The sequence below is a fragment of the Sciurus vulgaris genome (genome assembly GCF_902686455.1).
Source record: "Sciurus vulgaris genome assembly, chromosome: 7".
Taxonomy (NCBI): domain Eukaryota; kingdom Metazoa; phylum Chordata; class Mammalia; order Rodentia; family Sciuridae; genus Sciurus; species Sciurus vulgaris.
This window is the reverse complement of record NC_136467.1, coordinates 50,069,163-50,141,251: the sequence shown is the minus strand read 5'-3', so window position 1 is coordinate 50,141,251 and position 72,089 is coordinate 50,069,163. Positions and strand designations below refer to the sequence as shown.

Genomic DNA, 72,089 nt, shown 5'->3' with positions numbered 1-72,089 from the left:
AAGGCAAGACCAAGGGAGATCTAATCAGGTCTAATGAAAAGGCAAGCTAAATTCTTTGAAATTAGAAAATTATTAGGAAACCACTTGAAATATGTAAATTTATATACATTATCTTTAATAAGAAATCTCATCCAAAGCATATATTGCACCTTGAAAAATAAACATCTCCAGAACATATTAGATCTGGAAATAATAATAGTAGTATATGAATTATATGTATAATAATAAAAGAAATGTAACATATATCATCTTGGTCATGCAAAACTATTTATTTGATTACTTATATCTATTTTTGAAGTAAGTATTCCTAATATAGGTATTTGAACAAATATATTTAGAGGCAATTTAGAAATAGTGAATTTAAGTTTTTCCTGTATAAACTTGACTAGGGCTGGATTTGGCAAAATAGTAGTTGGTAATGTCACATGGATATTTAGTATATGCATATCCAAAAAGTAAACCTGACCATCAGATAAAAGAGGGGAAGCCTGATAGTGGTCTTTAATTATCAATGAATCAACACTCTGATATTGATAAAATGTTTCATAATACCACAGAAGCCAGTTTGGAAAGTTCAGGTGTGGTATTAGACAAGATCTCCAGGACAAGAATCCCAGCCCATCTGACAGCTGAATCTGGTGCCCCATTTCTACAATGAAGTTTTTCCTGCTGAAGTGGCATCTACAGTGGTAGAAAACCATCAGGAATACATGCACAGACTGCCCTTCTGAGAAGACTGGCAGCACCTTCGTCCCTTTTGTCCTGGCTAGTGCTAAGCTAGATGCCACAAGGCCTTTCAAAATGGCAGCTCTACGAGAACATATTGCAGGCTTCCTTCAGACAAAAGAGATGCATTTTTCTTGTCCCACAGGTTGTTTTCTCAGAGGCTTCACTGAGCAAGGGGTCAAGTCCTATGGGGCTTCAAATGATTGTCATTTTGATCATAAAAAAGTTTGGCAAAGCTAATATCAGGACCATCTCTGGAGTCCACCCACAACCACAGATTGTGATGACCACTGCCTAAGAAAGTGACTGAAAATTTCAGAGAGTGATGATGTTAGGAAGGAAAACCTGTCCTGGTGGGAGCTGGTATGACTTCTCCAAAGGCAGGAGGTCATTGACCTAGGAATAACATCACTGTGTAATAGGGTGCTCTCTGACATACAGAGACATGCTGAAAACAAGTTGTGGCAACACTGAAGACCCTGGGAGGAAACAGACATAGAACTAACTTCATCTTGGTTCTCCTAACACAAGATAGGAGAGAATGTTCAGACACAATGTGAAACCTACACCTGATCTTTCATCAAACAAACAAACACAAGCAAAAAAAAGTGACTGAAAAGTCACTTATACATTGATGCCTGAAAAGTCACTAGGGTTCATGTCAGTGAATTTCTCCTCAAAGAACAAATGTTCATATCTGGGCAATAAATAGCTGGTTAATAGATAATTTAATTCACTATGGCTAAGCATGTCTCATGGATCAGAAAATGTCTACCATAGTAAGAATATTTAACTTCATTAGGAACCAATTTTTCTTTTAATGGTTTTTCTGTAAATATTCATTCAATCTAAGGGGCAGGTTTTTTAAAAAACTTTTACAATAAAGTGTACATATTTGAAGATTATAATTTGACAAACCTTCCATATATACATATACATATATATGTGTGTGTGTGTGTGTGTGTATACACATATATATAAGATATGTATATATGTATATATTTTCAATGAAAATATCATCACAATTAACAGGGTGAGATGGCTCACACCTGTAATCTCAGTGACTCTGGAAGCTGAGGAAGGAAGATTCAAGGCCCAACCTCAACAACTCAGTAAGACCCTGTCTCAAAATGAAAAATAATAAGAAAGGACTTGAGAGGGTGAAAGAATGGACATTTTTTTAAGCTGTCTGTTTCCTCCCAGTAATGGGAACAAAGCCTTTAAAGCTGTTCCAGGAAACAGTCCCAAACAGAGGGTAAAAGAGTAATTGGAGCAAGATAGCATTCAGGCAGTTAAGACACCAGAATCTACACCCTGTGGTAAAACATTGTGAAACATGTTGTATGTTATCAGCAAACCCAGACCCCCTTTGAAATTTCCCGGCAGCTTTGTTCCCCTTTTTCCTTTCATGTGTGACCCCTCCCAATGTGTGGTCTCTGCCTTTATAAACCTACAAGATTTTCTGCTAGGGACTCAACTCCTGGACTCCTGCGTGAGTCATGAGTTGGGTCCCAGCGCGCTGGAATAAACACCTCTTGCGGTTTGCATCAAGTGACGCCTCCTGCGGTTGATTGGGGTTGCTGTCGATCCATGGGACAGAGTTGGGGTTTCCTTTTTGGGGGCCTTAAATTTGGGGGCTCGTCCAGGATAAGATGGCCCCCCTCATCCGCGGAGTCCACCTTGGAGGTAAGAAGGGGTACCCCGAAGTTGTCTGTCTTTGTCTTGTGTTTTGTTAGTTGGTCTGGTTCTGTGAGTGCGCTTTCAGTTTCGGTGGCAACCGTTCGGTGACTCGTGAGAGTGGCCGAACAGTGGTCGGTAGACGTGTCTGGAGGGCCACAGGTTGCAGCCCTGGGGGACGCCCTAAGGGTGGAGGGGAGCCAGGGACGCCTGGTAGTCTCCGTCTGTAAGGGTGCTGATTGGGTTCAATTGGTGGATCAGAGATTGGCGCCTGTCTGTATCTGGTTCTGTTGTGTGTTTGTGGCGGAGGTGGAGGAAGGGTTGGAACAACTGCGGGGTTCTCAGTCCGGGCTACTCTCGGGTGGACCCCAAAGGTTCCTTCTCTGGACTCCCCCTCCCGACAGCCCTGAAGGGTAACTTAGCAAAGTAGCTTCAGTCTCAAAAGTAATGAAAAATAAGGTCTTATACTTTTCTTTAACATCCAACCTGTCCTGATGAGATGGCTAAAATGCCTCAGACACAAAGTTTCTGTTAAAACCTGTTAGATCCTTCCAGATCTCAGTCAAGGCTTACATTGAAATATAAATAAAAGAAGCCTAAAGGCTCAGTAGGAGACTGGTCTCAAACCCAGGGAAAGAAAAGGTAAAAAGAGTCTTTAAAACTCCAGCAAAGTAAATGCTATGGTACTTTACTAAAGTAATTAATGGCCGTATCATTTTTCCAGGACTCTTGTTTCTTTTAATTATATGTTTTTTTGAGCTCATGATTTTTTGATCAGTTCTATTTTTTATTCAACTAGAGTTTTTGAACATCTGTTACATTGCAATGGAGATTCACCTATAAAGTTACAAGGCCTTGATTATGTGTTATTTGTATGTCCTGCTGTCTAATGTCATGTTTTGTCTGTATCAAAACTGAGCGCTCCTAAAATTAAAATTTAAAAATGGATCCAGATACTTCTAATTCACATGATTTAAAAAGGTTCAAATTGGGTAAACTAATAAAAGCAAAATGTTTTTGAAAATAACTCACAAGTCTCTAGGTGGTCAAGCTAATAAAATATTGATGTTAATAAAGTGTCTAATATCAATTGTTTCTAGGGCTTTTCTTCAACAGGAAAGAGACAGCAAATACTGTACAGGACACTTGTCTGATATCTTGGTTTTTTACAGAATAAGTGAATTAGAGTTAACATGTATGGGATTACTCTAATGTGTTTGTAGAGACATCTGATTAATTTACAAAGTTAAAATGCTAATTGTTAAATAACATTGAGTACTTTTAACTCCTTAAATTCCATGGGGTATCATACTTAAACATTATTGGTGTTTTCATAGGTTGGTAAATAAAAGGGTTTAAACTTGCTTTGTGTCATCACTAAACTAAAAACAAGGTTACTAAGAGTTATGTCCTAACAAGTGCAATTCTATATACAAAGGGTCCCAAAAGTTTCAACTGTGTTTCAATTAGAGTACTATAAACAACAGAATATTTAATCTTATTAAAATAGAGTAATTTATCTAAATTCAGAAATTTCATAAGAGTTGTTTCAGAATGTGAACAAAAAGGGGTCAACAAATAGGAAAGAGAAAATAAAAGATTCTGGGTATGGAAATATATTTAGTAAAAGGAAAAAGGAAATGTTTCTGGGTAAGAAAGTGCTTGTGTGATGAAATACATGAGGGTCTAAGGAAGTGCTAAGAAAGTCGGTGTAAGTAAAGGGCAAGTTTCAACAAGTTTGTGTGTAACTAAGTTGGTTATATGTATGTGAGACAGCTAAAAATATTTAAGGTTTTTCCTAAGGTGAAATACTAACGTTCTGATATAAACCAAAGTTTAATCTATGTGGTAGAATGACATGGTAAAATGACAAGGATTTGAAAAACTAATTTACTTTTAACTTTGTGTCTATTAAGTTTTATACTTTAGAACAATTAGTCTTAAAAATTGGGGTGTATGCAATTATGGTTAAACAACTGTTTTAGAGTATTGTACTATGTTACAGAGTCTACATTTTTCTTTAAAAACTAAATTTGGTAAGATAAAAGTGTCAAGGTAATTGTGAAATGGTCACTAGTTGTATATTAAATGTGTTCATATTTTTCAGGACCACAAGTTTTTAAAGCAAGGAATTTATTAAGCTCTGCTATTCTCCAGATTAAACTTGTCTGTAATGGTAATCTTAAACTTATAAAGAGTAAATTTTAATTGAGGATTTATTTCTATCATTTAATGTTCTATTATAGGACCTGCTATCAATAGGGTATGTGTAAAATTTGTTACTTTTTACACTGAGATAAAGAATTTCAAATGTAAATGTATTTCTAAACATTAGAGTCTGATTTGTTTAAAGGTTAATATTGTGAAACATGAGAGAAACATGAAAACATTTTGCCACTTTATCACACAAAAGGAAAGTTAAAAGCTCTCTCAGCCTTTCTTTGATTCATGTTTTAGATACTATGTTAAATTGTATTCATTATAAAGTTTATATAGACTCAGGAAACAGTATATGTAAACTACTTAATGATATTTGAGGAAGAAGCAAAGATCAACATCAGAATTAGAATACTTAAGATCTATAAAGAGCCACGCCTTACCTGAGATAAGGCTCTGCCTCCCACCTCACTGTGTAGAATAGCTCCAAAATAAGTCAGACTTCAGCTTATTTAAAGTTATAGTAAAAAAATTGGTTCTTGTTGTAAAAGTAGTGTGATATCAAATAGGGGATAGAATGTGGTTCTCAATCAAAATTCAAGATAGCTATTATACAAGCTGAATATATTTTTACTCTTACTAATTTCATTTTGTAAAACTGTTACCTGTTAATGTTTTGCAGAAGTAGCTGCTTCAAGAACACACAACCTAGGTAACTTGTGATAATAAGCCATCACCTATAGAATGGATAGTGGTAACTTCCAGTACTAATACAGACTCCAGTTAGATAAAAGGGTAAATAACTGTAAAGTTATGGACATTAAAGTTAAAGCCCAGTACTCTTATTTTATGACTGGTGAGACTGGCTTGCTGGATGATTAAGATCAAACTTAGAGATTGGAGTTAAATACAGAGGTCAAGAAAAGTCCATATTTGGGTCTTGCCCTCAAAGTTAGCCTGAATCCAGGGAATAAGAGGACTTCTCTAAGGAGTGTTGCAACTCTGGGTCACACAACCTCCTGATCAAGGAGACTGTTGAGACTAGAGGATGAAAAATCACTCAGTGCATCTGCTGCAGAGGAGTGTCATGGAAAAAGGGAAACATCCCTTGATGCTTCCAAAGGAAGTCACCCCATCAAGAAACCCTGCCTAACCAAAGTCACTGGTGGAACTAGGAAGCCGCTCTTAAGTTCTCTATGAGTGACCCCTGTGGGAACTCAGCTGACTCTTAACAAGACAGGAACCAGGTCAATTTGACCAGCTTGATCTTAGATAACCAGCAAAACAGTTAAAACCAAAATATAGCCATTCTTGGGCATTTAAAGGAAATAATAGTTAAATATAACTTAAGATGTACACTTGTATTAGCCCACTAGAATAAAGACTGGAAGCTACAAATGAGAGAAAGATTCTTTGGCAAATGTGCCTGATAACTATCAAGAGAAACTGCCAGAGTCAGAAGTTTTTAGTCAGTTTAAGGCCTGCAGACCTTCCTAAGCTACACAGGTAGACTTAATCTATGTTTGCTAGTATGATTATCTATTCCTACGTAACAGAATTATAGAGATCTCTACTAAACACAGGTTATACCAATAAAGGGATATTTTACAAAATCAGGTGACATTAAGTAGCTTAACTATATTTCCTGGGGACATCAATGACATTAAGAGTTAAATGTTGTGTTTACTTCCTGATAACCTGGACAATGTTAAAGTCTCCAAATAAAGGCCTTGTCCTCTCCAGCCTTTGCTAGGCCTAGTTATGGGAACAATTTCTCAGTTCTTTCATCTCCTGGTGAGAGATTAACTTCTGTCATTTTCGTGATACTCAGTGGCATGTTTCAGATGCTGCAACATTTACTTTGTACTAATCTCATTTCAGTACTCATGTCTTTTTGTTCTTCTATCATAGAAGCACCCACCCCCAGATGACTTTACAACCTGCTCTTCCCCAACCAGGCTTCTTCCTGGGACCCCTCGATTGACCCGATTTTTTAAAAAGAAGGAACTCCAAACTGCTTGCCCCTCGCTGCCCCCATTCAGCTTCGAAGCAGCCAGAACGACCGAAACCCCTTTCCTTAACAAGCAGTTAGGGGGTTCCTAAAGCTAAAGGGGGGAATGAAGCCAGAATTGGGAATAGGTAGTTAGTGTAGAAATAGGGGATCGGGTCAAATCGAGGAAATGAAGCCATAAAGTCATCTGCCTCTGCAAGTTGGAGACTGCCCCTGGAAGAATGGAATGTCAAGGATCTCCGGAGCCCATTGATTACCAAATTTACCTGCCTTTATCAAGGACTGTTTATCAAGGACTGCAAACAAGGGGCTGCTAATTGGTGCCCCCTGGGCTCTTGCCTGCCTGAAATCGCCTAGTCACCTTCATCAGGGAAAGAGTAAGTGCTCTACAGTACTAATGCTTAGGCAACAATACCAGTCCCTCTGCCAAGGAAATAGCTTTGGAGAAGAGTATATATAGAGAGAAGTTCCATGATTAGAACTTACCAGAAAAGAAAATGGGGAAATGAAAGAATGGACTTTTTTTTAAGCTGTCTGTTTTATCTCAACTCCCTAAGGTTTCCCTCCCAGTAATGGGAACAAAGCCCTTAAAGCTGTTCCAGGAAACAGCCCCAAACAGAGGGTAAAAGAGTAATTGGAGCAAGATAGTATTCAGGCAGTTAAGACACCAGAATCTACACCCTGTTGTAAAACGTTGTGTAACATGTTGTATGTTATCAGCAAACCCAGACCCCCTTTGAAATTTCCCGGCAGCTTTGTTCCCCTTTTCCCTTTCATGTGCGACCCCTCCCGATGTGTGGTCTCTGCTTTATAAACCTACAAGATTTTTTGCTAGGGACTCGACTCCTGGACTCCTGCGTGGGTCATGAGTCGGGTCCCATCTCGCTGGAATAAACACCTCTTGCGGTTTGCATCAAGTGACGCCTCCTGCGGTTGATTGGGGCTGCCGTCGATCCATGGGACAGAGTTGGGGTTTCCTTTTTGGGGGCCTTACAAGGACAGTGTTAGAGTACCCCTGGGTTCAATCTCCAGTATGGCAAAAAACCAAAAGTAAATAAATACATATATAAATAGACAAACAAAACACAAAATCATCACAATCAAGATATGTATTATCCTGCTGGGTGCAGTGGCACATATCTATGATCCCAGCAGTAAGAGAGGCTGAGGAAGGAGGATTGCAAGTTCAAAGACAGCCTCAGCAAAAGCAAAGTGCTAAGCAACTCAGTGAGACCTGTCTCTAAATAAAATATAAAATAGGACTGGGGATGTGGCTTAGTAGTCGAGTGCCCCTGAGATCAATCCCTGGTACCCCACCTCCAAAAAAGAAAAAAAAAAAAAAAAAAAGTGTCATCCTTTAAGTGAGTAACCCTAAGGACCAGATAGAAGCTTGTGAAGGGAAACTGCTATGGATTAGAAATGTCCCCCAAATATCCATGTTTTAAAGTTTGTACCACAGGGTGGCACTACTGGGAGTTGGTGGGAACTTTAGGTGGTAGGTCCTAGTGAGAGGACATTACGTCATTGGGTGCATGACTTTGGAGGTATTGTGGGACCATACCTCTCTTTATTTCTCCCTGGCTCATGTTATAAATGGTTTTGCTCCACTAACCACTTCTATAATGATATGATGCCTTGCCACAGGCCGAAAGCAATTGGGCCAATTGTTCATGAATTGAAATCTCCAACATTGCAATACAAAATAAACCTTTTTTCTTTGTGTATTAATTATCTCAGATATTTTGTTATAGTGACATAAAATTAACAGAAAATCTTTTTTAAATGATAGGAAAATTGCATAGATAAATGAGTTTTGAGGAACTTTAACTTTAAGGAAATGATGACAAAAGCCAACTGGAGAACAGGAAGGATTTACCAATGGAGGTAATCAGGTGGAGAGATTTTTATCAAAGTGAGAACAGTGGAAATCACAATGCCAAGCAATTTTGTGGGACTAGGAGGCAAAGAGACAATGAATTTGAATGTAGATTACCCTTTGTAGGAACTTGTCTCTGAAGTTCCCAGGAATTATGGTAATGCGAAAAGGATGTAGGCATAGGGTCCCTGGAGGGTTGAGGGGTTGATTATTCTTTCAGAAAATAAATAACAATGGATAATGTTTGTTCCTATCTGTAGACTTCAAGGAAAAGCAAAGAAGGTGATGGTTATGAAAAAACAGAATCAGGGATACATAAAAGTGTGAGATGAATAAAAAGGACCAGATCCAGAAATCTAGTTCAAGGATTCTTCATGGTTTAAGCTGGTCCTCCTACCTAACAATGAAAAAATGAGAGAAATTTCCACTTTGTCAACTTTGTTTTTGAGTTTTCTTCTCTTTCCTGTTCTCTATCCAAACTTGTGTAAGTTCTCTATCCTAACTTGTTTTTCCTTTGAATAGTCAGCTATAGTAAATTTACCACTATTAAGTCAGCTCAAAATCTAGAAATCATCCTCAATCTGTCCTTTATCCCTTCTGTATGCAATCTGTCAATAATCTTTCAGTGCCACCTTCAAAGAAGCTCTTGAATTTAATTACTCCTTACTCTCCCTAAGACCACAGACCCAATTCAGGCTAGCAATACTGATTTTGTGTACTCCCACTAAAATACCTCAATGGATAGGGCAACTATATGCGTAATTTCTCTTCTTTATTAATGACCCAATCTCTGGTATGCTTTTATATCAGGGCAAAGTGGACTAGGACACTGTGTGAGAGTATCAGCTGATGTGCTTACTTTGGGAAGTAGTTTGGCACTCTAGTACAACCGAACACAATCAGGCTACGTGATTTAACAGTTATACACCTAAATGCAATAATTTTACTCTCAGTTACGTATCAATCAGAAATTCACAGCCATGTTCGCCAAAACCCATGTACTAGAACTTTTATAAGAGCACAATTTTTAATACCCCCAAACTAGAAACATAGCAAATTTATATCAATAGTACAAAGTACGAATATACTCTGGTGTATTCATTAAGTGGAATACTATGTAGCCCTAGGAATGACAAAACTACACTGAACAATATTGATGAGTCCCATGATAGAAGGTTGAGCTAAAGAAGTCATAGATAGAAGGTTGAGCTAAAGAAGTCATAGACAAGAGGGTATGCACTATATGACATATATATATATATATATACACACACACACACATACACACACACACACACACACACACACATATATATATATATAAAATAAAGAAATATATATATATTTAAGAACAAGATCAAGGGGGAAAAAAGAAAAGATAATACAAAATTGCCCACACTCTTTGAAGTCAGGTGATTGGCAGTCTGGGAAGAATAGCAGGGCTTCTTGGTTTCTAGTCAGGGTGTTGATTTACATGGACATAATAGGTACTGAAAACACATCAAACTGTAAACTTAGGCACAGTGTTTGTAATGGCATTTTTTTTAAATTTTTTTATTATTTTTTTGATACTTGTCTGGTAGTGTCAGGATACAAGGATTTTAAGAATACTTACAGTAGCTCATACTTGTGGCGACAGAATGGAGCTGAGGAGGTTGGAGACTTGGAGTTTATTGGGGCCCCAATGTGCACAGATGTGTGATTGTCCCCAGTTTCATTTCAGGAACTCTGATGTAAGAGTAGAGGAAGTGGAATGGGTGGTACAGATCCAGGTTGTAGGTCTTTTTCAGGGTGAGAGTGAGCATGGCAGAGGGTTTAATGAAGCAAGGAAATCAATGCTGTCAGGAAGAGAGACATTCAGACTAGTGGTTCTATAGGAAGGAAGTTCATTCACAGATTGAGGAAAGGTAGGGAGATAAGAAATTGTAAGTTTTTTGGGGCTTGAATTGTAATTGTACCAGCAAATGAGTAAGAAATTAGAAGGACAGTTGATAATACCAACAAAAGTCTACAACTGATAACTTCAGAAATGGAGTGCTTATAGGAGATCTACAAGGTCCAATGAAGAGTTATGGGTTTGAGGGGCTGAGGTAAGGTGAAGGTGAAAGTCACCATAGTTACAAGTCTCAAGTGACTGGGCAGGTCTCTTCCCAGGTGTTGAACTAACCAAGAATATGGAAAAGAATTTGAGTGAAGAGAAAAGATTGTGCTAAATTCTAATAAATGTGGACATACCTTGTAGGCTCAGGTATGATTCCGGACTCTGGAGCCAAGTGTCCTAGTATAAAAGGAGACAGGATGTCTATGGCAGGGGTTGGTAAAAAAGTTAGGTTCTAGATCTGGCGATGGGCGGGACTGTGGACTAGCAGAATACTGATATCCTGTTGTGTAAATTCCTCTTCCCATGACCAACTGTCTCCATTTCAGACAGCAGGAAGTTAGCAGAAGAGAATGCCTGAAGAGATTTGAGTACTTGAAAAAAAGGGTTTTTGTTTTGGTTTGACTTTGTTTACCCTGAAACAGGATTTTTGGAAGCAGTGAATAAAGTTTTGGGAGGATGATATTCATGAAAGTTAAGTATGGAAAATGAAGCACAGAGGTGTATGGAATTGAGAGTGCCAGGGAGACTCTGGTTTCCTGATGAAGGGCGAGCGGGATGTTAACCATGGTGACATTGCTGTACCTCAGGGTTCCATGTGTCTCTGCTGTTTAGCTGTTCCAGCACTGATACACAGCCTGGTTCCAGGGGAGTCAGATAATCCATGATGCAGGTAAATGGGTTTCCTTCAGGGTTCTGACAGCGTGTTACTGAGAACCGGTTATGATGTCTCTAGAGGAATTCTAGGCTAAGTATAAAGGGGGAAAAGAATTCAGTTCCCAAGTTATATGTCTTCTTTGTAAATTGCTGCAGTTTGTGTTAGATGGGAAAATAGGACTCCTTCAGAAGCCAGAGGACACTAAACTAGTTTGGGGAGTAACGATCCATGCTGTTGATTCCCGATTCCCTGTTGAGATGGTAGCTGGTATTCAAGGAAGGTAGCCTTTCTTATAACTGTAACAGAATGCAAGCAGCGAGTGTCCCCTGAGGAGGCCTGAAGGAAGATCTTAAAAAGAGGAACAAACTGTTTCTGAGAGCAGGCAGTGTAGTAATGAAGGAGGAAGCAAATGAGGATGAAGCTGGGCTGGCTCTGTGATGACAGTTCCTATTTCTCCCAGGGGACTGGTTTACTTGTTTTTTCCTAGGACTGGTGGAATCTCCCCTGGTAACAATCATGTGTCGCTGCCGACTGTGTTCTTCAAAGGACTTGACCACCCACTTGGGAGTGAGAGGGTTGAGCTAGTCCTGGGACACAACCTCTGCCTTCCTTAGCAGTATAAAAATGCTCTTAGGCTTATGAGTTCATGTGACGTCCTCAGAGTGCTTGAGAGGGCTGAATTTCAAAAATAACCAGGTCGTTGCCCTTCCATTAGATCTTGCTACAGCCCCAAAGCAAAACATTTGGCCAGATCTGGATGTCCTGTAGCAAATGCCTTCGGGACATGTACCTAAAATAAGGGGAAAAAGAGGTGAACTAAAGCTTCGAAGCAAGTTTTTAAAGCACCTTACAAAGACAAAGAACCAATAACCAAATACCTGCAACTAGCAACTCTGGGGATGCTTTTAAATGTTTTTAAGGCTCAGGAGAAACCTTTTCCAGAAAGTAAAACATGGAAATGATTTGTGCATGTGTGTGTGTGTGTGTGTGTGTGTGTGTGTGTGTGTATGTGCGTGCACACACACTTGCAAAAACCAGATAACAGAAATGCAGAGTGTGTAATGAAAACTATAAGCAATATATTTGAAAATTTCTTATTTTCTGAACAAATAAGTGTAGGGATTTCAAATATTTGGTGATGCTCAAATTAAAGAATAAAGGTATCAGAAATTAGATATATTTTTGAAAAAAGCATAAAAGAATAAAAGGGTTGAGGTCTGAAAGAGAAGAATCTGCAGTTTTAGTTTTCTCTTGAGAAAAGCTGTGTATTAAAAGTCCACTGAAGTGACTTGCATGAGAAACAAATATATTCTGAAGCATCCAGGAAAATGTCTCCTCCCTCCTAGCTCTCCTTCCGACTCTCATCTGTACTCTGTCTCTTTTTTTGCTTGGTTGGACTGAATTTAAATCAGTAAATAAAAACATAAGGATGTTAAAGCACTTCATCAATCTGAAGTATTTAATGAGATGTTCCAGGGTGCTATATCATGCTGTGGATGTTGGTTCAACTCCTACTCTGTTTCTAACAAAGTAATTTATATTGTGGCAACAGTTTTATTTTCAAGGTAACTATGATGACCTTTTCAAACCCCAACATTAATTATCTCATGTCCCCAATTTTCAATTTGGGATTATATTTCAGTTTTAAAAGTAATTATTGTATCTGATATGTGATATCTAGGAATATTTTATTTTTGTGCCATAAATATCATGTAATTGTTTCTTTATCTGTGCATCTTTTAACATCTACTGTGTATCCATCTTTCTAGTGGCTAAAAATTAAATGTGACATTGTGCTTTGTATGTGCAAGGAGTTCAGCTATGATTAAGTGGCAAGAACTAGAAAATGCTCCTTTGGAAAAAACACTAACAAAGCATTATTTGCCTTTTCAGTGTAGAAAATAAATGCTGCATTTTATTCTTTTCCATCATCACCCTTAGAATTGCATCTTTTTGCAGTAGCACCAAGAATAATGCAAGGTCATTTCTAAAGTGTTTGCTTTCCTTGGCTTTGTCCACCTTTCCTCTTATGTGTCTGAATTGTGACCCAAATGTCTCCAACGTGGCTGGCCAGAAACTCTCCTTTAATTACTCAGGTGGACAATAAAAAGAGGATAAATGCACACAAGTTTGTGGTTTCCATAAATGTATTCATTGTGGTAATTTTTATTATTCATACCATCTGAAAGCCATGGGCTTTATAAAATTTGTTTTCTAACTTGGAAGCAAAAGGGGACCATAGAAAAGTTTCTTTTAAACAGAAACTGGTTCAACTTTCTCTCCTTACCATCATCTTAAAGACTATATTTAATAATTGTATTTTTCACTCTCTCGGACTTGGTTTTCCTTGCTTTGATATGTAGATAAAGGATTTTTCCATTATAGGAACACAGGCTCAGAATTCATATTCTACCATCTAAGTAGACTCTTTGAATACCCTATTTAACAGCAAACCTGGGTCTAGGTAAGAGGACATCTTAATTGAACTGTATAATCTGTTTTTGAAAACAAAATTCATCCCTTCATTTACATTTTAATTACAGGGGGTAGAAAATGTCAAGTTTTAATTGGCTCAAGAGAACTATGTACAACCGAGACTCATGCTAAATGGAACAGAGGGTTTTGCAGGGACCAGCTGGCTCTCTGTTAAGATTAGGGCTACCATAAATGGAAAAGATTTAACCCCCTTCCAGACTCTCCAATATCTTAAAATCAATACAGAAAAGCTTCATAGTTGCCAGATCTTACAAAAGAATGCCACAGATGATTTCTCTGGAGTATTTTGAATATGCTGCAGTCACTGGTAATTGTCTCTGTACAGTTATAGTACCTTCTAGCCCATAAGCAGCTAATGTTGATGGGATAAATCCAGCAGCATTATTGCAAATCTGTGTTGAATACTGGTTGAATGAAATGTCCCTAAAATCACCCAAATCCTTATGATTCCAAGGAGTTCCCAAATCTTCTTAAGTATTTGTTATGTAAACAATATTTTTAAGCCCCAAACATTCTGAAGGTCTTTATATTTCAGATGTAAATGTTCAACTCACATCTCTCCCTTGCTCTCAGTTTTCCTTCCATTTTCCCCTTTTTATGCATTATTCTTAATAGCCAGTAGCTTTTTTGAAACTTACTGGAGTGAATCCATCTTTTCACTGGGCTCTGACAGATAGGGAGGCTTAAAAAATGCAAAGTCTTCACGATAAGACATCTGAGGAAAATATATTGTAGATTTTTTTTTTTTTTTTTTTTTTTTTTTCCGCTGAATGCCTTCTCCAGCATGAAGAGCCTAGAGTAAAACATTTCAGCCACGCACTGGGAGCATACATTTATTCAGCTGAAGACAGCTCCCCTCCCCTATGCTCTGAGAGGATTTCACTGAAACCTTCTTAGGTTGGAAGCCAAGATGACATTCTGACACAAATATACTGTTTTAGCATTTGACTTGGAATTTAGCTTGTATGCTGTCATCATTAACCATATGAAGTATTTACGTGATGTCAAATTAGAAAAGTTCATTTATTTTTAATGATCTTTAAAAACATGCCCATTTATTTTTAATGCTCAACCTTCCTTGGGAAGACTAGATTCAAGTTAGTGCCACTTCCCTTAATCCAATTCCTTTTCGACCTGAATCTTTTTAATGTCAGAAGCATTCATTGATTTCAGAACAACTGCTTACATTGTAGTAATATTCAGTGAAATGGAAACAATGGTTCAGTCTTAAGATGGAGGGTTTTTCTCAAGTCCTATCCTTGCCTTTTCTCCCCACATTCCTGAATTTTAGTCCATCTTAAACAAACAAACAAAAAACTTAAGATAAGTATGAAATTCTTGCCAGTCACCACACTTTTTCATGGCTACTCTTATGATAACATAAAAAATGTTTAAGGACTATAATAATGAAAGCATTTTGAAATAGAGCTGTCACTGGAACTGTATTCACAAATCAATGGACGCCATTGTTTTTATTGTTATTTCCCAAAATAAGTTCAGTTACCAATCATAGCCCTGCTCCCTCCAGAAAGGTTGTGACAAGATGTCAGTCTTCAAATACATTCAGAAAAGAAGACCCAATTATAAATTCAATATCTACGTTTGCTCAACACTTTGAGCTTAGCAAGACCACCAGGGGGAGCAAGTTACTGGTCAAAGGAAGTGATGTACAGTTTCAGACTTTCAATAGAAAACCTGGTTTTAAATAAGAGCAAAAGGACCCCACAGTACCCAAGAATGAAAGTAAAACAACACAACTCAAAATTACATGAACTCTTAACTGTCTGAGTAGTATCTTGTTAATTCCAATTGCTTCACTTTAGCTTTTAGAGTAAGTGGTTATGTTGAGACCTCACAGTTATTTTTTCTTGGTAATTTTTTTCCAGTGAAGTATTCTGTCTTCTGCAACACTTTGGAAAATGCAAGCGACTCTACAAATTTCATGAAATAACACATGTCAGGTCTATATAGTTATGGACAGGAAAAACCATCTGGCAGTAGAGAAGTCTTCTTGGCTTGACAGGCATTAATGCAGTATATTTTAATGGGGGCTCATTTTCTGAATACTCACTATTTAAATAATGTGGGAGAAATGCAAAAATAGGAGATATGGTCCTCCACATTTAGGAAAAGTAGCTTGCATAAAGGTATCAAATAAGGTGACTTTAAAGCAACCTGTGAGCAACCCTTGAATCTTATGACTGAAAGAATTCAAGAAGGCCTTCATGGAACAGGGAAGATTATTCATAAGGAATTTAATTTTTTAAAAAAATTGTAGATCATTAGCTACTAACTTCCATAAAAAAACTTTCCAGTGAACAGTTCAGTGTCATTATGAATATTTCATACAGCTACCAAATAGAATCGAATCCATATTTTGTTTAACATGAACTATTTATTGATTGCATGCTGGGTGCATAATTCTAAACAAAACTAATATGACCCATTTATTCCAGGACTAAAAGAAAGGAAAACATTCAACACATAACTGTTCCCAGAGAGAATGATATAATGTATTCTGAGAAAACACTGTGCAAGGGGAGGTAAAATACCGTCCTCAATTTGGTGAAGAGCTTAGAGAAGGCTTCTCAGAGAAAGTGGTAGTGTGGTAGAGACTAAGAACTATCAAAGTGAGCCATGGGAAAGGAGAATTCAAGGAAGTAGAAATAATCCAGTCAGAAGTAACATCAACTCTGGGACCGGTTCAGGGAAGATTTTGACATAATTTAAGAACTGACAGATGCTTGATGAGCCTGGAATTGAGTGAACAATGATGCAGGTGAGGTAAGGTGAAGGTGGGAGATGTGGAAATAGGTGAGTCTGAGAAGGCCATGCAGACCACACAGAGGATCCTAGATATCAATTAGAAGATAGTGGAGTCTAGAAAGTTTTGGAGCTGGAAAGATGATCTAGATGATGTTTTGAGAAGGTCATATTGGCATATGTGTAGAAAGCAGAATGGAAATAAAGAGGACAGGTCCTGATTAGAGACAAGGATGGATGGAATTATGCCGGTGACTGAAAAATGAAGAGACTCACAGTAGTATGTATAATTCAAGGAATCTATCTTCCATCTACCTGTCTGTCTATCTACCTGTCTGTCTATCTACCTGTCTGTCTATCTATCTATCATCTATTTTTCGATCATCTATCCTTCAAAACCAAGAGAATTTGGTGGTAAATAAAAGCACAGAATGAGGGAGTGGGACATTACAGAGTAGAAAATGCCCTTTGTGCCCCACTGCTGAAAAACTGGAATCAAGTTTTGCAGAAGACTAATAATTTATGTTTTCAGATTGTGAATGTTTAAAAGCTTGGAATACCTTTCAACTTTCCATTTTAACATCCAATATGCCAAATTACTCATCTAGTCCATCCCATCCTCTACTCTTATGTACATACATGTGCATGTAAGTAGCAATAGAAATCAGGACACATGGGAATCATTGGCCATCAGTTGGTGATTGAAAGCATGAGATTTCACAAGATAACAAGTATAGAGTCAGAATAGAAGAGGGTCCAATATAAAATGTTTAGAAACCTGGCAATTCAATGTCTGAAATAAAGGTAAAGCTTCCCACATAAGTTGAAAGGATATGCCATCTAGAAAACAGGAAACCTAGAACTAGTATTATTTGATAGCCAAGAGAAAACATTATTTAGATCCCAGGCTTTTGTTACATGTTTTGAAATGTTTTGTTTTTGATAAGATAACCAAGCTCAAGTAAGAAGCAATTTGATTTATCACTATGGCTATATTTAGAATAACTCTTTGAAATCAAGGTTATCATTCATTGGGTAGTCTCAGAGAAATACAAATTTTATAAGTATCTTTACATAATTTATTTTGAAAATATAGACTTAAAAATATTCAAAGCCAATATTCTAAGACACATCAAATTACAGTTCTGAAAATAAAATGAATTGAATATATGTACCATAGGTAAATGTCCCCTAGGTTTTACACATCCTTAAAGAACAATTAAGATTTGAGAATTATCATTGGCTTTGAGTTAGATGCTACTTCCCTAGTAAATACTAGAGTTCCACCAGTCTCTATCATTGCCTCTGTAATCCGTCATAGGTATTCCTTCCTATTGTTTTTACCATATTTCTGTTCTTGTTATGACTGCTGTCTTAGTTATTGGCAGATTCTTGACTGTTGTTCATTTAGTGTTATTGACATTATTTAATTTGAGTAAGTCCCCCAACTTTCCACAAACTGCTTCTATGAAGTATGTTAGAGTAAGTGTTGTAGAAGACAGATTTGAAGGTGTTTGAATGACTTTCCTTATTCTACACCAGAACACTGCTTACTTCAACTGATGTGTTGTTCCTGTTCAGGGGTGCCACACTTTCTCATATGAGCTGCTATCTAGATCCATCTAACTCTCAAACTCACATTTATTTTTCCTCCTTTTTAGTTGGCTATCTTAATGCCTGTATTTCAGTCCACAAACTGCTATCCCAAAGTTTTCTGTATATTTTTTCTCCAGTAGCTCAGGAATGCCTGGCATTTAAACTTAACATATGAAGTTCTTAAGAGAGATGTGCAGATAATTCTATAACCATGCCTTAGAATAAGCTCCACATATGGTCAGTGTATCATAACTTTCTTTTAACATGTGGTATTTACTGTTAGTGTCATTAAAGTTTCATCTAGGTAAACTGCAACTGCAAGTAAAAGCAAGAGAACTTGGGAACTTTATCAAACCAATATTTCCTTTCAAATCAACAATGGATATGTCCAATGCTTGGTCCAATCAATATGTTAAATTGTTCATAAGTATGCGATTTATATTTGATGTCATTTTGGTAAGTCAGATAGACATACTGACTGATTGGATTTTTGCATTTTAAAGTAGCATTTTCACTACAGATCTGAGACATAAATGAAAAGTTATGATAGAAACCTATTCCCTAGTTAGATTGGAGAAATATTGTTTTTAAGTTTTTTCCTTTCCTTTTAAATGTAAAATTATCTAAGATTTTATGTTTTCTGCAAGACAAACAAATATGCAAAGCTATGTTGTTCTTATCTTAACCATAAGACCTTCAGATAACTCACAATCTTTTGTCCTAACCCATAAGGGACACCAAAATGAATTTCACGCCAAATGCAAAGACTGTATGTGTCATTTAATCTGAAGGAAAGTTCTGTAAAACTATTTGGATTGACCTTTCTTTCCTAATAAAGTAGATTGAAAGATACTTCCATCACTTAGCTTATATTTTAATAAAATAAATACCCCCTTCTATCATAGACCTAGACTGCAATTAAAATTTTAAACATAACATTGTTTTCTTGGAAACCACTTTATAAAATCTTGACTATTTATGATATTATTGCTATGACAATCATTCTTGGATCTTAGGATCTGAGGTGCCTTCTTACTGACCAATATCTCTGAAAGAGATGGTTGGGAAAGACACTTGAACTGGGAATGCCAATAACTAAAACAGCAGTCATAACAGGTTTTCCAGCTGAGTGGCAAGAAAATTCTTTATGAATTTATGCATAACATGGCAAGTTATTTTACATTCCAAAAACAACACTGCACGATTATAATATGTTTAAAGAAAGAGGCCAGTGTGCTTGGAAATGATAATAGTCAATATGTTGAGGTGACATCATAGCATGTTGTATTAGTCAGGGTTCTGGGAAGCAGAATGGATGGGGTGCATGTTTGTGTGTATATGTAGATGTGGATGGAGAGAGAGAGATCTTTGAATGAGTTGATTTATGCAATTATGGAGGATGACATGTCCAAAAGATGCAGAACAGACCAGTAAGCTGGAGATCCAGGGAGGAGTTACACTTCAAGTCTGAAGAGAGTCTGTTGGCTGAGGTCAGTCTCTTCCTTAAGACTGACAATGGCTTGGATGAAGTCCACCCAAATAAGGGAGAGCAGTCTGCTTTGATCAAAGTTCACTTATTTAAATGTTAATCCTATTGAAAAACAGTTTTAGTGACCTGACCAATTGGACACACCAATAACCCTCATAGATAGTCCTAGCTCTTAAGACATGAGGAGAATCTGTAGCAGAAAATGTAGCTTTTGATTAAATCAATTGCTGGTCAGTATACTTTTCCTTTTATCATTGTCTTGTGCCCAGAAAATTCAGATTTATTCTGTAAAACGTTTAGGAATCTGCTGAAAGAGACTAACTTAACTATATAGGAACTTTACTTGGTTTGGAATTAATTAAGCCAATCAGTGAGTCAATCCCTAAATATTCCTACTTTGGACACTAACATTTATATCAGTTGAAAAGGCTTTTCTGTTCACTGAGCGGGCTGGCTGCTTGTGCTGCTGCTGATTTTACAAGCGCAAATCTGAAAAACAACATTGAGAAGTGTTCTGAGAAATGCCCTGAGTTTAGATCCAATTTACTGATACCTTATAAGTAATCTGTTATACAGTATATTTTCAAAGCTGGGAGCCCTTTGGCCTGGTTATCACTGATATTGAAAGAGAAAATAACCAGTGTAGACAAGCTCTCTTATGCATAAAGAGAATAGAAAACTGAAGAAGATGCTGTATTTTAAAATATATATATAATACATTAAAAAGTGTATTATAATTTTTTGTTACTAATTTTTGTAAGATTATTTTTAAACCTCACCTATTTCTTAAATGTTTAAAATTCCCTTTGTAAAACTGAGTATATAAATATACTGAAAGTTTGAAGATACACATTAATTGTTCAGTTACTAATATTCCTTCTGATCTTTTCCATAGTTTTTGCTATAATGAACTAAAGCTGTTTCAATAGTGTAACAATGATAATTTTGCATGATGTCTTTTAAAACTTATTTTCATTTTTTAATTATATGTGTCTCAAATATACTAAAGACATTTGTTGGAAACATGAAAAAAATTAACTAAAATAACTAATTACAACTCATGTTGAAATTCTTCATAAGCACTTGGAGACTTGGATTATTTAATGAAGTAAATATGTATTTTGTAACCATTTTCTTATTATCTGATATTTAGGTTGTTTCTAGCGTTCTCTCATATAAGTAATAAGGTCATCTTCAAATATAAAGTGTTTTTATGCTTTCAAAGTTATTGTCTCAGGTATGTTTGTAGAACTGATAATATCTGGTGAAATATCTGGGAAAAACATTTCAATATAAGGTCATTAGACAGAGAAATGATAAATTCCTTATATTGTAAAATCTTAAGCTTTCAGACCAAAAGAGTGTCTACTGTTGCACAAAATGGGTAGTGATTAATATAAGAAAAGATATACTTGAAGGGGCAAAAAGTAATAGAAAATATAAATATATTTTATATTCCTTCTTTCTGATGATTCTCAGAAACCCCTTATGGCCATGATTCTTCTCTGAGCTGAACATCAGGAGTTTGGAAGCCCAACTACACAAAGACAGTAAAATTTTCTAAAGCATTCAAAACCAAGTACTTTACTTTCGATTCAACTCTTGTTTTAGATTACTGAAACCATAGCATCCTCTCGTTTTTCATAAGCACATAAACTCAAGAACTGATTGTATTGAAAAGACAAGAAAGAAGAACAAGGGATTATGGTAAGTACAAATATAATAATATTGATTGGCTCCTATTAGAATGATACATAATTTTAATTTGTTCCACCGAAAGTTCACAATAAAGATAACAGTGTTTTGGACATCTATATTATTCTTTACATCTATATTATTCTATATTTCTTTATCCTGTATATTCATGACAGGATATTACTGAGAGAGAAACTAAATATTAATATAGCTAAGGATACATTCCTTATACTCCAATTTTGTCCAAAGTTAATGTTAGGAAACACATGGAAATTATAAATTGAAAGCATAAATAACTTGATCCAGATGCTAATAGGGTTGGAGAAACAATTTAAGGGCAGGCACTAAAAATAAATTTGTCAAGGGAAGATGCAAATAAGTCAAACAACTTTTGTCACTTATTTGTACTAGGAAGAATTAGTGATAGCCTGTGTCCTAACTCAGTCTACATGGGGTTCATTTTTACCGATAGGCTCCAGAAATTTATTCAGCTTCTTCTTTTAAATATTTTTTTTTTATTTCTTGAAACTCTTATCTGCATGCAAATGGCTATTTTCCTGTTATCCAAGAAAATGCTCATATTTTATGACTAAACTTGGTCTAGAAAATAAAAGACAATATATGTTTAGCAATTAAGTGCAGGGAAGTTGTAAAAGTTTCAGGAACCAAATGAAGATTTCAGTTACTGTTTTTACACTAAAGTGTTTGCCATTATGAGATAATGCCATGAACTATTTCACTTGTAAAAATAAATGATGAGTGTAAGGAACAAATGTTAAATATTAAAAACTGGAAAGGTACAGAAAAGCATTCAGAAACTGTCCTTCAAATTGGCTATGTGTAGGAATCAGAGACTTCAGAGGAAAGCTGTGGTCTGTGGATCAGGAGTGTCAGCTTCATCTGAGAGGTTGTGAGAACTGTGAATTTGAAGGCCTTGCTGTAGACCAAAAGAACTGCATTTTAACAAGATGCCTTGGTGATTCCTGTGCATGTTAAAGTTCAAGACAAGCATTATGATTCCATTTGTATGAAATGTCAAGAAAAGGCAAATTGATAGAGACAGATAGTAGATTAATGATTGCTTGGAGCAGGGGTTGGAACAGGGATTAATAGTAAAAAAAGACATGAGGACACTTATTGGAATGATGGAAATGCTCTAAAACTGATTTATGGTGATGGTTGCACAGGTTGGTAAAATTTCTAAAAATCATTGAATTGTACACTTGAAATAGGTGAAAGATGACATGTCAAACATGCCTCAATAAAGTTGGAGTAAAAAAGAATAATATATTTGGAAAAATGCAGATTCCTGAGTCCTATCCTAGATCCTCATCTGAGTCTGTCCAATTTATTTGTGGACCTCAAGATGAAAAATATTGATATAAAATAATCAGTAATGACTAAACCCTGAGTCTCTCCAGAATCAGTACTTCAAGCTCACTACTTCTCCTTTCCCTTCTTCTTCACATGCCTGGAAGAACTCCAGAGTCAGAACACATAGATCTATACTTTGTTTAACTTGTGGGTATTTCCTCTGGGCACTGGCATTCTTTCACTGTATCCAGAGTGATGGAGATTTATTTTCAGTATTGCAATGTTTCAGTTGTAATTTTATACCTATCTCCATGCACATGTGCAAGTATTTGTTTTTAGAATAAGTACATAGAACTTAAAATTGAATCTAACTGTATGCATATTTAAAATTAAAACAAACATTGTTGAAATGATCTCCAGAATGACTGAAACAATTTACCTTTCACCAATAAATTAGTATAGGTATGTCTTGGAGATATTTTGAGTTTGGTTCCAGACCACTGCAATAAGGTTAATATCAAAAGAAAGCAAGATTTTTTTGTTCAAAAAGTTATGTTTATACCACACTGTATTCTATTAAGTGTGCAATAGCATTGTCTAAAGATGACATGCATATTTAAAGATACATTTATTGCTTAAAAATACCAATGGTTATTTGACCTGGTGAAAAATATGGCACCACTAGACTTGCTCTACACAGCATTGCAGAAGCCTTCAATTTGTGAAAAAAGAAATTGTTTTGACATGCAATAAAGTGGAGCAAAAGTTAAGTAAGCCTTTACAGGATTGGTCATTTCCTCAAGATGTAGGATTAATACATGCCATCAGTCTTTTTCATTGTAACTATGTGTTGGGCAGAATAACAAGGTTCATCAGTTGAGTTTATATTTTCTTAATTAATCATATTGTCAATATTTTTCCTCATTATAAGTTGCCTTTGATTTTTTTCTTGACCAATATCTTTTAGATTATATGACCTTTTCTTATTTACTCATATAAGCAATTTATTGCAGTCAACTAATCTCATTATTTTAAAAAAATAGTACTGAGATACCATATTTTATTTGCAGTTTTGCAATCTTTATGGTATCTTTTTATTCCAATTTTAAAGTTTATGTAACCATTTTTGTCAGTATACTCTACTTAAGAAAATAACTTTTCAAAGTGGATATATATTAATTCCAGTGTATTTATTAATTATTGTTTTTTCCATTGAAAAATAATAATTTAAAAAAACTATATCCCTACCTCTAACTGGCTCCATTTCTGGGCTGTTCATTCTGTTTTGTTAATTTGCATCTATTCTTTATTCAGTACAATGAATTTCTGTTACAAATTACTCATAATATATTTTAATATCATATAGGGCTAATTCTCCCTCTATGCTGTTCTTCACAGGTTTTTTTTTTTTTAACTTGCTAGTAAAAGATCAACATAACTGTCTTTCAAGAATAAACAAATGACTATCTCTTTCCTCCAGTCTTTCCTGCTTTTTATTTCTCCCTCCTTTTTACAAATACATACAGACACACACATCACAAACACACACACATACACATAATGGGTAGAGAGTGTCATTACACACATTAACATTACTAATTTTGTCCAAATACATTATAATATATGAAGAAGAGAATAGACATATGTTTAGCCATGTCTACATGTGAGGCATCTTAACTAGATATTTTCTAAAATATCTAAAAGAAGGAAGATGGGAACAAACATAATGTAGAAAAACTATCCTAAACTCTTGGTATGTCAAATATTTTTATCCTACGATTTCCCCAAAAAACTGATCATTTAGTGTTAAACTGAGGTAGAATATCCATGCCATTAAGAAGAAGAATGAGATTTTTAAGAAGTCATTTAAATCTCTCGACACTTTGTGTGTGTGTGTGTGTGTGTGAAACTTCTTTCTTTCAGAATAGAATGAGAAATAACAGTTGAGGAACCCAGAACAGTACCAGGGTGATTTTGAGTCTTCTTATGCTGTACATCCTTCTTCCTTTATCATTTCCATAATCGCCTCCTTCAGTCCACTACTTCCATGTTGCTGTTTCTTGGAGTTCAAACATTTATATTTTTACCTCCTTGTAGATCTTAAAAATCAAGTGACTTTCAGGGTCAGAGCAAGAGCAGAAGGGAGTGGGGCAGGCAGTGTTTAATAGGATGGTAACTGGTTAGGACTGGGAGAAATTAAAAAGGGCATGTCTCATAAAAAGATGTTCAAATGCAGGCATTTAAAAAATAAAAGACTGGCTGAGCATGTGGTGTAATCCGTGACTGGGGAGGCTGGGATAGGAAAACCAAGAATTCAAAGCCAGCCTCAGCAATGGCAAGGCACTAAGCAACACAGTGAGACACTGTCTTTAAATAATGTACAAAATAGGGCTGGGGATGGGGCTCAGTGGTTGAGTGCTCCTGAGTTCAATCCCTGGTACAATCAATCAATCAATCAATGACTCAAAACAACTTTCCTGGCAACCTTTGAACCTTGGTTGTCCTGGTTATCTTCTGTCAAGTTTAAGTTCATTGCTTATATTCTGAGTACTCCAAAGCAATATCACTAAGTCAATTTTCTCTTCATTTCTAACTAACTTGCCCAATTCTGTATGGAATATCTGCAAATATATGTCAGTCATGCACCTAAAACCGAACATATACACTAAACTCATTTTTTTTCCTCCTGTCTAAACTTGCTTCTCTTTATTTATGCCCCATTTACTTCTCATCCTGAAACCAGGATCTTAGAAAGCAACCTACAAGTCTACTCAATTTCACCCTTTATCTCCAGATGAGCTGCAAGTCAAACTCAACCTCCTTTGTGATGTTTCTGAGGTCTCCTTATTATTCCTATCTTTACTTGGATCTTTTAGTCAGCTTTTCTTGATATTTTCTTATTTAAATGATTGCAATAGACTTCTGATTATACTCCCAACTTGCTAATATCATATTTCAGCTTGTTTAAGACTACTTTTACCTTTATGATATTTATAGAAAAAAATCCATGGAGGCAGTTCTCTGCTTGAAAGCTTCTGTGGCTCACTGAACCTCTGAAACAAATGGCTCTTCCTCTTATCTTTGCATCTTTCCAGTCTCCTAACTGCTTCCCTTACGCCATCTTCCTAAGCTAGCTTCTTCAGTCATGGTAATCAACCTTCAGGTAAGAAACGTGTTGTGCACTATAAAACCTTCGCTTGTGGTTTTCCTTCTCTTCGTGGTAATTTCATCCACCTCCCCCACTGCTTGGCAGATATCTAACTCAATACTACAGGGCACAGGTCAAAATAATTATTTCGGGAACTTCATATTTTGTTGTGTTTATATCTATTTAAACAATTATCATATGTAATATTCATTTTCTCTTTACATGTCTCTGTTCCTACCCCTCTGAGCATCTTGAAACTCGTGACTCAGCCTTGCTGATTTTTATCATCGATCATCTTTACCTGGTACATAGTAGCTATTAAATAAATACTTTTTAAAATATGTGGTGAATACATGAATAAAATAATGGTGGAATCGACAGAAACCTAGAATTCGAGAATGCAAACCTGATTTAGGAAGAAAGGAACAATCAGACACATTTGATAGAAATAAATAAATTATGAAATAATAAAAGTTTTGCTCCAGGGAAAACCCCTGAAATCTGAATATTTGTAGATAAAGTACATGGATAATGGAACTTGAAATGTAAGATTTAGAAATCATTTATTTTTCAATTCAAACATTAAAATAAAATGAAATCAGCATTGTTTCAAAACTTTTGGATATCTGTGAGCATGCAGTTTCTAATAGTCATAATTAATAATTTTCTATAAAACTTAAGATTTCAGATAAAAGTTTCTATTGTTGTAAAGATTTGCCAATATTAGCTTGATATAATAGTGAAAGTATCATCAAAGACTTTAATATGATATTAGAATGTTATATCTATTTTGAGTTTCCCTCATGTAAAGTTTTAATCATTCCTCATTTAAGTGGAATGATTAAGCCAGAGCAATTGCAAGAAACTGTAGTATGATGATATCCTGTTAGATAATTTAATTGAATATGATTTCATGTGTCCCATAGGCTTATTATATTAATAAAAATCAACACAGAATTAGAGAAACTGAATACTTTTGAAGCAAAATCTCTGTGTCAACAAAGGTGATGGGCTTCACATTGTTATAATCCTTATTAGTTGTGTGGAAATAATAATTTTAGGTAAAATAAAATGATTTACTCTAAGGCAAGGCAATGAATATTGTGAAATTTTGAAGTTTTGAAATTATCTGAAAATTCCAAAGTTATGGACAAAAAAAGATCTTTGAAATTCTTTAAGAAAACATATTTGAAGATTACCAAAGTAGGATATGGATACTAAAAATATGAAATTAAATCCTAAAAATTGGTTGATGTGATATGAATTGAAGAAAAAAGTCTGGCAAAGTAAAATTTTGTTTTTAAGAAGGAAACTTCTGTTGGAAATCCAAATCTCATTCAAGACGTGTGAAGAAATATAGTGCCATTATACTAGATCTATGAGTTCATTGTTAGGCTATTTGATAGTATAATTTAATCTAGTCTAATATGAGGGAATAAGTCCAAGGCCAGCTGTAATCACAGGTTACAGAGGGGGACAAAACAGCCAAAAAATGCCTGCACCTGCAATTTTGCCTACAAACCTAATGCCTGGGCTGAAAACCTCCCAGTAATGATTAGAGAATAGAATTTGGATATTTCTCCCTGCTTGATGTTTAGTAAAGAAAAGAAAGACTGAATGGCAGGTACATCTGGCAACCTCTCACACGAAGTACCATGCAATTACCTCCTTCCTTCAAATTCCAAGGACTTATAGGAGGAAACAGCATAATCTTGATTTAGAAACCATTCAAATCTAAACATGGTGTTTATGTATTTTTTTAAACATTTCTCCTATCCTAGATAATGAGCATGCTATAATCTCTATTAAGTTTTGCTGTCTATGTACTTAATGTACAAAAGTCACTGTAAAATATTGAAAAATAGCAATAGTTCACCTCTACCAAATTAAATATATATTATTTTAATAGCAATTAAATATACAAATATTTTAATTACAATTAGTAATTACGAAATGTATGAATATTTTCTGTACTTTATTACTATATATATATAGCAATAAATATAGTCAAAATAGCACTTGCTTGAAATCTCACTTTAAAAGATCAGATATTCAAGCTTTTAGAATTGAATAAATCTTCAAAATTATTCATGTCAAGGACTATAGAAATAACAGAATATAAGAAATATCTCGTACCTTTATCCAAATATCAATAACAAAAAGTACTCGAATTTACCAGTCAGACATGACTGATTAATAATACAATAAAGTCTATCTTAGGACAGAAAGAAACATACAATCCTTAAGGTGCATGCTGAAACCTTAAAAATAAATATTTTTGCAAAAGGAAGCAAGATTTAAAATGCTTGTAACCTGCTTTTGTCAATTTTTATACCATTTACTTCTGTGAATAGAATCTTTGAGGATGCAATTATGCAAATGAGAGTATCATGGCTACTTTAAAGTTAAATACCCTTTAAAAATTCATTCTATTTTTATGCAATTTATATACAGCTGAACATATTAACTAGTGTGACAGCCTGGTGGCATAAAATAAAATCAGCTTTCCTTAAATTATTCTCTAAGAAAGCTTAAAAAGTTGCCATGTATTTTTTACCTCAACACACGGGAAGAGTGTTTAGCAGAGCTTAGGAGACTTTCATTACATTCTGACCTGGGGTTTGGTGTGGTATAAGAATGGCTATTGTAGTGTCCTGGGCAAGTGTCTTTCTCTAGGAGGCTTACAAATATTGTGGTTGCCCCCTCAGGCAGCCCATTTTCAGCTTCTCTATCAGATCTATCACACTTTCATGCCACCTTAACTGTGTCAGTTCAAATGACTTCCCAGATAGCCCTTAGACTGCCAACTATAAAAGATGGATTTAGTTGCTCAATTTCCTTACTGGAGCATCTGTCTTGGATGGGTATGCAGTCAGACATTTTTTTTTTTTAATGTACAGTTTCTCAGATTCCTTTAACCATGCTTGTTTTGAGAACTCTAATTTGTTCCAAAGTGATGGATATATTAAGAAATAATGAACATAACATGAATCTTGCATTTTCCTGCACACAATTTCCTCCACTAGAAACACTTAGGTGAATTAAAGGGAAAAACTCTGAGCTAAGTAGAATCAGGCAGGAACACATCAAATATATCCATGTACATCTAAGGCTGTACCCATTGCCTCTGTTTACCACCACCTGTTGATGACTCATTCATCCATACTCCATGTTATAAATTTCCTTCGTACACTTCTCAATAACTCACAAGTTGAAAATATTTTTATGCTTACCACCACAAGTAAACTTCAGGCTCCTTTAAAGTGCCATATATATTGTACCGTTCATATGTTTCTTAATGGTTTAACCTATTTAAAAATACACTTCCAAGAATAAAAAGAACTCCAAGATTATGGCATGCTAGAGTTTTGACATCAGTGTGTGCACAGTAAAATGTGTTGGGAGGTGTGCTTGAGAAAATTGGAAAAAAATGACCTTGATTTTGTTGTAGAAAGTTACTTTAGTTGTACATGATAAAATAAGTGTCATTGCTTTCTAACTATTCCTGTGCTATCACATCTGTACAATCTAGTATCATTATGAACATATTAAAAGAATCTAAAAGAATAAACCAGTGCTCCCTTTCAAAATGTTTTTGTTGTTTCCTCAATCTTCTTGAAGATGATGTCATTTACATTGAGATTTTGCCAATGAAAAAACCTCAGAAAGTCTCTGAATATCACAAAATAGAAACAAGTACCTGTTCAACATGGCAACTATCATTAAAATATTGTATTCCTGAAAAATATAATAGTGGCTATTAAGAGTTCCCACTAAACAACAACAGAAAAGATTATTGTGAGATAAGTCATGTGAATTAGCTAGATTTACTTATTTCACATCCATTTCATACTTTGAAACATCATGTTGTACATGATGAATATACTCAATTTTATTTGTCAATTTAAAAACTATAAAATAATAAAATATGAAATAAAAATATCTAAATTTTTAAATATTTACAGCAAGTCTATCCACATGCTACCCCATATTCTGGGATATTTTACATGAATCTTTAATCCCTCATTTTTGTTTATTTACAATTTAATGACAAATCATAATTCTTTCCAGTTACAGATGTCACACAAGGATTTAGAAAACACTTTTAAAGGATTTTTTCTACTTAATATTTAAAAAGTGGTTGAGGCATCACTTTTGAAATGGTGTAGTATGAACCTCCAATGTACTCTGGTATCAACAAGAACATTGGAAAAAATTGTCAAGATCAACTTTTATATTATTCTGGAAAAGAAATAATGAAAATATCTTTATTCAAGAAAAATGGCTGAATCTTGATATGAAACAAAAAGATCAGTGTTGTTTCAACTTACCCTGCTCCCATCCTACTCTCACATGTCCTTGGAAACATTGAAAACCAAGTCTCACAACTATCCTCATTGTGAAAACTAGCACAATAGCAGTTACTGAAGGACGGAGAGCAGGACTGGGCCTCCCCCTAAATCCCATTTACCCAGAGTTGTTGGTGTTTTATCTGTCAGGCAGTTTGTTGAAAAGCTCAGTTCTCAAGCCTTGTCTTCATTTGACTTGATTCAGAACTTGTTATCTGCAAGCTGCCCTGTAACAAGGCTTGTGTCAAAAATCAGTGGTAATCATTTAACATCACAGCTTTCCACAGTACTGTTACCTCTTGAGGCTAACATCATTCTAGCAAAATACAAAAGGGAAAAATTGGGAATTTGGGAGCTTTGGAAGACTTTAGTATATCCCGTGAATGTGCTCATGTGCATGTGCAGGGTTATGTGCATGCCCAGGAAGACCTGGGGAGGTTTCCATGTCTCCTCTGAGACGGCTTTGAGGCTGCAATCAGGACTACTAAGAGGGCATAGCAAACTGCCTACCACAGCACTGAATGTACACCATGACAGGCACACACCCAGACCCTGTACAACTGAGGGAGGCTTAATGGTTATAACATTTAAGAAAATGTGTGTCCAACATTAGGAGACTATAGAGCTAACCTAAGAGGAAGATTTGAGTTACCAACATGGAAAAAATAAAGATTTTACAGAATGAGATAGAAAATTACTAAATAAACAAACATCACCAATAATCACAACGATAACAATAAACAACTAAAAAAAGCCCAGAGAGGAGGCCTGTGATATTGCTCAAAGTGTCCAGATTTCAACATAAAAAAAATTAATAAATTAAATGAAACAGTAAATTATAGTCCAAACATAAAGAAAAAAAAAATGTAGTCAGTAGATTCATTCCTGAGAAGGCCTGGGCACTTGACTTACTGGACTTTACATCAACTGTTTTAAAAATGTTCGAAGAAGTAAAGAGAAGACTGGCTAAACGACTGAATAGTTAATAGAATTTCAATTCACCAAATATAGTTGATTAATAACAGATATACTAATTATTTTTGACTTTCTAATCTTAAAGATATGCTCATTATGTTTAAGATATACTAACCTTTAGGATACACTAAACTCATACTATCTTTAAGATATCATTTTCACCCTTATTCTGCTTTACAATTCCACAAATGCTGCTCCTGACCCTCCCCTTTTATATAAGTTTCCTGTTTACACTATGAATATAGACATTTCTGAACAACCTTTTTTCTTTTTTAACATTTTCTAGCTGTGTTCCAGCTGTATTCTAGCCGTGCGATATATACATAAAAGTAATTTGTTAAACTGGTCCTTAGTCATTCATATCATTAGAAGTAAAATTTGAGAAAAATTTTGGAAAAATTATCCACAGGCAAAAAATAAATCTAGATGCAGAAATACTTTTTTTTTTTGCATATTCTTTTACTGTTATGGCTTTTTAAGATCTATTATTATTATTATTATTTTTCTTTTTTACGTGGGTCAATAAACTAAAGGTGTGATACTGGGGATAAAAAAAAAAAAAGGGGCTTGAAGATTTAGAGAACCAAGGAAACCACCAAGTGTGTAACCTGTAAGATTAATCTGAGATGGGAAAGAGAAAGCAGAAAGAACATTTGAAGAAATGCTTGCTGAAAAATTTTAAAATATGATTTAAAATGTTCATCTACACATCCAAAATCCTCAAGAAACTCCAGCTAGGAGACTATCAAATCCATATGCATCATAGACAAACTGTTGAAAGACAAAGATAGGGAATCTTGAAAGCAGCAAGAAAAAAGTGAATCATCAAATACAAGTTTTCTCACTAAGCTGGAAAGCTGACTTCTCATTGGAATCCATGAAGTGATCAAAAATTCAAAGTATTGAAAGAAAAAAGATTGTCAGCTCATAATTCTATATCCAGCAATATTAGCTTCACAAAAGAAGCTGACCCAAATATATCAAAATCACTGTGAGCAGACCTGCCATATGGGCAAAACTAAAGGAAATCCTTCAGACTGAAATGAAATGATGCTAGATAGTCAAACAAATCCACATGACCAAAATAAAGAGTAACAGTGAACATAACTTCAGAAGTAAATATGAAAGAGAAAATGGATTTAGTTTTGTTTACAGTTACTTTATTATCCTATTTCTAAAAGGAAAACTACATAAATATCTATAAAACTGTGTTTGCATTATGCTGCATAAAGACCCAATTTGTATGACAATAATCTCAAAAAAGAGAGGGGGTTATATTGGAGGAAAACTTTTGTATATTTTTCAAATTAAGTTAGTGCTAATCTAAACAATGTTGTTTAAAGTTAAATTATTGTAATCCCCAAAATAAGTCAAAGATACATGAAATTAAAGTGATATACTAGAAAATACCTATTTAAATACAGAACTAGTGAAGGATTAAAGAGAAAATAAACTTAAAACAGAAAACAAATAGCAAAATGATAAACATAAATCAATTTATCAGTAAATACACTATAAAAACACTCCAATGGGGGGGGAGGAATTAGCAGATGTCATTAAAAATCATCTCACAACATGCACCTATAAGTAACACACTCAATTCAAAGACAAAGTAGTTTGAAATTAAAATGGCAGAATACATACCATGCAAATGGTACCAAAAAGATAGCTGGTTAAGCTATAGTAATCAAACTTTAAGAAAAAACATGTTACTAGAGACAATGAATGATATTTTTGTAATGTCAAAAAGGATAATCCATTAGGAATACAGTAATATTAAGCATATATGCTCCTAACAACAGGGGTAAAAAATGTTGGAAGCAGAAACTGACAGAAACAGAGATGGAAACTTCAATAAATCAATTTTAAGATGCAACAGATTTGTATGCTAATAGAAGACTTTAACATAGTGAACCAACCACACCTCTATCATATACTCTTTCCAACTAGAGTAGAATTTCCACTCTTCTCTATTACATGTGACGTATTCTCCAGGAAGCAGGAAAATATTAGGGCACAGTGACAGATTGCCTGTTAGGTTATAGAACAAGGGCTGAAAGAAAAAGCCTACCTTTCTAGATTGTAATGGAAGAAATAAAATTGTCTTATTCACAGAAAACATAATATTGTATATAGAAAACTGAGGTTGCAAGAAACAAGATCAATATCAGAATATCAAGTTTATGTATATTTAAAGTGGCAATGAAAATAAGATCTAAGATGAAATCAAGAGAAGAGCTTTCTGGTTAAATTTTCAAAATAAATTTAGAAATAGATTTAACAAAAAAAGTTCAAGCTTTGTAACACTGATAATTATAAAATATCGTGGAAAAAAATTAAAGACCTAAATAATGGGAAGATATCTCATGTTACATTAGATTCATTTTCCTGCTGTAACAAATTACATACTGGCTTAAAAAGACAGACATTTAGTATTTTGCCATTCTAGAAGTCAGAAGTTCATCAATTGGCAGAATTGCTTTCCTTTTTAAGACTACTAGGGAGAATTCAATTCCATTGCTTTTCCCCACATCTTTCATCTCATTCCCTTCTTGAGTTCCTTGGATCCCACTTTCCCTTTTAAGTATCCCAGTGATTATATTGGGTTCATCTGAATAATCTGGGAGACTCTCCTTGTTCCAACCTTCATAATCTGATCACATCTGTAAAGTACCTTTTGTCATGGAAGGTAACATATTCACAGATCCCAGGAATTAAGTTATCAATATTTTGAAAGTGACATTTTCTTCTTACCACATGTTCATGGATTACAGATTTTACATTTGATAAAATGACAGTATTCATCAACTCTGTGTACACATTAATCTCAATTTCTCTCTACATACACAATTCCTATAAAGATTGTTACTGACTGCAGAAATGGACAAGCTAATCCTAAAATTCATAAAGAAATGCAAGGGATTCAGAATAGCCAAAGCAATCTTGAAAAGGAAGAGCCACATTGGAAGACTTGCATTTCCCAAATTCAAGACATACTACAAAGTTGCATCACAAAAGACAGTGTGTACTTGCATAAGGATAAACAGAATAATGGGCTAGAATTCTGAGTTCAGAAATAGCCTTAATATTAACTAACCAATTGATCAGCAACAGATTTTAGTAGAAGTATGTTCTAGGTACAATTTCAGACATAATTATATTGAAAACTGCATTTGTTGTTGATATGAAATTAAAGGTTATCTGAGTGTCCTTTATGTGAAACTCTACCTATTGTTGATATGTGGGTAAAAAAGAAGCTTCATAAACATGCTGTGAAAGTTGTGTGTTGGCATGGTGCATGCCAAAGCACTGCTTTACAAATAGGCTTTAAGATGCTTCTGATACCAGACTATTTGAAAAAAAAAGTCTCAATTACAAATATTCCTAAGAGTTTCCAAGCTTCACAAAAAAAAAAGTGGGGGGGTGGGGAATGCCATGCTATAAATTTTCAAAACCCTACTTTTTCCCCCCCATATCTGTGATTGAACCTAGGGGCACTTAACCACTGAGCCACATCCCCACCCTTTATTGCATTTCATTTTGACTAAATTGCTCAGGGTCTGTAATCCTCCTGCCTCAGCCTCCCAAGCCACTGGGATTATAGGTGTGTACCACTGTGCCGGGCTCAAATGCCTATTTACCATAATCTAAACTAAACAAAAATCTTGGGAACAGAGAAAAGATTTAAATGGAACCATTTTTCATTGTAGGTAGCCTCTACCAAGGAAAGGAAGAATACATTTAATCCTACCTTCAGCTCTTTTGTAGTGTATTTTGTGTACCCTTTTGAGTCTATTTTGAATAGAATGCATACAATTGGATGTAAAGTATGTGGAAAAATTTATGGACACATTTTTCCATTATATGTAACACAAGGGTACATTGGATCATACTTGTCATCCTGAGGCCTTTTTCCAATCATTTGTTGTAATTGCAAATGTCTCATCTTTTAGCTCATTGCATGCAATGATGGGTATTGCTTCACTAATTAATAGAATTATTTACCATGGATGATATGAAAATTGCCTTTTTGGTTGTGTCTTGGGAATATTGGTAAATGTGTCTGAAAGCAAGATTCCATTTGCCTATAACTCTTTTAACCCTTTAATATTTTTCCTATTTATTGCACCATGAAACAAATCAAAACCCAAATAACTTGTATTCACCAAGGCACAAGGGAAACTGTTCAGACATCATTGGACTAATAATTAGATAATGCATTTTAGGTAATTTTACTTTGGGATTCAATTTTATCGAGGGAATACAGGTAGAGACATATGGATCTGTTTCACAAAGTAAATGGTCTGAGGTTTTTTTACACGTATTAGATCAGTGCAGTAAAGATAATTACAACTTTTAAGAGAATCGTTATATTGTCTAAATTGTTATTGGAGATTCCTAATTGAATTTATGGTTTTTTTTCTTTTTTTATTTCTACATATATGACTTGAACTGAACTTATCATAGTTTTTACAGCAGTGAAAATTGATATAGGGATCATCAATTAAGTCACAATCCAGAAGGTATTGGCAGAGTTCTATTCTAATGTTTTGACCATAGAATATATGTAGGTGCAATGTCTATTATTATATACTTGTGCACTATTAAACTAAAAAACCATAGAACATATGTAGGTGCAATGTCTCTTATTATATACTGGTGCACTATTAAACTAAAAAACTCTTTTAGGAATATGGATTTAACATTACTTTTTCATCCATTCAAAATTAGTTTAATGCCAATTATTTTATTTCTATTAGTAATATCACTATTCTTCTACTTTTGTAGGCTGAACTCTTCATGCTATTATACTTAGTAAGGCACAAAGACTAGATTTTTCTTCAAATTCAGTCCACCAACTATTTCCAAACTCTATGGAATCAATTTTCAAGAATACACACACACAAACACAAAAGTCATAAAACTTTCTTTCCAAATAAGTATCACATTCTGTACATAGTGCTAACTTAAGAAGTAAAATAACCTATTATTGGAATTTGAGATTACTAATAAGATTAAGGTATATAGTATATCATTAAGAAACAATCAACATAAAAGATAATCAATGTAAACAAGCTGTTTTGTGGGACATGTCAACCAAGAAATTTGCAGACATGATTGTAAATGTTTATTCAAAATCGCCTAAGTGAGAATTTCGCTAATAAATGTGCAAAGTGGCAGCCATGCAAAGTAGACTCTCTAAAGTTTTAGTTCCTGCTACCAATTAGATGTTTCTGATTTAGTTCCAACTTTACCAAATTCACATCTGATTGTTAATTGGTTTTTCCATGTATTTGAACTGTGGACTAGAGGCCCACAGGGCAAGGACAAGTTTTTATATTGATATTCTTTATGATCTTTTTCTCTTTATGGCGTTGCTATTTATCTTTCCTATTTTCTTTTTGCAAATCTTGTATTTGTCTCCTTATTCTGCTTGTTAAGGTCAGATCTCTTGGTGTCTTGAAACTGCATAACTCTGACCAGATTACAGAAGGTGATGATCTTACCAACATGCCCGTTTAGGTAAGAGTGAAACTGCCTAGCAACCTAACCAAGGATTTCTATTCTACAGAAGTTCTTTGAAAACAATAATTTAACTCAAAAAGGTCAAACCATCACAAAATGCACCTATTTCTCTTGCATCATTAAAAATAAAGAAATAAAAAAAGAAACTAGAAGCCAAACTAAGAAACAATAAACATCAATTGTTCCCACTATTATTCTCATTGAATGTATTATTGTATAACAAATATTTCTAACTAACTTTAGGAAACAAACATTTGTTATCTCGCACAATTTCCAAGGATCAAGCTGGCATGGCCTTGCTAGTTGGCAGTGGTTTAAGACTCACTCATGAAGCCATGACATTGAGGGGCCCTAATCATGAAGATGAGCCTGGGAGAGGAGAACATGCTTTAGTGTCATGCACGGGATCATGTGGATGAGCCTGGAGAGGAGAACATGCTTCAGAGTCATGCACACGACTGTCTGATGGAGGCTTCACCATGGTTCCCTAGGTTGGAGGGCTCATTCCTCTGGGTTTGCTCCCCAACTCCAGTCGCCCCTAAAAGTGATGCTTATGGCATGACAGCTAACTAGTCCCAGAACTAATGGTCTGAGAAAGCAAGAGAAATCCATAATGCTGTTATGGCCTAATTCAGAAGTGACATACCATCCTTTCTACTTTATTCTTATGTTTGTAGTACATGAAGAAAGTCACTAAGCCTCATTGACAAAGAAGTTAATTAGGCTCCACCTTATGTAGGGGGGCATATTGAAAATTTTGTACGTATATATTTTTATTTATTTATTTATTTATTTTTTAATTGTAAACAAATGGGATACATGTTGTTTCTCTGTACATGGCGTAAAGGCATACCATTTGTGTAATCATAAATTTACACACGGTATTGTTGTTTGATTCATTCTGTTATTTTTTTCCCTTCCCCCCACCCCTCCCACCCCTCTTTTCCCTCTATGCAGACCTGTACCTATATTTTAAAACTGCTATGTTCTCTAATATTTTGAGTGTTGCAATAGAACCCTCATGGATCTCTCTGACCCTAAACTTTTCTTTCTTAACATCTAATTGGCAAACGGTAACCAAATTATCTTCTAATAATTCTCTTTTCTCATTGCTTCTCTGCTCAAGAACTTAGAGAAGTCTCCTTTAGTTCTTGTATCAAATTGACTCAGGTGTCTGCTATTTAATGTTACCCATAACCTTCTTCTAGAGTATAATGAGCTTACAACATGATCTGATTCTTGTTATAAAATCCCATTTCACTGTAAAACATTCTTGACTCCCAAAAGAAAAATTTCCACAGAACAGTGCTAAACTCAGACTCTGCCTTTTATTTATTTGTTTGTTTGTTTGTTTGTTTATTTATTTATTTAGTACCAGGGATTAAACCCAGAGGTGTTTAGCCACTCAGTTACATCCACAGCCCTTTTTATATATTTTATTTGGAGACAGGGTTTCACCGAATTGCTTAGGGCCTTTGCTAAGTTGATAAAGGTGGCTTTGAACTCAAGATCCTCCTGCCTCAGCCTCCCAAGCTGCTGAGATTACAGCAGCTTGCCTTTTGTCTTAGTATTCTGCCTATTTTTCCTTTTCCTTCAAACTAGTCAAATTTTTTCTTTCTCCCTGGCCTGGTGTAAGTACTGTTGTCTTTAATAACCTATTTGCCACCCTCTCACTGACTGGTGAGCCTGTTCTCTTTAATCCACATTATGACTATAAATGCCTTTATTTTTTCTAGCAAAAAAACTATCCTTAAATTATTTCACCAATGTTTGTGTTGTTCCCTCCAAGTGAATCATAAGTATTCTGAAAAGGGAATCACTTTCTTTTCTTTTTAGTTTCCATAGATCCTTACACAATTTGAGAAATACAGAGGTTCACAAATTTTTGTTGTTTTATTTATCATCATCATGAGATTGAGGAGAACTTTCCATAGATTTTATGTAAAGAAATTTAAAACTACAAGAATAAAAAAAAAAAGAAAAAGAATTTTCTGCATATATAGTCCTTAAAACAAAACAAAACAAAACAAAACTTGGTTAAACATAGAAAATTCAAGATGTCCAAAGTTTATCTGGTATTGCAAACCTAACTTAATGTTGGAGAATAATCTATGGTACTAAAAGTCTTATTTGAAAGCATGAAATTCAAAATATTAGAATTTGTCCTGTTTATGATCAAACTAAAACATTTTTTTTTTTGGTCTCACTTTCTTTTAAAAATATGGTTATTACCATATAGGAAACAGAAATGTTATTTCTACTTGCTCTAGGCACTTTAAAATGTAGAACAATTTGATTTTTAAAAGACATTAATTCCACATAGATTTACTTTATTCTTTGTTCAAAAGGGAGTTCTGTGCAAGATATCCAGTTTTCCAGAGTCTTTTGAGAAAGTTTTTAAAAGTGTTAACTGCCTGTAGTATTATTTCTTAGAAAGAAATTCAATTAAATGGTACATTTTGTATTTTCTTTTATTCTCTTTCAAGTTGTTTAATATTTTTCTCTGTAACTGATAAATTGTAGAGACACATACCTTTTAAAAAATAACATGATTTTGTTTTTTAAAAATATTTTTATAGGGAAGTATTTCAAATATAAACAAAAATGATAAGAAGGACAGAGAGGACCTTCCTTTATCTATCACCCATCTGCTACCACTATCAGCCTTGGCCTAAACTCATTTCATCCCTGCAAGACCCCTACTCAGCAAAGATGCTGTGATTACTCCTATAACCCATAATATATCTCTACTGTTGACTGGAGTGGTAGTTGAGGGATGGCCTGTGTAAAAGATGAATCTGCATGTCGTCTCTATGAAATGGAACATGAGAACGTATAGCATCTTGTTTTACCTACACTACCTCGGGATGCAGTTATTGAAACCTAGAGAAGTTCAATTTCTAACTTCTCTATGGTCAAATAACAGGTTTTAGAAATTTGGAAGGAGAGTCTACATTTCCTAACCCTTACTTTTTGCTTCTTCTTTTTTTTTTTTTTTCTGGCAACTAGTTTTAGCAACTTCCCCAGCTGTAACTATCCTTGGAAATAGATTGGCGATTTCATTGAGGATGCTTTGCTACAGTTGCCTGAGCTCCTTTCTTTAGTGCTTCCTTCAATCAAGTGGCGTAAAAAGTTAAGCATGACTTGTTCTCTGTTTTTGCCAACTATTTTCTCTCTTTGGTAATATTTTTCTAGTTAATTCTGTTAGGAAATATGTTTGCAATACTTTTTTAAATTTCTAAATAATAAATTATGCATATCTATTTTAAAATTTTATTCTTATGTTTTCTCAATATCATTAGAAATATTTAGACTTAATAAATATATTTTTATTAATGACTTCAACATCCAAGGGAATTATTACATGATTTCATATTAAAATGTCATGAATTGTTTTTTGAGATCATGTCCTCATCATGTATACTTCTATATAATTTGCTATTTTATTGTGTAGTTAACTCACTTTGTTGATAAAATAGTACTACTATGTTGATTTTTGATGACTACATTAATATTTATAAATAAGTTTTATTTGTGGTTTTAAATATTACATATTTATTAGATTTTCTTATTTAACCAAAACATATGACACTATGCTAAATGCTTCACAAATATTAACTGCTTTAATCCTTTTAACAGACACGCGAGAAAAATATTGTCAATCTCGTTTTGAAAATTATACAACAGAAAGCACAAAGAGGTTGAAAAACTCCAGTAAAATTGGTCAAAGATAGGTTTTGAACCTAGGAAGGTCATGAATAAAAAAATAGCAAAGAGGCTTTCTTCTCTCTTTTCACATGCATTTTACCGTTTTAACCCCCTAAGTTTTTCAAAACCCTAAGTGAAAGCCATTATGCCATCTAAATATTGAAACCCTTTATACTTTTCATACCTTCAGTCAGTATTTATACACAGCTGAAAATAGCAGAAGATCATTTCAAATTAATTGAACCCTAAAGGATATGTGAAGGCAATGTTTATGTTGCATCAGTAGATAATCATGCTCATTTATGCATAATACCCAAAACACTGGTTTTCTAATGAATGGTCTAATTTGTCCTTAAATGGTGTATATGCTATACATTTATGTATATGCTATGCACCGTTTAAGGTAATTATTCAGAGAAAATCAAAGACTGCATGTTTATTTCTTATACATCATAGTGAGGTGATAGAAAATAATGAATTGACAGTTATTTCATTGATCAGCAATTCTTTAATGTGTTGATCATTATTTGAGAAAATGTAAGTTTTCCAGACCTCTATTTACATGATTGTGTTTTATGTAACTCTTACTTTGAAGGATATTAAGTGAACTTTTTGAAAATTTTCTTATTTATTTGTTCTTTTTAGTTATTCATGACAGTACAATGTATTTTGATATATCATATATGCATGGAGTATAACTGCTTGTTTTTGTGGTATACATGATGTGGAGCTACACTGGTTGCGTAGTCACATATGAACTTAAGAAAGTTATGTCTCATTCATTCTACTGTCTTTCCTATTCCCATCCCCCCTACCTCCCCTTCATTCCCCTTTGTCCAATCCAGTGAGCTTCTATCCCCTCCACACCCTGGCTTATTGTGAGTTAGCATCTGCATATCAGAGAGAACATTCCAAGTTAACTCTTAATCCTGTCTCAGGAATTCATTTTGAATCTCTTTCACAAATTAGATAGTATAGAGTGTGTAAGTTGAGTGTGTAAGTTGTAAGTTGAGAGTTCTAGATTTATTTTGGTAAAGGAAGGGGGAACACACCAAGGAAAGGATAAAGTAGCTTTTGACTCCATGAGTTCCCTTTTGATATCTGTTCTAGCACATAGAGCAGAAATGTAAATGACTTCTATAGATTTGAATCTTAATGCTATTGAATGAACAATTTTAAATATACAGTTTCTTGAAACCAAAGCCTCTACTTTACGTGTACATCAAAAGTCTGCTCACACAACAGAGGTAGCATCCATATATTCTCTTCGCCTTCTCAATTTATATCAGATTCTCAAGCATGTAATCAAAAATACATAGGCTTCTTTAGGTCACATAAGAATAAAACAACTTGGCCTTTATTATAAGAGCTAATCCAAAAATCTTCATGAAGTAATTACAGTGATCACATGCAACCAATTGTCAGGCCTATGAACTCAAATTTTCTCACTTACCTAAAACTTCTCACGGAAAGAGGGATTTGCCATATACTTTTCCTGGTGAGACTTGGAAATAGCTTATCCTGGAATCTGGATCTCTTTGTTGATCTCGCTCCTTAGTGAACTCATTTTTTGAGGAAAAAAAAGGACAAGATTATATTTCTCAAACTAGTTCCTGTGTTGGTGTCTCAGGCCACCAAAAGATAATAAAGTTAAGAAAAGGTCTAACATATTTGCCAATTACTCCGTGCCATGCACCACTATAATAAATTCACCAAATCCTCACAACAGTCTTATGAGATGGTATTCTGGTAATAGTATCTTCATACTATTTGGCAAAAGAGGAAACTGAGTCAGAACTTTAACTTGACAACAGTTTCATAGTTTGAAATCAGTGCGTCTGGGAATTGTACAGAGGCATCAGACTTCTGAGTCAGTGCCTTGCTCTATTTTTCTGCTTCCAATGATAAGAGATAAGGGTGTGTTCCATAGTTGAACCTTGTTTTGTATCCACTCTACAAACTCTCTTTCAATTGGATTCTTGATCTATTCACATTTAATGTTATGATAGACTTAGTTGTATCTGTGTCTGCCATTTACATTTTGTTCTTTATTTCTCAAATCTCTCCTCCCCTTGTAATCCTCTCCTATTTTCTTTTTTCATTTTCTAGTGTAATTTTTTATCATCTTAAAATTTTCACTCGTTTTTGGATAGACTTTCTTAGAGGTTGCCCTACAACTCAACAAATATCTCTTATCAGAATCGACTCTGGATTTGTGTACACAATTCTAGTGAGATATAAAAATCTTACTCCTAAATAGCTCTCTTCCCTCTTTTTTCTGCTTTTCTTGTGATACTGTTACCCTTATCATTAATATATTTAATACCTAAAGTATATTATTTTATAATTTTTAGATTAGATATTTTCATGCCCATTAATAGTACAAGTTAAGAAAAGTATAGAGAGCAAGTACATATTTATAGAGTCCATTATATTCTCTTCATTTGTTCCTCTGGATGCTACTTGCCATACGGTATCATTTTCTTACTTCAACACAACTTTATTCTCTTTTGCTTTTTCCATCACAATATTGCTTTTTTCATCATATTATAACATTTCTATATGTTATAGAGTTATGATCATTTATATTATTATATATTAATATTTAATTTATTATTATATAATGTTATTTTATTATAACATTTCTATATGTTATAGTTATGTTATAAATTATGATCATATACATGTTTTATAAAATTGCTATTTATGTCACTTGAGGGAAGAAAAACTTAAAAATATGGGTTTACACTATCATTTATAAATTTCAGTCACCTTTACTATTGTTATTTGTTTTGTAGTGCATGTGTGTGTGTTTAACTTTTAATTTACCACTTATGATCACTTGCTTTAAACCTCAGCAAATTCCTTGTTGTTTCTGTATTTCTTGTTTCTTTCCTAGGGTTTTTTGTTTGTTTGATTTTGCTCTCTATATTTCAGTTTCATTTTTAAAAAGATAGTTGTGCTGGATATAAGGTTTCTGGATGACACTCATTTTTCTTTCAAAACTTTGGTTATGTCATGTCATTGTCTGCTGGCCACCATTACTTCTAATGAGAAATCAATTATTAATCTTATTGGAGCTCTTCTTTTTTTTTTTTTTTGTTTTTTGGTAATAAAATACTTTATTGGTATCATTTAAGGTCAAAACAGTTATGTTTCCACTGCTTACTTTCTATCCTTTCTATCTTTAAATTAAAAGATAGTTTTGAAAAATAGGAGTAAAAGTAAAATAATTGGATTTTCTCAAAAAACAAGCTGCAACTTACTATTACAAATAAGTTCTCTCTCTTTTTTTTTTTTTTTTTTTTTTTTTTTGTGGTGCTGGGGATTGAACCCAGGGCCTTGTGCTTCCAAGGCAAACTACCAACTGAGCCATATCCCCAGCCCCTCTCTCATTTTAAATACCATAATCCACTGGTCTTAATAATAAATAACTGTGTACAAAAAGGAGACAATGGCCTGAATTATTTTTGCAGAGAACATTTTACACATCTTTAAAAACAGCTAACTATCCCAACTTAGAACTTGTAAGAATAATTAGTTAAGTTATTGTAAAATTTAATTCATGTAGCACCTAGAAATTTGGAATTTGCCAACATTTCATAGTATGATTTACAGAGCAAAATGAATATTAATTTTTTTCTGTGAATTTTCAGGGGTTTTTAATACAAATAGTAGGTCCTTTTTAAAAATCAAAGGATAAAAAATTTATGCATGCCTTTCACCTTCTAATTTCTGAACCTAGCAATTAACCTAATGGCAAAAGATCATGTGTGATAAATAATGTAGTATAGTCGTATCTGAATATAATTTCTTATTCATCTTGTCTCATGAATATAATTTATATGTCAATTAAAACATTCTATCTGTAAGTATATATTTCTCTAAAACAATCTGTAATTCAGATTTTCATTCAGACTACCTTCCCCTCCTTCCCTTTTCTCAAATCAAAGTGGTCTTATGGTATATACCTTATCAAATTGCTTTTTTCTTCCCCCAAAATTCTCTTTCAATTCAAAGTATTATAATAATGCAAATACAGATACAGCAAATATAATACATTAGAAAGTAAAGGATAATAAATACATATGGATCCATGCTAAATGAGATAATATAAAGCAAAAATACATACTATGCTCATTTACTCTGAGCCTCCTTAGGAAGGCCCTGATGCATCTTGCTTATATAAACTTGATGTTCAAACATAGCTAGTATCTTGCATTCCAATATAATTAAATGCTCTGATAAAATGCTTCCACATTTGTTTGTTCAAAACAGTCAGTAGCAATTTTGACTACTAATCCCCAACATATTGATAGTGTAATAACATTTTTAATCAAGTCATAGATTCTAAACTATTTTCTACTATTAGTCACTTATTTAAAAACAGACATTTGAGGGCTAAGCAATATTAAGTTAAGGGGTTTTGGTTTCTGCCTTCTCTTGATGGGTTGGGAATTTCAGATGTGTCATTTAATTATTATCTGCTTCAGTAAAAAAGGATTATTTAAGCTATCAATGAAAGTTCTTCCTTTAAAAATGAAGCAGTTGCTGGGCATGGTGGTGCATGCCCCCAGCTACTCAGGAAGCTGAGGCAGGAGGACTGCAAGTTGGAGGCCAGCCTTGGCAACTTAGCAAGACCCTGTCTCAAAGAATAAAAAGGTCTGGGAATAGAGCTCAGTGGTAGAGGGCCCCTGGGTTCAATCCCCAGTACCATGAAAAAACAAAGAAAAACAAAACAAACCAAAAATCATATTGATTGACGTAGTGGTCAGCAGGTGAAATGAAGATATAATATCTGTTCCTGCACCTCATCTGTATCACTTGGTCCCATCTGCAAGCAATGTGCTGATTGACCCACCATCAGCCCAGCATTTTCCATCCCTCCACCAGATGCCATCAAAGCATGCAATCCCACATACAGTCAGAACATGGGCATCAGGCAGAAAACTGATTCAAATCTACTTTTGGGACAAGCAGATTTCATTTTGTCTACTATTCCACAGTGCAGTATTGTCACAAAATAGGTTTTGTGATGAAACTCTTCTATCAAGTTGAACTGCCAAAGTAATGTCAGAAAGAACATGAAAAATAAACAAGTCTTTTCTGGAAGAGGCACAGCATCTGGAACTGGAATTAAGGATAAATAAATAGTGCTGGTTTGTGGTTCAGACTGTTATGCATTAATGATTTTGTTAACCAACAGCCTCGCTGTTTGTCCTGTATGCCTGTTTATGAAGATGCATCTCTATTTCTTCCCTGAAGACCATCATTCCCAGGTGGGAGTGAGAAGCCTCGTTCATGGCTTTGGACTGGATACACATGCGGTACTGCTCAGGGGTTAGTTCATCTGCACAGTGTTTTTCATGCCAGAGGTGGAAAAGACCAGGAACTGGAGTTCGAATCACAATAAGGTCACCATGTAAGTATTTTCGATAAAGATGAACATCTTCTCCACCCCAACCTTTTACTTCCATGTCAAAGCCACCAATGGTTAGAAAATCTGATCGATATTGACAAGTCATTCCAAAGCCAAAATCTCGCCAAAAACCAGAATCCTTTTTGTGAACCAGCTGCTGTTCCACAAATGGTGGTGCATCCTGGTTGGCATAAACGGTGGCAGGATTGTAAAGACTGAACACCACAGGGTAAAACACTTTTTTACCTAGCTCAGCATTTAATCGGCAGCTGTTAAGGAATTCAGTTGAGAAAAATATGTCAACATCACAGAAAAACATCAAGACCTCTCCCTTGTCCCAAGCTCGGGCACCCACATTGAGTCCTCGTCCACGATTAAATTCTTCATTCAATGAAACCAAGGTGTAATTGTGAAAATTAGACTCACTTGTGACAGATTCTAGGATAGACTTGACTTTAGATAGACCTTCTTTACCAAAATACACCACTGTGAATGAATTCTCTTGTCCTGATGAATACAAACATCCCTGAAGTTCTGCATAAACTGTGCAAATGCTTCAGTTCTTTCAGCAAGTGGCACAATGATATTAATAATTGATCTAGTAATATCAGTCATCTCATTCTTCACTTTCATGAGAGGTCCAAAAGGGCGGAAAAGGGTCACATGTCTATATTGCATAAGGTCTGCTTTCTTAAAAAAGAGTTCATACTGTGTTCCCTTATCTCTCTCAGTGCGATAATAACTGGGTAGTTTGGCTCCTGTGCTAACTTCAGCTTTGTCAATCTGGGAATGAAGAAATTCTAAATCACTAGATGGTTGCTCTTTGTTGCCTTGATAGCCTATGCCAGTAGCCCCTATATTCTTTCTGTCTTGTAATGATTTCATCTTTTCGCTCATTTCTTGTAATTCTTGTTTTAGTTGGGCAATTTGGCGTTTCAGACTGGTTGCCCTGGTTTGATAATGTTCTTCTTGTTCCTGCAGGAGGGCTTGATAATACTCTTTACCATAATTTTCTCCGACAACACCAGGAAGAGATGCGTTTCCATCAGTTTGAGGGGCACATTCCAGAAGGTACATAAATAATACCAAGCTACAGAGCAAAGCAAGTCCCAACAATAGCCAGTGGGTCCGGATATGAAGGACTGATCCTCTTCTAGACATTCTTATTAATGTGTATTTGCCTAACAAGATAAGCTGCTTCTTCATACCTTTAGCAAAAAGTTATTAAAAATTAAAAACAAAATCAGGATTTCCATAAAAGGTACCAAAATGAATTCTGTTGTAGCTTAAAAAAATTCTTTTCTCAGTAGTCATGACTACTTGCAGAAATGAGAAATTAAGAATGCTTCCTGTTTTGTTACCATGAAATCCAGAATAAAACAATCTGAACTATAAAATCCATTATATGGGTGATGAATATTCTGCAATCCAAGTGACTCTGAAGGTTGAGGCAGGAAGATGGCAAGTTTAAGGTCAGTCTCAGTAACTTAGTGAAGCCCTAAGCAATTCAGTGAGATCGCGCTGGCCCTCTCGGTGCACCGCGAGCACCAAGCCACCGCCACCTCCGGGGCAGCGGGCACACACGGGCGGCGCCCCGAGGGCAGGGGCCACGCCGCCTCAGCAGCCCACCGCCGGGCGCGCGGCCGCGCCGAGGACCTGGAGCTCTTCTTTGATGCTATTTTTATCTTACTGCTTTCAAGATTTTCTCTTTTCACCTGGCTTCCAACATTCTGAAGTATGGATATCTTTGTTTTTTACTCTACTCACTGTTTGTTAATCTTTACATGCATAGAAGAATGTGGCAGTCTGTGTATAGACTAATATTTTTCATTACATTAGGGACGTTTTCAGGCATTATTTCCTTGAAAGTATTTTTTTCTTGTTGTTGTTGTTTATTTCTTCTTTTTCTGGGACTCTTATTCCATGTATATTACATGTATTGGTGGACTTAATGGTGTTGTTCCACATTTTCCTTCTGCTCTTCTTGTTTTGTTTTTTTGTTTGTTTATTTTTGTACCGGAGATTGAACTCAGGGGCACTTAACCACTGAGCCATAGCCCTAGCCCTTTTTTGTATTTTATTTAGAGATAGGGTCTCACTGAAATACTTAGGGCCTCACTAATTTGCTGAGGCTGGCTTTGAACTCACGATCCTCATGCTTCAGCCTCCTAAGCTACTGGGATTACAGGTGTGCACCATCATGCCTATCCCCTTCTTGTATTTCGTTCTTTTTTCTGTCTTCTTTGGAATAAATAATCCCTGCTGAATTAGAGTCAAGTTTGCTAATTCTTTCTTCTAGTTCAAAGTTCATAATGAAACCCTTTAGTGAATTTTCATTTTAATTACTGTATCTATAATTCCAAAATTTCCATTTGGTTCTTTTCTTTCTAAAATAATTTCTATATCTTTATTAATCGTATTTTATAAGATATTACCATCTTAACTTTAGTTTGTTAACTGTAGATTCCATTAGTTCTTTAAAGATCTGTAATAGCTGCTTTGATACCTTTGTTAAATCAGATATCTGGGTCCTCTCACTGGTAGCTTCTGTTGTCTACTTTGTTCCCTGTACAAAGACCTCTTTTGTTATTTGGTCTCATTTTGTTTTTTGCACATTTCATAACTTTTAATTTTTGTTGCTGAAAACTAGATGTTTAACTAATGTATTTTAGTAACATGGATATTTATTTTCCTCCTGCTCTCAAGGGCTTGGATTTGTTGTTATTGTTTGCTTATTTGATTAGTCACTGGGCTTGATTATTTTTATAAAATGTGGTTTCCCTACCGTGTGAATGCTTTGATGTTGCTCATCAGAGAGTATGGCCTTGGGCATGAACACAGTCACTTGGGAATAGCATTAGTTTAGCAGAGTTTTCTTTGTCTTCTTTTTTTTTTTTCCTGATCACTTTATTAAGTATTCTGCCTCATTTGTTATTACATTCAACTGTCAAAATTCACAAAGCCTAGATTAGAGATAGCAGTAGACAAAAGAAGTGTGCCTTATATGCAGCACTCAGACATTTCTAAAAAGCAAAGAGTATAAACTTGAAAAAATTATAATCCAGCCCAACCACCTACACCTTGCACAGGGATTATCCTTACCCTCTTTGAACTGCCACAAAATTTTATGTGTTCCCTTTTCATTTGGTTACCAAAACCATTTTCAGCAACTTGCCTTATAAATATATTCAGAATGTTATGAGACTGGATATATAAGCTGCTTATTAAATGAGTGATGTGTAAGTAAATAAATATCACCTTTACCACTTCTAACGTGGGGAGTCTTGGTGTAGAGGTTCTCCTGCATAAATGTTTCAGGAAAATGCCACACTGCTTTTTGGCTGAGACAACACTCAGATATTTACTTGGATGAGTAACAGAGGTTGACTCCCCACCCTCATAGCAAACACAATGGATTGCATGAAACTTCACAAATACATGAATTTTATCAATAATATGAAACTAATAATTTCTGAGATATTAAAGAAAACAATTTGAGCTCAAAACCAGAAAAATAATAAGTGCTCAGAATGAGTGAATGAGTTTCTAGCCTAGAGCACATCACTGCTCCAAATGGAATTCTGCTTTGCACCTCTGTTTAAAAGTAAATATGGGCTAATGTTTTAACTGAAGACTGCCTGCATTTGTGGAAACTTTTCTGGCCCATAGTCATTGCCTCCATCAGTTACTCTAGTCTTATTAATCTTGAGTCAGGTAACATCCAAGTAATTTTGGCTTACCTGAGCTCATTGTTAATCTAGGTTTGAGGATATGCTATGAAATCAAAGTTGGGCAAATTGGCTTCTGCCTTGCTCATGTGACCCAGTTGTTAGTTTCATGCTTATGGTTAATAACTTGCTTAGTATGCAGTGCAATTTTTGTTTATGTACGCTCACTTGCTCTTATCACTTTCACTTCTGAATTGAGTGTTCTGATCCTGAATCCTAACATTGGATGGAATTCTTCCACCCTGATAGCTATCTTGGGTATTGACTGGACCTTTGAGAATTTCTGTAATCCCAATACCTGTAGATTCTACATTTCATTTTGAAGTGCCTTTGATCTTGGGTCTCACCTACTTGATCTTTGCATAGGTTATGATGAAAGACTAGGCTCTGCTTGCCTGTCCTACTTATGTTCTAAACTGAGTTTACAGTTGAGTCAGTGCCTGGTACTTTTCCTTCCCTGGTGGGTAGGTCTGTGAGCAGGTTGGGTCTCTATCCATTCTCATTTTCCTGTTGGAAGTGATCAAATAAACCATTCAGATTTTTAAACCTTGATAAACTCATGTGTTCCATGTTGACTTACTCACTATTTGTCCTTTCAGATTTGTGGAAGATGTGGGAAGAGTAAACTCTTATTGTTCTTATTTCCTTCCAAAAAAAAAACTAAAAATGATGGAAGATTAAATAAACTGAATATTCATAAAAAAGGCAAATATTAAAAATGACTTTCGTGCAATCAGCTGCAGATTCTGTGGGTGTTTAGAATTAAAAATAAAAAAAAAAAACAACAAAAAACCAAAGTAAAAATAAATAAACCTCTGCTAACTTCCCAGAGTGGTACTGTTAGGTGACATTTCAACAGAGATTATTTTCTACCAAGATAAGAAGCTGGGAGAATAAGACTGTAAAGATGGGATTTAAATGGACCATGAGATTCAAAGGTATATATTGGGAATATTTTGAGGATTTGTATGAGGGAATGTGTTGAAGATAAAGAGTACACTAAAGAAAGCATCACATCAGTTTAGAAAGTAGCTAATACCACTGACTTTATGATTAAAGAAATTAGCATCCGAATTTCAGCTCTGCCATTTACTGACTGTATAATATTGTATACTCAAAAACCTCTTATGTCTCTGTTTCCTCATCTGTGAAACGAGAAAAACAACTATGTCTCATAGAGTTAGAAGAAGGTCATGAGACAGCAACCGTTATGCTTATAACTATGCATTGTACATGCTAGGAGTTATATTTAGAATTTTGCATTTAGAAAATTAGATTTTGTTGCTGAGTGCTATTATTTTGCCTTCTAGATCCATTCCTGCCTTTCTTCATTTGGATCTGTGTCTCAAGAGATTGATATTTGTGGGTCACACAAATGAACTTTGTTGCCCTCTGACTTCCATTTGTCTTGAGGCAAAGAAAAGATCCAGGAGGAAATTTTTCAGGTTGAGGAGTGTGAGGTCTAGGGTATTTATTTCCCTGATCTCTCCATCAGACAGATTACTCCATCTAATTTCTTGTTTCTTGTCTGTTTAGGTTTAGGAGTGATAAAGTCATATTTCTATCTATTTTTATTTGTACACACACATATACCCAAACACATACATGTACATATATAGATACATACATACAAACATATAAGCATAAAAAATAATAGGGAAGAGAGATTTATTTTGAACTTTATTTTAAGGAATTGATTCTTATGATGTGGGGAGCTGGTGAGTCTAAAATCTGCAGGACAGGTCAGCCAACTGGAGCCCCAGGGAAGAGTTAATGCTATGCCCTTCAGTCTAAAGGCAGTCTGGAGCACAATTCCTTCATGTATGACAATATTTTCTGTTGAAAGGCCTGGTTACATAATATGTGAGGCCCGGGGCATAAGGAAAGATGGCATCTTTTTAAAAAAATCATTAAGAATTTCAAGATGGTGACAATAGAGCATTAAACCAAGTGCAGGAGCCCAAGTCCAGGGACCTGTGCAAATGCTAATATCAGATGTTTGTGAACTCAGCTCTGCCTGTAAGTTTCCTTGGAACTTGCCCATAGATGTACCATCCCCTTATTCAACATTTTCAATGAATTCATATGAACGTGTCATGATTTCCACAAGGATCCTGAAGTGAAAAATCAAAATGAAACCACATACTAGAATTTGGGTGTCAAAACTCAAAGACCCTAGAATTTGTCCATTCATCCTTTTTTTAAAAAATGAATTTCATTTTCAGAATTTTCAGTAAAACATTTTGAAAATAAAGTTTCCTAATTCAGGTAACCTCGGAAATTCACATAAAGAAAGAAGGATTTATATCTGCTGGTTTTTTTAGGACCATAATTATACAAAGTGAACATGCATTAAATATTCTTTGATCTGCCAAAATATTCATGCATGTCTCTAGAGTAGTTTGTTTCCTGTCTAGTGCTTTAAGTAAGTTCTCTTTGGGACTTTAATCACTAATGAGCATTCTGTCTTGTGAGTGACATACTTGTGTGCACTTTTAAAAAAAAAAAAATTGCTTGTTTTAGTTATACATGACAGCAGAATATATTTTGACATATCATACATACATAGAGTATAACTTCCCATTCTTGTGGTTGTACATGATGTGGAGTTACACTGGTTGTGTATTCATATATGAACATGGGAAAGTTATGTCCAATTCATTCTACTGTCTTATTCCCATCTCCCCTCCCTTTCCTTCCTTTACTTTTTTCTAATCCAGGAAACTTCTATTCTTCCCTCCACCTTATTATGTGTTAACATCCACATGCATATCAGAGAGAAGCTTGTGTGTACTTTTAACCTTTCAGAGACTAGGTCTCTGGCAGCACCTGAGCCTTCTGTGTTGGTTGTTTTAGGTGATAAGTTGAGAATGAGTGAGAGTCAATTTCATTTGCCCTGATCTATGGTGTATGATCTAGTGTCAATGTTAAGTCTTCTAGATTTAAGACAACAAACACAGAGGATGGTGTTAGTGGGGAGTTGTTGTTAGGCCACTGGGAAGGTGACCCAGCTGGGATCATCCACACCACACAGGGTCCTGCCATTCAGAAACTCCCTCCTAAATCCTCTGAGTTGATGAAATATTTAAGAAACATTTTCTTTGGTAGTGCATAAATTCTGGACATACTAAAATGGCAAACTTTATCTTATTTCACATGATGACACATAAGTGCTATCTGTTTTTCTTTTCTGGGGTAGGTAAATGCATTTATTTGCTTTGGAGAACATTGTCTTACCTTACAATAATAATAAATAATTTTTATGCTCAATAGATTTTCTATATTAACCTAAAGTAAATCATTTACTTTGTTAATAATCAGCATATTGACATTATGCTGATTATTAATTATGATACTCTACCAATATTAAAGAAAATAGAATTGAAGAAATTTATCAGTAGTGAATGGTCTAGTGGTAGTTTTAAAAGTACAGAGGAAAATATATATTTTTTTCCCCCTGGAAATTTGCTTGTTTAAAGAAACAAGTTATCCACATCAAGAATGAGAGGAACACAGGAAAAAAAAAAAAAGAATTGTTAGTTCTGGTTCTAATACATTTATAAAATAGAAATTGCTGATTGCTATGTGAGTTTGGTTCTCATGGAGTTATGGTAAGCTACAGGAGGAAAGAATAAACACAAACTGCACAATATAACTGCTGAGCATCTTGTAATAGGACACATTTTTGAATTTGGAATTTATTCTCAAGATACAATAAGAAAGGCTGCAGTCCAGAAAGTGAATTCTTCTAGTTACTTAGATGTTACCTGCTGCACTCCTTATGCATAAGGGTTTCTATTGCAGTATTTTTCCAGTTAGAAATAAAAGCAGGAACCAGGAACAGTGGTGCACACCTGTAATCCCAGAGGCTCAGGAGGCTGAGGAAGTAAGATTTAGAGTTCAAAGTCAGCCTCAGCAATGGCAAGGCGCTAAGCCACTCAGTGAGACCTCGTCTTTAAATAAAATAAAAAATAGGGCTGGGGATGTGGCTCAGTGGTTGAGTGCCCCTGAGTTCAATCCCCAGTACTCTCCTCCCACTCCCCCCCTCCCCCAAAAAAAGAAGAGAAATAAAAACAGGATAGCAGGGTGGCTAAAAGGTCTTACACATAGGTAGGTAGGCTCTTGTCAAAGGAGAAAATAAAGCTGGGTGCGGTGGTGCATGCCTGTAATCCCAGTGGCTCAGGAGGTTGAGGCAGGAGGATCTGGAGTTCAAAGCCAGCCTCATTGATAGTGAGGTACTAAGTAATTCAGTGAGCCTCTGTCTTTAAATGAAAAAAAAAAAAAAAAATAGGGCTGGTGATGTGGTTCAGTTGTTGAGTGCCCCTGAGTTCAATCCCTGGTATCCCCCAAAGAAAGATAAAATAAATCCAAAATTCCTAGTTCCAACTCATGTGATTACAATGACACAGTAGGCTCATAGGAAGGTATCTAGAAAGTCATTTTCAAGCCTGGCTGATCTCGCTCATTAAAGTCTAAACTTTGATGAATACCTTTGAACATTCTCTTTCTTGGACATGAGAGATAGGCAAGAGGGAGACAATGTGCTCAGGTTTGAAAATGTGTCATCCCCGACATCTTCATAGGTAGTTTTTTCAATCCTAATCTACTGTTCAAGAAGTTTTGAACAATTATCTGGTTCCCGTGCTGCCCAATACGCTATAAAATCCATCGCCTTTCTCCAATGCTGCCAATGCACGTGGACTCCTGAGTATGTCATGACTGCCCGTCTTCCAGCCCACCTTATTGTCCTTCAGGATACGTGAAGAGATTCCTGCTCTTGATCAACTTTTCTGCTTGTTTAATTTCCTCTTTTCTCCAATTTTCCTTAAGTGATGTATCCACTTCCCTTAAGAGCATTTAATTACATGTTTACATTTTTTAAAATCCCCAGAATCTATTCAAAACGAGTTTTGCCTGTTAAAAGAAAATAGACTAGCATAACAAAACCTTTGTTCCAAGTCTTTTAGGGTCTCATTTAATATGTCTTAATTATATAAAGCCATTATATTTGAAAATTCTTTGAATGTTTAGCTTTGGTTTAAAAAGAAAACACCGATACTTTAGTATGAATCCCTGGAACCATCATGAAAAACTAAAAAAAAAGGAAGAATCACATCATGTACTTTACATCTCTCATCAAAGTATGTCTTACATACCTTAAAATTCTTCTATAGTGATAAAAGGTAAGTCAACAAGTGTTCCAGGAAATAAAACTTATTCATAGTTAAAACAGATGAATTTTAACTGTTATAACTTTCTTTTCTGTTTGGTAATTGTTTATTATATCTGTTGAACATTTCATTTGAAACCTAAATTATTCTTTGATCACAAATACTCCAATAAATATAAACTATAAACTATAATTATCATCATGTAAGTCAACTTCTTCACTATTTTGCCTGTCTCATCCCATAAATGTTCAATATGTTTGCCAATTCTGTTATTTAATTTTTACCAACTCTGAAGACTAATCTTAAAAAGCTTTAATAAAGAGATAACTGATTTTACCAGGGAAAAAATGAAGTCCAATCCATTCATATTTTGTAATATCATACAAATGTCTCAAACTCTTCAATGAAACATCTACTCCTTGCCTAGGGCTTTTTGTAGAAACATATATTGTTTGAAGATTTGACTTTTTAGCCATCAACCAGTGAGTTTTCCAATAAAAGAACCCTTTTTGTTTGCCTTTTTGCCTGATAAAAAACGTAGACATGGCTCTTACAAATGCATTGTATGAAGAATAAAGTCTAGAAAAGTATTCACTGAAAGAAGGGGAAAAAAGAGTTTTCACTTGTGCTTTCTTACCTATAGTAGAAGTGGGACATATCTTTAAAAAGAGGTGACTAAAGATTTTAAACTGGTCCATAATTTCTTGCCGTAACTCTTAAAGTCAAATGAATTTTAAAATTCAGTATATTTTAGAGTTTAGAAAGCATGTGAACATCTTACACGCTGTAACATCCTGGGCAAAGTCAAGGGCAACATCCTATAATCAAACACATTAATATATCTATGTTGAAAGTATTTTATTTAGATATGGTAAGAATTGCAAATTGCCTCTATTGATTCAGATCAAGTTTTGCCTCCAAATGACTTACTACAGCAAAGCAATATAAAACAAGAAATAATAATTTGTCGGTGTTTAGGATTTTTAAAAAATGTTTTGTAAATGTAAATAAAGGACACATATCTGTATTAGAATATAACAGTGTGCACAATTAGGATTTTCACTCTGGTTTTAGAAATGAGTGAACTATCTATCCTGTGGTCTCTGTACACATATCTGTATTAGAATACAACAGTGTGCACAATTAGGATTTTCACTCTGGTTTTAGAAATGTGTGAACTATCTATCCTGTGGTCTCTTTTGTAAACATATTGTTCCAGCTGAGCCCACCCCCACACCAAGGTCGGAGGCCTATCGCTGAGCCTGCCCGCCTGCCCACTTACTGCTGAGGGACACTGAACCTGCCTCCATGCTGACCCAGTGCACCCTTGCTGGGGCTCCCCAGCTTCTTTGGAGGCCAGTGCAGGCATTTTGAATTATTCCTGAGGGCGAGGCCATCATCATTGGAAGGGCGGCTCCTTTCCTGAGACACCTACAGGAAACTGGAGGCCCTTTGACAGGTACCTCTGTTTACTCACTTACATCCTACACCCTTTCCCATCCTCTTGTTCACAACTAGAAATATTATAAATAGTAATTGAACTGATCCTGTTTATTTTAAAAATGTTAAAGTCTTTATAGGGGCTATCTGGTTTGGGGCTGCATTTTCTCTGTATTGGGTGCTACTGGTATAGATCTCCCCTTCAAAGGAGAGGTAGTGGAAAACTGCAGGGTCATAATAAACCTGCAAGGGGCAGGGGATCTTCAGTATCTCTGATCTTCACTGCTAGAGGGGAATATATAGAAACAATATGAAAAAACAGGGAAAGAAGGTGTCCCTAACAAACCAAGATGCTATTGTGATAGACTCCAATGACAGCATGGCAGTAGAAATGACAGAAAAAGAGTTTAGAATCTGCATAATTAAAATGATTCGTGAAGCAAAAGACGAGATAAGAGTGCAAATGCAGGCAATGCAAGACTATTCCAGTAGACAGTTAAAAGAGCAAATGCAAGAAGCAAAAGAACACTTCAATAAAGAGATAGAGATTCTGAAAAAAAAAAAAAACAGAAATACTGAAAGAAATGATAAACCAAATTAAAAATTCAATAGAAAGCATCACCAACAGAATAGACCTCATGGAAGACAGAATCTCAGACAATGAAGACAAAATATTTAATCTTGAAAATAAAGTTGAACAAACTGAGGAGATGTTAAGCAGTCATGAACAGAACTTCCAAGAATTACGGGATATCATAAAAAGACTGAATTTAAGAATTATTGGGATTGAGGAAGGCACAGAGATACACACCAAAGTCATGAACAACCTGTTCAATGAGATAATATCAGACAATTTCCCAAACCTGAAAAATGAAATGGAAAATCAAATACAAGAGGCTTACAGAATACCAGGTGCACAAAACTACAACAGATCCATACTAAGACACAGTATAATGAAAATGCCTTACATACAAAATAAACATAGAATTTTAAAAACTGGGAGAGAAAAGCGTCAGATTACATATAAGGGATAACCAATATGGATATCAGCAGATTTCTCAGCCCAGACTCTAAAAGCAAGAAGTGCCTGGAACAATATATTTCAAGCTCTGAAAGAACATGGGTGCCAAAAAAGAATACTATACCCAGTAAAACTAACCTTCAGATTTGATGATGAAATAAAATCTTTCCATGATAAAAAAAAGTTAAAAGAATTTACAAATAGAAAGCCTGCCATACAAAACATTCTCAGCAAAATATTTTGTGAGGAGGAAGTGAAAAACAATTCACTTCAGTAAAGGGAGGAACTACCGTAAAGGAAAAGCCAAGCAAAGGACAAGTAAAGTCAAAAATAAGTCAAAATGAACAGGAATACAAATCATATCTCAATAATAACCTTGAATGTCAATGACCTAAATTCAATAATCAAAAGACATAGACTAGCAGATTGGATTAAAAAGAAAGACCCAACAATATGCTGCCTTCAAGAGACTCATTTCATAGAAAAAGACATCCACAGACTAAAGGTGAAAGGATGGGGAAAAACATACCATGCACAAGGACCCAGTAAAAAAGCTGTGGTCTCGATCCTCATATCAGATAAAGTACACTTTAAATCTAAGTAAGTCAGAAAGGATAAAGAAGGACATTTCATACTGCTTAAGGGAAGCATAAAACAGCAAGATATAACAATTTTAAATATTTATGCCCCAAACAATGGACCATCTGTGTATATCAAACAAACCCTTCTCAATTTTAAGAATCAAATAGACCAAAACACATTAAGAGTGGGGGACTTTAACACACCACTCTCACCACTGGATAGATCCTCCAAACAAAAACTGAACAAAGAAACTATAGAATGAAATAATACAATTAATGATACAGACTTAATGGACATTTATAGAGTATTTCATCCATTATCAAGTGAATATACTTTCTTCTCAGCAAGTCATGAATCCTTCTCCAAAATAGATCATATGCTATGCCACAAAGAACCCATTAGTAAATACAAAAAAAAATAGAGATACTATCTTGAATCCTATCAGACCATAATAGAATACAATTAGAAATCAATGATAAAATAACAAAAAAAAAAAAAAAAAAAACTACTCATAGACCTGGAGACTAAATAATATGCTATTGAATGATGCAATGATAACAGAAGACATCAGGGAAAAAAATTAAAAAAAATTCTTAGGAGTAAATGAGAAAAATGACACAACATATCAAAATCTCTGGGACACTATGAAAGCAGTACTAAGAGGAAAGTTCAATGCATTGAGCTCATACATTAAAAAAATAAAAAGTCAACAACTAAATGACCTATCATTATACCTCAAAGCCCTAGAAAAAGAAGAACAGATCAACACCAAAAATAGCAGAAGACACTTAATAATTAAGGTCAGAGATAAAATCAATGAAATGGAAACAAGAGAAACAATTCAAAAAATTGACAAAACAAAGAGTTGGTTCTTTAAAAAAGTAAACAAAATTGATAAACCCCTAGCCATACTAACAAAGAGGAGGAGAAAACTCAAATTATAGATTTGTGATGAAAAATGAAAGGTCACGACAGACACCACTGAAATACATAACATAATTAGAAGGTACTTTGAAAATCTATACTCCAACAAAATAGAAAACATCAAAGACATCGATGAAGTTTTAGAAACATATGATCCTCTCAAACTGAATCAGAAAGATGTACACAATCTAAACAGATCAATTTCAAGCACTGAATTAGAAGCCGACATTAAAAGCCTACCAACCAAGAAAAGCCCAGGACCAGATGAATTCTCAAGAATTCACAAGACCTTTAAAGAAGAACTGATACCAATACTCCTCAAAGTATTTCAGGAAATAGAAAAGGAGGGAACCCTTCCAAATTCATTCTATGAGGCTAGTATCACTCTGATACCAAAACCAGACAAAAACACATCAAAGAAAGAGAACTTTAGACCAATATCCCTGATGAATATAGATGCAAAAATCCTTAACAAAATACTGGCAAATCGCATACAAAAATATATTAAAAATATAGTGCACCATGATCAAGTGTGGTTTATCCCAGGGATGCAAGGTTGGTTCAACATACAGAAATCAATAAATGTAATTCATTGCATCAATAGACTTAAAGAATCACATGATTATTTCAATTGATGCTGAGAAAGCATTTGATAAAATACAGCACCCCTTCATGCTTAAAACACTAGAAAAAGAAATAGTAGGAACATACCTCAATATTGTAAAGGCTATCTATGCTAAGCCCATAGTCAACATCATTCTTAATAGAGAAAAACTGAAAACTTTCCCTCTAAAAATTGGAACAAGACAGGGATGCTCTCTTTCACCACTTCTATTCAACATCGTCCTTGAAACACTTGCCAGTACAATTAGACAGACCAAAGAAATTAAAGGGATACAAATAGGAAAAGAAGAACTAAAGTTGTCACTATTTGCTGATGATATGATCCTATATTTAGAAGATCCAAAAACCTCCACTAGAAAACTTGAACTAATAAATGAATTCAGTAAAGTAGCAGGATATAAAATCAATATGCATCAATCTAATGCATTTCTATTCATAAGTGATAAATCCTCTGAAGGAGAAATTAGGAAAACCACTTCATTCACAGTAGCCTCAAAAAAAAAAAAAATACTTGGGAATTAATTTAATAAAAGAGGTGAAAGACCTCTACAATGAAAACTACACAACATTAAAGAAAGAAATTGAAGAAAACCTTCGAAGATGGAAAGATCTCCCATGTTCTTGATAGGCAGAATTAACATTGTCAAAATGGTAATTCTACCAAAGGCAGTGTACTGACTCAATGCAATTCCAGTTAAAATCTCAATGACATTCCTCATAGAAATAGAGAAAGCAATCATGAACTTCATCTGGAAGAACAAGAGACCTCGAATAGCCAAAACAATCCTGAATAGAAAAAGCGAAACAGGAAGTATCACAATACCAGACATTAAACTATACTACAGAGCAATAGTAACAAAAACAGCATGGTATTGGCACCAAAATAGACAGGCAGACCAAAGGTACAGAATAGAAGACACAGAGACAAAATCAGCAAACTACAGTAACACAACCACATCAATGTTTATAGCAGCTCAGTTCACAATAGCTAGATTGTGGAACCAACCTAGATGCCCTTCAACAGATGAATGGATAAAGAAACTCTGGTATGTATACACAATGGAATACTATTCGACCATAAAGAATAATAATATTATGGCATTTGCAAATAAATGGATGGAATTGGAGAATATCATGCTAAGTGAAATAAGCCAATCCCAAAAATCCAAAGGCCAAATGTTTTCCCTGATATGTGGAGAATGAGATATAACGGGGTTGGGGGGATGGGGATGAGAGAATAATGGGGAAACTTTAGAATATGTAGATGGTAATGAGAGGGAGGGGGTATGAAAAATGGTGGAATGAGACAGACATCATTACCCTATGTACATGTATGATTACACAAATGGTATGAATCTACATTGTGTACAACCATAGAAATGAAATGATCTACCCCATTTGTGTACAATGAATCAAAATGCAGTCTGTAAAAAGTTAAAAGCTAAATAATAAAAATATTGTTCCTCTTTCTATACACATGTTCGAAGTTATCTGATTCATGTAGAAAGAAAATTGATTCAGAATTTACTGATATGTGAATATCTTCCTCAAACCTTTGACTGGGAATTTACATAATTAAATCTGGATTGAGTTCAACAATGCTATGTGAATTGAAAATTCTTATGGTACCTGCAGAAAGGAATGTCACTGGGTCTAATTCTACATGTGACAAAGTGACACCTCCTTATTTAATTCCTTGGTTGATATTCAAGGAGTACATCTTTTTACATCAGTTTTTTCTGTTTTATAGAACATATTTTGAAAGCAGTGTATTTCCTTGCATCTGAAATATTTGCCAAAGGAGCATCTCCTTGAGGAAGAGGAGAAATGTCTCGCATTTAGCTTGCACTTGTTACTTATGCCTCATCCCTTATGTTTCAGTCTGTGTCCAGGAAAGCACAAAGCTCAATTGCATGAGTCTCAGGATAACTTGGGGGAGGGATCTGCCATTAGTGATTCATGGATCATGAAGAAAGTTTCTGGTCTAATATTCCCAGATTGTTTCATATGCAGTTGTAACAAGACCCAAAGAAGTTTACGGCCTGAAGTAGCCAACAGCTGAAATACCAGAGTTCACTGGGTCAGTCACAGGCCCATGTGAGTCTATTTCTTGGGACTATTTTTAACTTTGGCGTTATGAAAATAGTTTCTTTTTTCTGTTCATCAGGACCCAGGTTGAATGTGTGCCCAGTCACTTGAATCTCAAAACATAACCTGGAACAGTATCTGGAATTTGGAAGCACTAGCTCATACTCATTAAGTTAATTAATAGCTTATAAAGACAAGTTCTATGTAGTTATATGTATATACAAGTTAAATAACTCAGGTTACTTTCTTATAGAATTCCATTTTTCACTCTCTTGGATCAATTAATAATTGAAATTAACATCTTTATTAAACAGTATAAAACTTATTTGGTACAAGCATGAATCACTTTTATATCTTTTTATCCTTGGACCCAACCATATGTTTTTCTGTTTTTAAATGATATGAAGAGTTGATACCATGACTCTAAATAGATTCAATTATAGGAACCTTGTCTATTCCGAAATAGATTCAATTATAGGAACCTTGTCTATTCCGATCTGAGTTCAATTTCATGTGTAATGTAAAATTATTTTTCTCTCCTTGGCTTTATCTTGCACCTGGTCTCAAGAGTGCGTCTTGAGAAGACATGGTTGGTCCACTGATTGTTTTCAATTCCCTTTTAATTCCCCTCCTATCTTTGGTGTATTAAAGATGACCATAAACTTGTTGCCTTTTTCTATTCAGAGAAGGGGTTTATTTTCTCTTTTCATTAAATTTGATCAAGTCCTGTGAATGCTTTAACTATTTCTCAGTGATAGAAGTAACTCTATGAAAGTTCAGGGCCATGCCTGTAATAGGACTCTCATTTCTTCTTTGATCCTCAGGGAACACTAGCTTCTACTTGGAGAGACGAGGTGGAGAGATGAGATCCTGAGATCATTTGGAAAGGAGAAAAGTCTCAGAGATCTCCATTTCTCAGTTGAGCCTCCAGATGCAATGTCATAAGAGATTCTAAGTGAGACCAGCAGAAGGACTGCTAGTTCAGCTCAGTCAACTTAAAGGGAAAAAAAGGAATGAGAATAAAATGTTTGTTCTTTTAAACCACAAAGTTTATAATGGCTTATTTCTCAGCATAGAGAACTGATTATGTAACAGGCCATTCTGGGTATCCATTTTTCTTTCACAGTATAAAGATGTGAGCAGATGAATGGGGAAAAGGCAAAATTCTTTCACTAACTACTACCTGGTGATCCTCTTCTGATTAATTAAAATGTGAGCTCCTCAGAAGTCCTCACATGGCACTCACATATTCCAATATGTTCTCGTGCATCCTAATCTTTTTTCACTGGGAAATCATGATAATATAGCATACAATGTTTTGAAATTGGGATCTTTGCCCAGAAAGCACCTCAAGTTCCCGTTTGTCTATAGAGTCCACTTGAGCTATGGGAACTCAGCCACCTTTGCCTTGACCAAGACAAGGAGTTAGGTAAATTGGCAGCTACTCTCTTTCTTCTTCTCATGTGTTCTGCAGTTTCTTTGTTCCTGCTTAGTGCCAAAAGAAGAGAGAAACAAACCAGTGTGTAGCTGTATACTCAACTGAAAACAAGGAGCTCTTCTCTCCTTATGAGTATCTGTGTTCTCTATTATAGTTCCTTTTGTTATTGTTGTTCTTTTTTTTTTCAGTGCTGGGGATTGAACCTAGGGATGCTTTTCCACTGAACTATATTCCAATTTTTTTTTTTATTTTTTACTTTGAGATAGCATCTTGTTAAGTTACCCAGGCTGTCCTTGAAATTGTGATCCCTCTGCCTCAACCTCCTAAATTGCTGGGATTACAGGTGTGCAGTACCATGCTCATATTTGACGGTTCTTTGTAGAACTACTTGCTTTGTTAACATAGGAGGAGAAAGTAACAGCTGCATTGAGCTCCTGTGTAGACAAATCCAGAACAATGATTCATCATTCTAAGTCATCTTTATAAGAAAGGCTAGGGTGGTGGTGATGTTCTGCTGGCTCTAAGCAAGTCCCAAGGTAGTATCTGGTAATCCTTTTATGTGGAAGACTTCAGTGTCTGTGGTTCTTAGCTTTTGAGATGCAAAAATGATTTTGAAACTAAAGAAAAATTCCATTCCATCTCTGTGGGAATCATGTTAACACGATTTTTAAAATTCGTTGCATTTGTACATTTTTTTTTCTCTGATACAAGACACATGATTACTAAAGAAAACTTTAGAAAATACAAAAATGTGTATAGGAGTAAGGAAAAACATCTTCACAAGCATTTCTCTTGGCCAGCTGCCAAGCTGCTTTCTTCATATCATGTTCAGGTCAACTGCTTACCTCTGTGCCTGCTGAACACCTCTTACTCTTCCAGATCCAGATCAAATTCATTTCTTATGAACCAACTCTGACTATTCTACTCCACAATAATCACAGGATGTCTTAATTTCAAAGATATCCATTGATTGTACAACATATGGTAAATCTTCCCTGACACATACTAGTTAGTAGTTATTACCCATAGAAACAACAACCAGTTCACATTTTAAGTCAATGGGACATATTATAATATTATGTTTTGACATTCATCATAAATAATTTTTTTAAGTTTTTATTTTTAATAGTTCTTATTTTTTAAAAATAGTCTTGTTTTAAGTCCGTGGCTAGCACTCTATCACTGATCTACAATCTCAGACCCAAGACTGTTACTCTTATATACCATTTGAGTAAGCTCTTCCATGCTTATGCAGTCATGTTACATCTATGTTAATTTTGAACATTTTCTTTTATACTTAAAATCGCATCATCAATTTTCCTCTATGCATAATTTTTAATCATATCTATACCAAATACTTATCTTCTTATGATAGAGAGGGAAATGTATTAAAAGACTTGTCAATAATCATTTGTGCAATTCAGATTTACCTTAAAATCTACAACAAAGTATTATTCTCAGTTTGTTCCTGGATAAACACAAATAATTTATTTATGTTTCTTAATTTTCTTATAAGAATATAAGGGACTCTATTCTTTTTCCTATAGTAATAAACATAATATTCAGTGACTGCACCATGCTATCTGTACTATAAAACATCAAGAAAAATAGCCCCCAGTGGGATGATTACCCAGTCAATATAACATAATCCTAAAACTGACAGATAGTCAATATTTTGGCAGAAAGCAGTGAGAAAAATGTCAATGTTCTCAATTTCTTCTTTGTTGAAAATTTCTAAAGGACTTTGGAAGAGCTGAATTTAAAGAACTGGTAGAGGTTATGAGAATAGAGAATAAATGGAAACAACTGCTTCAGGATAAGAAGGGAACATAAAAAAAGAAGCTGAAATAAGGTAGTGCCTAATTAATTATGAATTTATTTATGCATTTTTCATTTGCCCATGGAAGAAAACTTCTGCTCTCAAAGGTTATAGTACAGTTGAGAAGAATGTCCATAAATAACATTGTTATATGTCCCTCTGACTTAAAATGTAAACCGATTGCTGTTTCTATAGATGATAACTACTGACTTGTTTGAGTCAGGCAGGATGTACCATATGTTGTACAATCAGTAGATGTGCTTGAAATTAAGACATCCTGTGATTATTGTGAAGTAGAATGGTCAGAGAGGTTTCGTAGATGTGTATTTGTTCTGGATCTGGAAGAGTAAGAGGTGTTCAGCAGGCAGGGAGGTAAGCAGTTGGCATGGGCATAATATGAACAAGGACAAGGTAGCATGAATCACTGAGACTCAGCACCAGTGGGTTAGCTGGGAAAATTGGATAAAAGACTGGAATTGGAGCTTTAAAGACTTTGCTGTTCCTGCCCCTATTACTTGTCCCACTTTCACTGGGAAAGAGACATAATTTGATATTGTGGGTTAGCTGCTGGAGCTAAGTAGTAGGAAAGTTTGGCAGGGAACAAGGTGAAACAAGGGGATCTGGACAGGTGTGGGAGAGAAAGTATAGTCATGAAAGAAGCTGATGACTTACCATATTAGACCAATGAGTATACTGAGATTTTGTTACTTAAAATTAGGAAGTTAAAATGAAAATAATTTCATGCAGATACAACATACTGAAACATATTGATGGTGACCAGAGAAGGGCATGGCAGGAGACTTCTCCTCCATCCTATTTGTCCCCAGCAAGGTCTGCTAAATGGAGCTCCTGAATCCATCTGATCTTCCTTTACTGCTGCTAACTATACAGAGCCTTCAAGTTTCAAGCAATAACTTCAAGAGACTTTAACACTTTGGGGGAAAATTGCTTGATTTATTTCCGTCTCAGAGGAAATAGGAGATGAATAGAGTGGTAACAGGTTTCTGTACCTTTCCTTTGAAGAACAGCAAGAGTGTCCTTTGAGTTTTTCTCCTAAACTACACCATATGCTCTTTATCTCAGGCAGGAGATGACCTCCTAGGAAGTCAGGAAGTTGACTGTGAGCACAGACTGTCACAAAACAGTCTTGTTTCTTTAACTGGTAACTGTTAAATGATTATCATAAAGTTGATTTTACATCTTGAAATCTCTCTCTTTTCTGCATAGGGGGATCTTAAAAGTGCATGAATGTCAGCTTGGGTTTGTATAGAAAGATAATAATGTTCTCAACCAGGGACAATTTTCTCCCCCAAGGAACTTCTGACTGTGTCTCTAGACGTCATTGCTGTCACTGCAGATGTGTACCTGTTAGTAGAGAGCAAGGATGCTTCTAAACATCCTATAATATCTTTCCCCCCAAAGAATTATCTGCCCCCACAAAATTGTAGTACAGACATGAAGGAATAATGATCTAGGGTCAGGCACAGTATTGCTTCTTCCATGTATGAGCAGTGCAGTCACATGCCACACACATAGAAAGGGTTTAGAGCTTATGTTTGTGGTCATTATCTCAGTTCTTAATAATTTTACCTTTGTATCTGTTTTGTATAAGAAGTCTCAAGGAGCAATGGTGCACATGCTTAGGGACTTGGATTTTCAAAGTCATGAAGATCATGCCTACCAAAACCTTCCTTTCACCCCGAGATGAATTCACAGCCATATACTCATTGCCCCTGGCCAGAGATTGCTACCAACCTTCACCCCTGGAGAAAAGAGGGTAGAGGTACAGAGAGGTCAGCGACTGGACCCAGGCATCTGTGTGCTAAAATCATCAGGCTGTGTCCTGGGCATCTATGAGGGTCTGTAGTTACCTAGGAATGTCTTTATGCCTGAGGGAGAGCAAATTTAAATAAACCAAAAAACACTATTACAGGTTGAGAGACAGTAGAAGAAAGGAAAACATTTTTTTCCCTTGATATTTGAACAACAAGCTCATGATTTGGTTTTGCCCTCTGCCCCATGAATCATGTAGCTGACCTGAGTAGGCACATACTACCTTAAGTTCTTGAGTGTTAAGCAAGTTATCCTCATTGCAAAGGTTATTCTTTTGATTCTCCTCTTGGAGGTACTAGAGAGTTCTAGCTATGTTCTTCAAAATGCTCTTTGAGGATCTCATGTCTGATTTCTGTCAATTGACCTGAAAGGAGGGTCTCATTTCATTATACAATATTGTTTTGATTTCCAAAATTTGGGGTATACAAAGCCCTCTCCTGATACAAAAGTCAATAACTAACTTTTGCACGATCTCTCTTAATTTTTTAAAAGCATAATTTTGTTCTCTTTTATTCCTCACTTTGAAGTTGAAAAACATGGAAAATAAATAAAGACATGTTTAGCCTTTGTTTCAGATGATTGACCAGAATGATAGTTAATACTTAAAATTCGATACTCTATGAAAATATTTAACACTGATGATCTTTCTTACCACATTTTTAAAGTTCTTGCTTGATTGGTTTTGTTTTATTGTTTGTTATAAAACTTGTGCTTGGGAAGCTAATACAATTCACAATATTTTTGAACTGGGCAGAAACCAAGTAAATACTTACTTGACATTGCTGAAAGTTACTTAGAATTTAACATTTTTAGCTTGAAAAAGTTAACATTTTCTTTACAATGTTACAATGAAGATTATCACTTTACTTCTGATGAGGAATTTCCATTTCTGTAAGTTTTTAGTCTCCCAGGAGAAAAAATTAAACTCCTAGGCCCAGAATTGGGTTAATATATTTTCCTAAACCAGATGTATTAGTCATGAGATTGATAATTGGAGCTTGTTTCTATGGGAGCTGTGTGTTCCATGACAGTTCATCATTGTTATCCAGGGAGCTTTGTCAAAATCTGTGTGATACGTGTCTGATTATGATTTTAAAGCCTCATAGCCATATATCTTTGTCAGTAAGCAATTTCCTACAAGTCCAGTAGAATGTTCAGATGTGGGTTAGAGACAGTAAGATCTGATTTAAGCTCATGAGGTTTTGGCGAAAGCTCTAGAAGCTCATTATGGCCTCTGATGTGTTGCAGTTTATATCATTATCTGGCAAAGTAAAATTGAAGCCACTGTGTAAGTGCTTTTTCCCTCAAGCCTATATAAGTGCCTTTTTTCCTAATTGAAGACTCAAACTCATTTGAAGAATTGCTTGAGTCATCTGGAAAAAAATACGTCTTCAAAAAGCTCTAGCTTGTCATAAAAAAAAAAAAAAAAGCAGATATCAAACTTCTATTCCAAATGGGTTACTGCTGCTATAATTAAGTGTTCTTTATCATGAACGTTGAATTCGTTGTGAGGAAACAAGAGAGATTGCTTCCCAGAATAAGATAAGCTTTAAAAGATCTTAAAATTTTGAAGTAATGTTCTATCATTAAAACATAGGAAACCAAAGAGGAGAGAGTGACCCTTAGCCCCTAGTGTAACTGGAAGACTCTGGTATCACCGAGTGGAGACATGAGAAATGGTGTAAAGTATGAGTTAGATATTTGGGGACAACATCTGCCCACAGATAAAATACATCATCCATGTTTATTTTTAAAATGTTGATTTTCATAGTGTGGCTGTTGCCTGGTTAGGAAGACAAATGGGTGACCTGCAGCCATACACATTGATTAGATGACAGCCTGTATTCTGAACGGTAGCTAGGGCTGTGGCCTGCAAAATTTTCCATTGTTGATGTTGTTTTGTCTTTACAGTATGGACAGTGTAATGGTTTTCCACAAATTAAATCACTCCATCTTCAGTCGTTGCAGGCCAGTGGATTCTGTTGACCCTGGGCACTTCCGAACAATCAGCATCTGTGTAATGTAACTTTTCAAACTCTATTTCCTTGGCCACTTTTTTTTTATTTGGTGAAAACTGCCTTGTATCTTCATGGTTGGGACAATGGATTCTGATCCAAGAAAAACATCACTTGTTTAGGAGATTGGATGAAAATCATTTTTACTTATCTCATCAAGTTAATTATTTGCAAAATGTTTTTCTCCAGTCTTCAAATGGGAGAGAATATTGCAGGGAGAATCTCCTGACTTGTATTTTTAATGTGGGCTTAGTTAAAATGATATTACCCTAGGTCATGAATGCCTTCCTAGAAGAAGTTTGTAAGGAACTGGGGGTGGGGGCATGGCTTTCAGAAGCAGAAAGATTTAAAAGACAAAGAATCTGGAAGATCTTATACCAGGTCCAACATTCTAGTGATTTGTTAATCAGTTGCTTAATAAGATGTTCATTTTGCTTCTAAATTAGCTCATTTTTAAGGGTGGCCTTTTGATCTCTTTCCAAACACTCCATCTGCAATTTTCTTAACATTTACAGTTCCATATTTTTGTTCAAACTATTTGTTCCATCTGAAATGTCTCAGCTCTATTTTTCCACCTACTAAAATCCTACTTTAAGACCTTAAGCAATTCTAAACTTTTAAAAGAAGTTCTCAATAATGTTTTACAAACCGTTTAGTTATTTATAACATTCTGCATGTTAATATAAATCTGCTATATTTGTGGTAAATATTTTAATTTGAGTTTTCTTTATTATTTTAATATTGCTCAGTTTATGACATGCAAAAGTTTGTTTTTAAAAGAACTTATATAATAATGTCTATGTAGGACCTGGAAGTATGGCTCTCTGGTGGATGATTTCCTGGCATGCACAAGGTCTTTGGTTTGATTCCTAACATTGCAAAGAAAAGTTATTAATTTGGGGTTAGGGGTGTAGATCAAGGGTAGAAAACTTGCTCATCATGCCCAAGACCCGGATTTCCATCCCCAACACTGCAAAAAGAACAATAATGTCTATTAAGATTTACTTTATAGTCTCATGGTTTTATAAAATTTATGAAATCCATAGGTCCAAAAATATGGATTTATATTTGCATTTAAGATTTTAAATCTTTTTATTTTATATTTATCTCATTAATGTAATATGCCTAAAATTAATTTTAGTGTAATGCATGATAGAATGATTTGCCCTTTAAATGTACGCTACAAATGTTAAATAGCACTGCATTTTTCTGAATGAAATTGTGAGGGAATAAAGTTTCGCTAAATACAAGATGGTTTAAACTTTTGGTTAGAAAATTTACATACTTGCATAGTTTTTCTATTAGAATAACTATTTCTTTAAATGTTACTGTTCTTAGTTTTATAAATCTTTAATCCTTCAAAAGCTTTACATTTTTTCTTATCTTAAAAGTGAAAGTTCATTAATATATCTAAATATCCTATGTATTTTACTTGTTTTCAGTTTTAAGTATCTGTTTCCTGAACATCTACAACCATTTCTAGTAACTTATTAATATAGGCATTAAGAAGTACTTAAATGAGAGATATAAAATCTACACTATGTTTAACATGGAACAGTTAACATTACTGGAAATATTTGCATTTTGATAATCTATAGTATTCTATAATTTTCAATTTTTTGGCTATTTGAAATATAGTTCTTCTCTTCTGCCAAGAATACATTAGGATGTAAATTAGCTAATACTTTATCTCATGTTAAAGTGGTGTGTCAAAAATGAACAATTTGAATCTTTAAGCCTGAAATAATTTACAAGATGGAATAAAAACCTGAGAATTGTCTTTTTGTCAGGTTTCACCTTTTGATACTCTGTGGGTATTTATAACTTATGATTTTGGCCTGCAGGCTAATATTTTCGCAGGTATGCTCTGATCCCTTAGATAGTACTGTATAGGGCCAAATTTCATCAATGTAAAGAAGAATAGAAGAAGTACATACATTAGTTATCAAAGTCATACATTATCTCTCTGACTCCAAATGAAACTATGAAACTAGTGACCCCTAACTACTTACATGTTATAGAACTGCTTCTTCTTTCTCGGCCTCCGTGTGTGTGTGTGTGTGTGTGTGTGTGTGTGTGTGTGTGTGTGTGTGTGTGTATGTGTGTGTGTGGGTGTGTGTGTGTGCGCGCATGCGTTCATAATATGTAATTTCCCTCTATTCAGTATTTTGTTGGACTCCATATTTTCTGTACTACATTTCTATTATTAGTTTTGCCTGCTGTGCTTTTGACTTATTTGATTAAATTTTTATTTGTTCAAGTATTATTTCCAAAATTGTTTCATAAGTATTTCTTATAAAGAATATCTTTTTATCTCAATATAAATACATTTGGGTTTTAATTGGAAAACAGTTTATATTTAATATAATACTTAATGTAATGTAATAAATGTAATTTTATTTTTAATGTTAAAGAGATGTCCATCATTTATTTTTCTTGCTTCTTACTATTTTACTTTTTTCTGTATCAAAAACTTTTAGTAAATTGATTAAATTGCTATTCATTCCCTTCATCTCTTCATTTTGGTAGTATTGTTGCATTTTTCCATTTTTTTTTTTCTGAACACAGTCTCTTGTAACAATCAAACACATTGTTTCCTAGGATGTGAAAATAATTTCTTTCTCCCAATCTACAGTTCCAATTTCTCTCCTGCCTCCTCTTTCCATCAAATCTTCATGATGATTTCACCTCTTTATCTTCTTCTTACTCATAAAGATAGATTTTGCTGAGATCATTTAGAAATATTTTGTTCTGGAACATTAGGGTTTTCCTGTAATATAACCGCCCTATTTCAAGAATTCTTATTTAGTATTGTCAAATCATATACACAGAATATGAATTATATCTCTATCTTCTATTTATTTTTCTAAATTTACTGACAACTGCTATTTATTTTCTCTTAACAGCTTTTCCTATGTTAAGGATTCCACTATCATTTATTATTATCCAGAAAGAGTATTTTCTTGAATATTTTCCTCATGAAGGACATATAAGTCATATATTCTTCCTATCTTTGTCTATCCACATTTATTTTATTTATTTATTTATTTATTTTTATGGTACTAGGGATTGAACCCAGAGGTGTTTAACCACTGAACAACATCCCTAGCCCTTTTAAATCTTTTATTTAGAGACAGGGTCTCGCTGAGTTCCTTAGGGCCTCTCTAAGTTGCTTAGGCTGGCTTTGAACTCATGATCCTCCTACCTCAGCCTCCTGAGTCAGATTACAGGCATGTGCCACCACACCCCACTGTATATCCACATTTACCTGACAGGTAGACACTAACTTGCTTGGATATAGAATTCTTGTTTTGCAGGGTTTTTTCCCCCTCAATGAGCTATAGAAATTATTCTGTGATATTTTATGTTCTTAAGTATTGGTGCAGATGAGTCCTCACTGCCAGTCTTATCCTTCTCCCTAGTAGGTAACCAGTTCTTTTGGATTGGCAGCTTATAAGATATGTCTCTTGCCTTCACTGATTTGTGCTTTGGTTTGTGTCTTTTCTCAAAGATCCAACCCAGAAGATATTGGGCCAATCTACAATCTGTTTCTTCTGTTGCTCAGGAACATTTTTGTCTTTTAATTATTACCTTTCTTCCTTCTGTTCCTTTTTAATTGTCTTCTGAAACTTCTGTTCCTTTTCCACATCTTTCATAGTTTCTCTTCATTTACCAATCACTTTAATATTTAATAATATACCTTTTGTAAATTAAACCATGATCTT

The 72,089-nt window shown here is 34.8% G+C and overlaps 1 protein-coding gene across 1 annotated transcript; it reads right to left on the bottom strand.

Annotated features, from left to right (window-relative positions):
* Positions 1–43,628: 43,628 nt before the first annotated feature.
* Positions 43,629–47,105, bottom strand: LOC306666156 (chondroitin sulfate N-acetylgalactosaminyltransferase 2-like). Its single transcript, XM_079148056.1, is given in 3 exon segments — positions 43,629–46,173; positions 46,176–46,886; positions 46,889–47,105. Coding segments are annotated over 3 exon segments (1,476 nt in total). The 5' UTR covers positions 46,938–47,105; the 3' UTR covers positions 43,629–45,457.
* Between the last annotated feature and the right edge of the window lie 24,984 nt (positions 47,106–72,089).